This window comes from Quercus lobata, chromosome 6 (assembly GCF_001633185.2).
Source record: "Quercus lobata isolate SW786 chromosome 6, ValleyOak3.0 Primary Assembly, whole genome shotgun sequence".
NCBI lineage: Eukaryota > Viridiplantae > Streptophyta > Magnoliopsida > Fagales > Fagaceae > Quercus > Quercus lobata.
This window is the reverse complement of record NC_044909.1, coordinates 18,615,268-18,687,356: the sequence shown is the minus strand read 5'-3', so window position 1 is coordinate 18,687,356 and position 72,089 is coordinate 18,615,268. Positions and strand designations below refer to the sequence as shown.

The window sequence follows — 72,089 nt, the reverse complement described above, 5'->3', positions numbered from 1 at the left end:
AATTATAAACCAAAATCAAATCATAGGTCCAATGATCAATCACATTGAATTAAGATGAATGTCTGCCAATAGCAATAGTTAAAAATACTGGCAACATAAAAACCACAATTCCATCTCAGAAAGAGTTTTATACCATTCTTTTCTTTTACTCATCTTTCCCACATTATCCCTAAATTCAAACATGAGTCAATCAAACCTTAATTGCAATCTAGGTATACCTTTCCTCCTAGCTAAAATTTTTCTGCATAAGCAGCTAGCAATTGGTTAGATGCTAATTTGTCTGAATGAAAACATCAATTGGTCAACCATCGATCTTCAGCACCAATATTGACTAAAGCATTAGCACCTAAGCAAGTAGAATCTCAAGCAACTTTGAGTAGCATATTCAATTTCTGGAGAAATTTTAACAAGAAATAGCTGATTAAAAATAGATAACCACATTAATGCCAAAATAAAATAACCAGAAACAAAGACTTGAAATGATTCAGGGCAAATTAAAATAAGATTCAAAGGAGCTGGAAGTTGACTTATATAAGGTTTCAAACTTTAGAACCAAATACAAATTATTCAATAGTCAAAACTGAAAGGTTAAATAAAAATAATAAAATAATAATAATAAAAAAGGTGTACAAAAACACCATCACTTGAAGCAAGAGCCACTCATCAGGAGACCTTGTTTCCTCATGAAGCCTTCAGATCATCCATGCCAACGCTAGCCTGTGCCAAGAGAGGAATTTTAATGAGCCTCAAATTATATATATTTATATATATATATATATATATATTTGTTTTTTTAAAATGTAAGATTTTTTTTTTTTTGTAAAAAGACAACTCTTGTGTACAAAGGACATAGAGAAGCCTAAAGAATACAATTAAAACAAAATATCTATTGAAAACTCAGCACAATCTGTTTGCTTTACAACCTAAGGAAATAAAATTGAATTAGACTATATGACATTATCCTTCCGGCCCAATGTAGTATTTTTGCGTTCTTATTTTGTGTGTTCGTTTGGCATGATTAATTTTGCCAATTTATTCTACTATTCAACTTATTTTTATTACTATTCATAGGTCCCACTGTACTATTTCAGCTAACTTTTACTTTTATCTATAGTACTTTTAGCAAAAAGTTTTCAGTTTCAGCAAAATAAGCAGATCCCAAACAGACCCTTAAAACACAACTTTCCACTCCACTATTTCAGACTTAAACCTCAAACTCCCATTCTCACATTTGCTTTCTTCCTTAATCCAGGAGCACATACATCATTTCGAAAGTTGCTAAGAATAGAAATTATTTTTCCCTCTACTTTCTTCTTAAAGTCTCCTACTCAGTCGCTAATCATAAATTTTTGCAATCAAAATATGCCCAGTCTCCAATACTCAAACTTTAACAACACATTCTGTTAAAGCAAGTCAATCAGCTCCATAATAGCATAGGACATCTTACCAGAAACTTGTGATTCTCTTCAAGAAAAGGATAAAAGTTGGTGCAAAATTTTTCTATGTCACCATAGATATCACCGCTGCCTATCACCTCCATGAACTTCTTTCTATCTGGAGCAAGCTTCATGGCAACCTGCAAAGTATGAAACAAATCAAAAACTCTGAATGACAATATTCCCCTTTTACCTAATTAATACAATTCAAAAGTTCTAAAAGGTCACACCAACCAGAGAAAAGTCTGTAAAACAGGGGACATATTGGAGCTAATTCTAAGTAAATACTATCCAAAAGTTTAAATCTATCCTTCCCCATCTCTTAAGGCCAAAACTTACTTATTAAAGAAATAAAATTAAATAAAAAAAGAATCCCAGTAAAGTTTCCACTTGTATAAAATGATTTCAGAATCACATTGAGAGGGCATCAAAGTCATTACAGTGAAACTTGAACTAGCAAGCCAGCCATGCCATTTTTTCAGGGTCTTTCCATAGGAATCTGAACAGGCCTGTGACATTGTCCAATCCTTATGCTCAAGTAAGTTGCGAAACAATTCCACCAAGAAATCCATCGCTCTGAAGATTTAAAATTGAAGGTATCACAATTTGAAAATAAATGAAACAGCAAATGGCAAGCATAAAACAAGCTCCCTCTGAGATTCTCTGTCTACCTGCCTAAGATGATTTCAGATAAAAACCTTCCAGATAACAACAATGTTAACCATTACCTTTCTAATTGAAATCAATAATTTTTGGTTCAAACATGGATGATGAAGTCATCGCTAATGGAAAATTCACAACTTAGTTTGAGCTTTTTAGAGCTCATTTTCAAAAGAGACAAGGATCACACACACACACAAGCGCGCGCACACACACAGAGTATGGGTGCAAGCCATAGTGTGTGCATCAGTTTACTAATATCTTCAAAGTATTTTCTTGCACATTTGTGTGTAGGTTTGTTAAGATTTAGAATAAGACCTCAAAGTTCTGTTTCATCCAATATACTTCTCTATAAGTGAACCATGTAAAGATAGGCATAAGTGAACTATGTAATGATACACATTTCTAATTTCCTGAGTGCCTTACATGTTAAAAAAATGTATTACTTCTCTTTTTTGATAAATAACAAACTTTATTAATGAAGAATGTATTACTTCTCATTTTCACTGTGTATTTGAATGTACAGATGCAACAAACAGGCAGAAATTATTAGTATCATTCACCTGGTCAACCAAAGAAGACCATTGGTGCAACTGGATGATCCCTTCGCTGTTTTAGATGCAACCTCTGTTCTAACCATGCTATATAGGTGGTTGAATTCAGATGGATTTGAAGAATATTTAGACTCCAGTCTCTACAAGAAAAAAAGAAATACATATGGAGTAGGAACATACTGCCTTTAAAACTCAACAAGAAAAAAAGGTACTTTAGTTTAGATATAACAAAAAGGTCATTCTAAGCACATTGATGCACTTATCGCAGATCATTCTATATGTCCTAGTTTGGTGACCTATAAAAGATATCTACCATTTCCCAAGCAAGCTCTAAGTTAATGCAGAAATAGCAAAGGAAAATGAACTCTTAAAAAATATTTAAATTGCACTAACAAAAACAAAAGTGAAGCTCAAAATCTCCATCTTTATCAGCTTTTGCAGTTCAAGGCAAGCTAGGCATGCATTCAATTGAAATGTCACCAAAAAAAAAAAAAATCTTTGCAAGGAAGATAAAAGTAACTCATCCTCAACTACTGTGCTTGAATGGATAAAAAGACATGATAAGGACATCTTACCGAGACGTTTCCACCAATATCACTTTTGACAAGGGCCATAGCAGCTCCAAACTTTTCTGCCATCAGAAAGAATGGAAGAGTTCAGTTTTTTATCTTGGAAACAAGCCCATAATGAGCAAGCACCCATACCATATAATCTGTGATTAAGTAGACTTTATCATACTCGCATGACAAAAACATCAGTTAAATAACAGTGGCACAAAGTTGTAGAAGTGAATGTTCTAGTGATAAAAAAATGCCTGATTCAAATCAGAATAGGCCTTGAAAGTTTAAGACTAAATTGCAGTTGCTATGTTAGACGTTACAAATGACAATGGTTCCACCTTTGGATATTGTTTCCCAACATACCCATTATGCTATGCAACTAGAGGGGTTGGAGAATGCACCTATAACAGGCAGTATCTGCTTGCACACTTCCAGGAAAGGCTGGGCCAGGATTTCCCCTTGCTCGGACTTCACATGCTTCATTCCTTCCAAAGCAGGAGTGAAGACTGTTCCCTCCATCTCTATGCTCTGCTGCACAAATCAGCCCAAGTAATTTTAAAAAGGGGAAAAGAGTCAATTGGCCTCTGATTTCAAAATCAAGGAGAGAGGAGAAAGGCACAAGGCTTCAAAAGAGGGAGAAGGGAATCATGGCTAAAATAATCAAATTCAAAAATTGAAAGCACGGTTATTAAAATCTTACAATTTTAAATACTATGATTGTACGGATCCACAAAATTGTTAGATCTTGAACTGTATCTATATAGATCCATATACATATATATATATATATATATATATATATATAACGTGTTTAAGGAACACCAAATTAGATTTTAAAATTTTATTATTAGAGCCAAAAAAAATTTATAAGGGGGTGTTTATTCTTTTTATAACAAAAATTCCAAATCAATTACGGTATTATATTTTGTCACAATTGAAAGTAAAGAGAAACTTTAGCAAATAATCAACCTATTTTCTGATGAAGCTCAATCAAGTAAGATAGTAGCTTCATCTACACTAACAGAAGGACCTTGTATTAAAATTTTTCCAACCCCATAGTCTTGTTCTTCTTGTTTTAGGCTAATTTGGGATAATGGATGCTCATTAGTTTGAAACATAAAGTTATACATGCTAAATTTAATAGCTTTCAGCATTTTTACACTTTCAGCTTCAGATTTTCAAAAATTATATATATATATATATATATATATGATACTTAGTCATCTAGCTATAACAAGAAGTTAATCATAGAAGTTAATTAATAGAACTCCAAGTTTGTAAAATCTTAGGATCCTTGACTTGATCCTAAGATCCCAATATGAAAACCCTCAAACCGATCATAGGTAAATTCCTGGTTTTAACAAGAGAGGTTGAAATTTTGAAAAATTCACCAAACCCATGATTTTGAAATTAAATTTACAAAGCAAAATTGACACAGATAATAATTCAAACTAATCTAGACCTAAATATTATTAGTTTATTGAAAGAAACACAAAAGAAAGTGAAAAGGCATTTTTGAATCAAAATACAAACTATATATAGCGCTCAAAGCTGTATAAAAAAATTATTAAAAAAAAAAAAAAAAGATGAGTAATCATCGTATTCTAAACAGCACGACATTATGCGACGGACATTGATCTATAATTATCGATAATTTCCTATAAATAGCGTAAATATAAACATTTTTCATATTTACAAAATTTGAGTAATTCAGTTTCCTTAGAAACCAAACAAAAGAAGAGAGATCAGAAAATTGATAAGATGGATCATCAATAATCACAAAGATCAAAATAATAATAATAATAACAAATTATTCAGAGAGAGAGAGAGAGACATACAGTTGAGATTAAGTCGATCTGAAAGAAAATTACAGAAAGGAAATATGAATTTATGGTTACAAGAAAAGATGAGAAAGGCAGAGGAAAATGTGGGTTTTGATTCGAACCTTTTTTCTTTTTTATTGACGATGGGGAACCTGTGGAAGACCGATCGAGAGAGAGAGAGAGAGAGAGAGAGCGAATCTGATTCGAATTCGAAATCGGTTTCTATAACTGATTAATTTATTTATACCTTTTTAATTAAATTAATTTCAGAGAAACCGGTCGTGTCGGTTACTCGGTTTCACGTTAGTAGACCATGTAAAAAGTGTAACATTTGTTTTAGAGATCTGCTCCCAGCTTGCAACGCGCTAAGGTTTCAGTGACGTCAACGAGCGGTCGTTTGCCCCACCATGATAAAGCGTAAACGGGTGGGTGGTATAAAATATAAATATCTTCTCCATATTCTAATTTAATTTTCTTTACTTTTTTTTGGTAGGAAAAAAAAAAAAAAGAAAAAAAGAAAAGGAAAGTCTGAACAGCATTCAGTAACAGAATTAATATCATGCGTTTGGTACCACTTATTTTCCTGAAAACTGAAAATTGAAAACTAAAAACAATAAAAAAATAATAAAAATTTACTGTTTATGCCTGAAAGTATTGTTCATATGCCTGATTGCATTGTTCATGTCCTATGAACAGTGCAATAGGCGCTGGTTTAAAAAAAAAAAAAAAATGAAAACGCAAATAAGCTGGACGTGAATGTGCAAACCAAATCGACCCTTAATATAAACAAGATAGGGGGGTCGAGGGGAGGCAGTTACCCCCTGACCCGCCCAAAAAATACCCTTAGTTATTATAGCTAATACTTATTAAATGCTCCTACCTACTTTTTGTTTTTGGGTTTATTAAATACCACTCTGTTTCTTTAGTCTTGAAATAAAACACAACTTATAAATAAACCATTGAGGAACCTTAAGTCCTCCATTAGCATGTCTTGTACTGAATTTTTTAGTTTGTCGCTACCATATTATAATTTGAACCTTTTATGGGTCCACATTAACCAAAATAATAAATATTCACATATATTACACTTAGTATTTATCTAACTACTAATAGTTTCATTCATAACTTGAGTTTTGGCTCTAAAAAAATTTAAAATAGATCATTCATGTGAGAAATATCTCAATAGATAAATACAATATTATGAATAAGCATTTTTTTGTAGAGTTTTTTTTTTTTTTTTTGGGTATAATTACATTAAATATCACTTAGTATTTAAATGAATAGCTTTTAATTTTTCAAATTGGTCTCAAATATTATATATTCACATAATGTGTGTAGGTGCATGTACCATATATAAATCCCCCCCCCTCCCCCGCCTCCCTTCAACTCAAATCCTGGCTCCACCACTGATCCTAATCTCAAGTTGAACCTTTTCTAGCCAATGCATCAACACACTTGTTTGCTTCACAAAAATAATAACTCATTTTCACTTGAAAAATCTAGCTAACAAGAGTCTTGCAATTCAATATGAGAGAAGCATGATGTAAACTATTACTATTCTCCTTTGTTATCCAACCAAACATAAGGTAGAAAATTTCTTAGTTTTTTAATAAAATTGCAATTTGTATTCTTACAGTCTGGACCATTTTTAACCATAGTAATATGGACTCTAAAGTTTAAATTTTGGATAGGTTAAAACATTATTTTAATTTTTTAAATTTTATCCGAAGTTTTTTTTTTTTTTTGGGTTCTTAGACTTTAAAATGTTTGTTTTTTCTCTTTAAACTTTGCAATAAAGAGCTTTTTCCAGTAGTTTGAGGGCAAAAATAAAAACAAAAAATTTTAAGTTGAAAAACGAAAAGTGAAACATTTTCAATAATTTAAGGACAAAAATGAAATTCATGTAAATTTTTAGGATGAAGATAATATTTTTAGCCTTTTGGATATGTGCTTCTAGCATTTGGTAGAGTTTGAAAAAAGGCTCCTTCATCCAGATTAATTAGTCGATAAATTTTTTTTTAATCTTTTGTTGATTCGTTTTCATTTTATATTAAAATTATTTCATTTTTTTTTTTCTTCTCACTTGCTCAGGGTAATCAACTAAGTTCTCACAGCATTCTCAAAAAAAAGAAAAAAAAAAAGAAAAAATCTAAGTTCTCACACAGACACTCAATCACCACCGAAGCTTTCGTATCAAAAGTTATCCACCTTCATTGGTCATAATGGTAAAATTATAAGTCTTTTTTATAGAGAAAATTTTAATTTTTTGTTGACCTGTTTTCATTATCTATTAAAATTTTGTATTGTAAATGAAAATACTGAAGAAACTACTCGCCAACTTTAGGTGCAATTCTCAAGAATGAATATTTCCACTACTACATCTATTATTAGCATTGAGTAGATTAAGGTGCAATTCATATTAACTATTTAACTTATTTTCTTTACCTAACATGTTAGGTTTAATTCCTAAAACTTTACATATATAGTTACCTTTGTAGGTAATCTAAATTTATTTACATTTTACATGTATCATATGCACCTGATGAGATTGATAACGACATATCGTGATATGATCCATGTATAGTGTTTTTTTAAATTCTTTAGTGAACAATTTTGAAATATATAACCATAAGAAAATTATTTATTTATTATTTAATCTAGACCGTGTAAATTGAAGATTTTTACATATTATTTAACATTTTCTTTTTGAATGTTTTATTTATTTGTATTGAAAGGAAAATAAAGACAACATAATTAATTTTCTTTCTTTTTTTAATGTGAAATATACAAGTCATACAAGTTGGATTGATCCTTAAAAGACCAAATTATGGTAATAAATTTAACAACCCGTTTAAAGAGAAATTATTAGGTTTACTAGGAGGACTGCTAACATGGTCCTCCAGAACCTCCCAACCAATAAATTGCTCTTATTTATGCAAATGTGACATTACCTGATAATTTTAATTTTTTATTCGTTGTGTTGATTGGGAAGTTCACTCACATATTTGCATAAATGATATTATCTTATTAATTGGAAGGACCACATTAACAATCCTCCTGGTGGACCTAATAATTTCTCTCGTTTAAGATGAACTATTTTGGCCTGAACTTTATATGACTAGATCTTGATTGGCCCAACCTATTTGCTAGGTCTACTTTCATATTCCTTTCTCTCTGAGAAAATGATAAGGATGAAATTATTATTTTTTATTTTTTATTTTTTATTTTTTATTTTTAGTTTGTGAATTTTTTTAGAGAATTGTTTTAATTGCATAAAGTCTTTTTAGGCTATTCATTTTTTTATGGGATTTAGGTTATTAATTTGATATGACATGAACTAATTAAACGGTTTAAACCAACTAACACATATGGCAAGTTTAAGTGACATTTAATGGCATGCTCATCAATAGATATTGACAAAAGAACATTTTTTTTTTTTTTCTAAATGCTACATAATGTTATGGGTACATATCCAAAATTTGAAAATTTGGGAGGAAAATTAAAATGATTCCAAACTTTAAGAGTGTAAATTACAATTTTAACCTAATATTTTCATATAACTTATGGGTAGTACATTGTCAACAATAGATCTGTATGAACATAATGTTATATTAATCATAATATACATTTAAGCATATTGTGAAAGAAAAAAAAATTAGGTTCCTGATATTGCTCACTAGTTAAATTGATGATGATGCCAAGATCGTTAGTAGAGATGATCGTCTAGTAGGATTGCTGACCAAGGTCATCCAAACTCCCTACAAGAAAAAATAACAAGAGGGAACACCAGTGTGGTGTTTGCCACAGAGGCTCTGATGCTTAAGTCAAATAGCTAAGAGAGAAAGGAGAGTTTTGATACTAAAATATCAGAGTTTCTGTATTAGAATTTCGTACCTTTTCAAGTCTTCGGGTGCCAGTATATATATATGTGCCTGTTTCTTCCTTCTAACCATTGGTGGTGCTTTAATGGTGGTTTCAATGTGGTATATGTAACGCCTTTGATGGGGTCTTAATGATAATATATGTCTCTCCAATGGTACGAAAACTTACTATTGTCATGTAATGCTTCGTCATTGAATGGGGGTGAATGTCCTCATCTTCGTCTGGCGGGTACCATGAGATGGACGAAGATTAATGTTGCTCTAGTCTAGTCTTCTCTATGGACGAGGATATAATTGGGACTATCAGCTGCCCCCACTATTTCGAGGCCTTCTAACTTTGGGACGACCATAGGAATATGGAGAGTGTTTTTTTTTTTTTTTTTTTGAGGATATAATTGGGACTATTAGCTGCCCCCCCTATTTCGAGGCCTTCTAACTTTGGGACGACCATAGGAATATGGAGAGTTTTTTTTTTTTTTTTTTTTTTTTTTTTTTTTTTTTGCGGTTGTGGCGCTTGGGGTTCCACTCCCCGCATTAATTACTCAGTGACAGCATGGCACGCACCATGGCCACGTGTCATATTTTAATTAGCTGACAGGTCTCGTTTCTGGCGAAACCTTTCAACTTTCTCGTGCTTTTTGAGGCAAATCTTTTTAACCCTTGCCTTTCTCCTCTCATTTCTTCATTTTTCCTTTGCGTTTAGTTTTTCTGACTTCACAGCTACTCCTTCCTCCTTTGTGTGTTTTGCTCTCTATCTTCTCAGTTTCTTCCTTCTCTCAGGTACGCCTTTTTCCTTTTGGAGTTTTACTGCTTTCCTTTCTTTGCACTCCTATTTCCTTTTTAATGGTTGATTATTCTGCAATTAGGCACACTTCTCCCTCTATTGCCTTCTTTTTTGCACGTTTAGGGGCACTATTAGACTCCTCTAGTGACCAATTAGGTGCACTTTCAGACTACTCTAATGACCTGCGCCTACAGATTGGGGATTTTGTTCTAGGCAATAGTAGCCTTGGTTTGGTGTTGGATAGTCTGTGCCTATTGTTGTGCCAATCTTTAACTTGGTTTAATTCTGTGTGTGGGGTTTTAAGGAGGGAAACTATGGGGTCTGAAATTATATCAAGTGACTTAGAGACCGGCCTGTCTTCTAGTGCCGATCCGGTTGGGGCCGGGATAGACATCACTACCTCCATACCCTCTTTGGTACCCTCGTCTTCCCATCCTTCTACCTCTGATACATCTTGGCCGTTTCACGCCCTTAAAGAGGAGTGTTCTTTGAAAAGAGATACTTTTAGGAGGTTTAGGGATAGGTTTCAATTCCCTGACGAGACTAGGGTTCGTCTTCCTAGGAAGGGTGAGAAGTCTTGTGCTTTTGCCCATGGTGAAGTCTGTTTCTATGAGACTGCATTCTTGTGTGCCCTTAGATTTCCCGTCCATCCATTTATAATGGAACTTCTTCATTATTTGAACATAGCTCCAGGACAGCTTATGCCAAATTCGTGGAGAATCTTGATAAGCTGTATGGTGATCTAGACGATCGTAGCTAATGGGGATATGATCACTTTAAATGAGTTCGTCTACCTTTACCGTTTGAAGGAATCTAAAGAATTTGGGTATTATAAGCTCGTGCCTTGGGATAGGAGGTCTCGACTCATCGTCAATCTACTTTCGTCCTTCCGTTACTGGAAATCTAAGTACTTTTTCATGTTGAGTGATGGTTGGGAGACCCTTTCTGACAATTTCTAGGGGGATGTCCTTAGGCTACTGCGTCAGTGGGAGATTCCTCAACTTGGTGGTTAGCTTCTTATGTGATGCATTATTTTCCTTTTGATATTGTTTGCTTTGATTGTCCATTTTGACCTTGTGTGTTTTTCTATTTTGCAGCTAAAGAACATCTTGAGCTTGAAAGCCAGTTTGTGGAGCGGGTCCAAAAGGCTATAAAGTACACGAGCACAATAGACGACTTTGACAAGTTGGTTGATCCTCGGACCTTAACTCATCACTATTTGGGACTGGAGCCTTCTAATTTCGTCTTTCGTGCTATTTGCCGAGAAGAGAAAAGTAAGTCAACTTGGGACAAAGGTGGATCGTCTTTCTTTCATTTCTTCTTTTACTTCTCTTCTTCTCTTTTTAACTTTTTATTTATTTTTTATTGTGTAGAGATGACAAAAAAATTTAACCAAGAGTTGTATGTTAAGATCAAGTCGAAGAAGAATGAGCCCCCCTCTAGCATTGGCCAACGGAGGGTGAAGGTTATTGAAAAAGAGAAAGAGATGGCAGAGAATGGTTTGTCCACCCCTGCCTTGGACGAAGGGAGAACTGCTTCCCCAAACCTTTCCCTTGAGGAGGTTACTCCTCGTGCAAAGAAACGCAAGACCGAGGACAAAGGGAAAGGGAAGGTAGGGGCCGACGTCTGGACAGATGCTGGGATGGCCTTGGTTTGTGCCACTGAGGTCGTGACTCCTGATGAGCTGAAGGAGATTTCTGGCGTGCCTTCTCATGAGATGGTTGACCACCACTTTCACAAACTCGTCCAGGTAACCTTCTTTCATTTCTTCCTTTCTTTCATCCTTAAGTGTCAATTATCTCAACTGGTCTTGACTATTGCGTTTTTGGTTGCCAGGTGTTGGGAGAGGCGATGCACATTACCTCCCAATACTTGGTGAATAAGGAGAAAGTCGTGGTGGCTACTTCCAAGGTGGAGGCACTGGAGGTTAAAGCTTTTGGTTTAAGAAAAGACTTGATAGCGGCAAGGGAGGCTAACAATACTTCCAAGGAAAAGATCAAGACTTTGTTTGAGCAGCTGAGCGCGGAGAAACTATTGGTGAAACAAAAGGATGAACAACTCGCTGTGACCAACCAGAAAATGAAGAGCATCATCACCAAAGCCGTCCATGCCTTCCAATTTACAAACGAGTACAATGCCATCTTATTCGACTGGTACTTCAAAGGTTTTAAACTGCTGAGAAGATACCTGGTGAAACACAGTCCAGGAATAGATTTGGAGGATCTGGACTTCGAAGCTATTGACAAGGAAATTGAAGTAGACGAGGCGACGCAGGCGTCCTAGGCTGCTGTAATTGCTGGCAATGATCCTTCAGAATCCAAGAAAGATGGAAATGATGCTCCTACCACATAGTTTTATTACCTGTTTCTTTTCTCACTTTTTTTTAAACGCCCTGTCTGTTTTGTGGTTATTAAACAATTTATAACTATTGGGTGCCCTGCCTATTTTGGGGTTGTTTGAACAATTTATAACTTTTTCATATATGTGTGTGTGTGTGTGCATACCATCCTTGAGTTCATGTAGTTTATAAATGCTTCTGGTTTAGCTTTCCTATTTTGTTATAACTTGCTTAGCTGAGGTATGTCTTTCATCCAACTTGGGACTTGGGGAAATTTTTGCTGAGGCGTATCCTTCGTCCCTCTTAGGACTTAGATGGGATTTTTGTTGGGGCATGCTCTTCATCTTTCTTAGGACTTAGAAATTTTTCTAGCCCAATTACGAGTTTCCATCCAGAGTTTTGACTTCTTTGAGGTTTCTTACAGAGAAAGATGTACGTCCTTTCAAGGGACCTTTTCGTTATTAAATAATGTGGTCGACGTTCATCCTTCCAAGGAATCTTGTTGTCATTGCTGGGTGTGGAGGGTTTACATCCACTTAAGGAATCTTACCGCCTGGATGACGTACATCCATTTAAGGAATCTTATTGTCTTTTTTTTTTTTTTTAATTATTTTGTGTGTGTGTGTGTGTCTGTGTGTGTGTGTGGACAATGTACATCCATTTAAGGAATCTTATTGTCTTTTCTTTGTGTGGATGACGTACATCCATTTAAGGAATCTTATCATCTTTTTTGTGGACGATGTACATCCATTTAAGGAATTTTATCTTCTTCTTCTTCTTTTTTATTTTTTATTTTTTTATTTTTTATTGTAGATGACTTATATCCGTTTAAGGAATCTTGTCCTCTTTTCTTGTTAAAATGATTTACATCTTTCTTGAGGAATCTTATCATTTTAACTAGGTCAGGAATTTTTGTATCCCATTGGCAATTTAGTTTCAACATGAGGGAAAAATTAAGCAGAATGTGTTAAACATTGGATAACGATTTTATCGATCTTTTTCGAAAAGGGAAACAGTTATCACTAATTGCTTACAAATGAGCTACAGTTTCTATTTGTAATACCTTTTCAGATGCTCAACACTCCATGGATGAGGCAATTTGTTCCCATCCAGATCTTTTAGGTGATAACTTCCACGCCGAGAGTAGTGGACGACCTTATATGGTCCTTCCCATGTTGGCCCTAATTTTCCTTGTACTGGATTCTTTATTGCGGGCATTACTCTTCGTAGGACGAGGACTCCGATGTTGAATCTTTTGAGCTTTACACTCTGGTTGTAGTACTCGGCCATCTTCTACTGGTACTTGGTCATCATTTGAGAGGCTTGGTCTTTGACTTTGTCCAGACAATCCAGGTTCAGCTTCAACTGATCATCGTTGCTGCGTTTGTCAAAGAACTCCTTCTTGAGGCTGATAAGTCTTATTTTGACAGGGATGACTGCCTCTGTGCCATATGTCAAATTAAAGGGTGTCTCTCCTGTTGGGGTTCTTTTTGTGGTTTTGTAGGCCTACAAAACGCTTGGTAACTCTTCAGGCCATTCTCCTTTTGCCCCCACTAATCGGGCTTTAATGATTTTTAGCAATGTCCGATTCGTTACTTCGATGTGCCCATTGGTTTGGGGATGTCCTGGGGATGAGTATTTGTTCTTGATGTTGAGACTGGAGCAAAATAATCTGAATCCTTGACTGTCGAATTGACGACCATTATCCGAGACGTTTGCCTGCGGGATCCTGAACCTGCACACAATGTTTCTTCATACAAAACTTTGTACCTTTGCTTCTGTGATCATGGCAAGTGCCTCTGCCTCCACCCATTTTGTGAAATAGTCAATAGCGACAAGCAAAAATTTTACCTACTTCTTTCCCTATGGTAGAGGTCCCATAATGTCAATCCCCCATTGTGCAAATGGCCAGGGGGAGGTGATGGCTATCATCTTTTCTCCTGGGACCCACTGGACATTCCCATACCTTTGGCAGCTATCGCACTTCTTCACGAAATCTGCTGCGTCTTGTTGCATTATTGGCCAGAAATACCCTGCCCTCATGATCTTTCTCACGAGGGACTTTGCTCCCATATGGTCACCACAAATGCCCCTATGCCCCTATGAACCTCTTCCAGAACATACTTGGCTTCTTCTTCGTTAACACACCTCAAGTAAGGTTGTGAGAAGCCTCTTTTGTAGAGTTCGTTATTCAGCACCGTGGATCGGGCAGCGCGTTTTTTAGTATGCTTGGCTTCGTTAGAATTTAGTGCTAATCATCCATCCTTAAGATAGGATAAGATTGGGCTTATCCATCCTGCATGTGTGTGAACTGGGAAAGTCTGAAACTCATCGATGTTGGGATAGTTCTACTCTTCCAGTTTCCAACCATTCACTTTTGCTTGATTGTCTGTTGACGCACTTCTAGCCACTTCGCCAACTTCTGCATTTTGATCTTATGGGACTTGGGCAAATTCTACCCGATCAAACTTGCTTACTAATTAGTTCGTCAACTTGAGGTATCTCTGCATTCTTGTCTCATTTGCTTCAAAATCTCCCTTGACCTACCCTATGACGAGCTATGAATCACTTCTTAGTAAAGTGTTTTTAGCTCCAAGCGCCTGGGCTATCCTCAACCTCGTCAATATAGCCTCGTACTCTGCTTCGTTATTGGTTATAGGGAATTTAAGTTGAATTCCATACTTCAAATTGTCCCTCTCTGGGGAAGTGATGACGACGCCTGCTCTGCTTCTTTTCTACGTGGCCGACCCATCCGTATGTATCATCCAGAGTTCTTCCTGGTTATCTTCGTGTTCGGGGGAGGTGAATTCTATTATGAAATCTGCCAGCACCTGAGCTTTTATGGCCGTTCGGGGTTGATATTCTATATCGAACTAACTAAGCTTGATGGCCTACTGTACCATTTGTCCAACAGCTTCAGGTTTATTCATTGCTTTCTTGATGGGTTGGTTCGTCATTACTATGATCGGGTTAGCCTGAAAGTATGGACGAAGCTTTCTGGAAGCTGCTATTAGGGTGAAGGTGATCTTTTCTATTCACGGGTATCGGGCTTTAGCTTCTTGGAAGGCCTGGTTGATGTAATATACGGGGTGTTGTACTTTGTTTTCTTCCTTGATCAAGGCTATGCTCACCGCAGTTGTGGACACGGTTAAGTGCAAGAACAGGTCTTCTCCCTCTTTGGTCGGACTCAAGAGTGGGGGGTTGCTCAGGTAACGCTTTAGCTCCTAGAATGCTGCTTCACACTCGTCTGTCCAGATGAAAGCTTACTTTAAGATCTTGAAGAAAGGAAGGCATTTGTCCGTTGCTTTAAAGATGAACTTGTTAAGGGCTGCTACCCTTCCAGTGAGGGATTGTACTTCTTTGATTGTCTTCAGGGAGGACATTTCGAGGATGGCACTCACCTTTTCTGGATTTGCTTCTATTCCTTTCTGTGATACCATGAAGTAGAGAAATTTTCCAGAGGAGACCCCAAAGGCAGCTTGTTCAACTCGTCCATGACTGCTTTGTTTCGTTCAAGAGCAAAAACTCTTCTTTTCTGCTGGACAGGCTTCTTCTCAGGATCCACGTTCAGGTGGTGTTGAATGATGTTTGTTGGTATGCCTGGCATATCTTCATGACTCCAGGCAAACACGTCCAAGTTATCTTTCAGGAAGCTGATGATTTCTTTCTTTGTTTGGGGGTTTAGACTCATCCTTACTTGGGTCATCCTTAAAGGATCTCCTTCGACCAACTCAACCGTCTCAAGTTTCTCAACAATTTCTGGTGTCTTTTCCTCAATTATCCATGTGTGGTTTTCTTTTGACACTAAGACTGCCTGGTAACATTCTCACGCTAGCACTTGATCTCCTCTTATTTCCCCAATTCCCTGTTTTTTCGGGAACTTCACCTTTAGGCAATACGTGGAAGTGGCTACCTTCTAACGATTGAGGGTAGGCCTTCCTATTATCACATTGTAGGATGAAGGTGAGTCTACTACCAAGAAGTTGTGTTTATTGGTTACTTGGAGGGGATACGAGCCAGCCTTGACTGTTAGCGTTACTATTCCTGGTGGGTACACCTTATCTCTACTAAAACTGACAAGGGGGGATTCGAATGGACGAAATCTCTTCGGGTCTACTTTTAACTGCTAGAAGGCAAAGAGATAAATGATATCTGTCGAGCTTTCGTTATCTACCAAAACCCTTATCGTATTGAATCCTTCAATCATGAGTATAATGACCAATGGGTCGTCATGAGGCTGTTTCACCCCTCTGGCATCTTCTTCCCAAAATAACATATCTTAGTTCGTCTGCCTTTGCTTTAGAGGTGGCATCCCATAAACGCTGTTTACTTGCCTTTAAGTATGACTTCCTAAGAGACTCGAATGAACCCCTTGTAGACGATCCCCTGCGATTGTCTTTATCTCCCCTATGGCACTTTGTGGACGGACAAGCAAGTGGTCTTCATTCCTCTAAGGGACTTTGTGTTGACCTTGGTTGTCATCCTTGGATTTGTTGGAGTCTCCCTTCTTCACGAACTTCTACAACTTCACTTTTCATATAAGCTCCTTTATTTGCTCCTTCAGGTCTTTGCAATCCTCTGTGTAATGCCCGTGATCTTTGTGAAAACTGCAGTATTTTATCTTGTAACGCATGTTGGGTGACGAGTGTAATGGCCTAGGCCATTTGAGGTAATGTTTATCTTTAATCTACGCCAAAATCTGGTTAACGAGCATATAACTAAAGGAGTGAACTTTACCGTACGAGGGTTTTTGTCATCTTTTCATCTATTCCCTTCAACATTCTGGCGATCTACCTGATCCCATTTTCGTCCTCTTCGATCATCTTCCTTCTCTTTCTTCTTCTCCTTGGGCTTCTCTACCCCTTCTATTGCTGCCAAGGCGTCCTCAACATTCATATACTTTTCCACCTTCAATAGCATTTCCGCCATTGTTTTGGAATGATTCTTCGCCAAGGAGACCACAAACTCCCTAGATTTCAATCCAGCTTTGAAGGTTGTCAGTTGTACTTTATCATCTGTTTCATCCACCTCCAATGTTTCTCAAGTAAAACATGTTACATACGATCTTAGTGTCCTTCTCTCCTTGCCTGATGGTGAGCAGATGGTCTGCTGGCCTCTTTAGGCGTTGCCCACTAACAAAGTGATGGAGGAAGGAATTGCCTGGCTACTTGAAGTTGTCGAAGGACAATGTTGGTAGCTTAGTGAACCACTCTTTGGTTGCTCCTTTGAGAGTAGTGGGAAAAGAATGACATAGTATCTCGTCAGGGGGCTACTGGAGTCCTAAAGTCGTTTTAAAAGTGTTGAGGTGATCCAAGGGATCCTTTAGTCCATCAAATGGTTCGAGCTGCGGTAGATGAAACATTGAGGGTATCAGGCACTCCAGAACAGCCATGGTGAAGGATGAGTTTGTCCTCCTGACCATTCTATCTAGACTTTGGTTTGTTTGCTCTTTGATGGCATTCCTTAACTCATCCTTCTCTTTTCTCATTTCTTTGAGAAGGTCCGAGCTCGCCCCTTTTGGAGTACCTGGTCGTCTTTTCTGACTGTCTCCATCATCATCTCGGTTGGTCTTCGTGTGATTGTCTTCCTATTGCAGTTACAACCTCATCTCCTAGTTCGGTCTGGTAAGCTCCTCCATGGTGGCTGCGAGCATTTGAATTTGCAGAGCTAATGTTGCAGGATCTTGGTTAGCATTGGATTCCATCTAGACTTGTGAGTTGAATGGAACTGTGCTTTCGAATCTAGGTGCGAAGAAAGTCATCCCCACAGATGACGCCAAACTGATGATGCCAAGATCGTCAGTAGAGATGATCATCTAGTAGGATCACTGACCAAGGTAATCCAAATGCCTTGCAAGAACAAATAACAAGAGGGAACATCGGTGTGGTGCTTGCCATAGAGCCTCCAATGCATAAGTTAGTTAGCTGAGAGAGAAAGGAGAGTTTTGATACTAAAATATCAGAGTTTCTGTATTAGAATTCCATACCTTTTCAGGTCTTGGGGTGTTGGTATATATATATGTGCTTGTTTCTTCCTTCTAGCCGTTGGTGGTGCTTTAATGGTGGTTTCAATGTGGTATATGTAACGCCCTTGATGGGGTCTTAATGACAATATTTGTCTCTCCAACGGTACATAGACTCATTATTGTCATGTAACGCTTCATCATTGATTGGGGGTGAATGTCCTCATCTTTGTTTGATGGGTACCATGAGATGGACGAAAATTGATGTTGCTCTCGTCCAGTCTTCTCTATGGACGAGGATATAATTGGGACTATCAATTGATTTGGTGGATTACTTAGGAGGGATGCTTAAATTATACTACATGTATTCTATTCTTAAAATTATCAAATATGGATTAAGTTACTTACTAGGCTCCTATTATTTCACAATTAAAAAGAAAGTGAATATTACAACTTACCTAATGTGGTTTGGTTCTAACTACCATCACAGTTTCATTTGCAATATTTCTATTTTTAAGTTTGACACCTTAAAGTTTTGATTAAAATGAAATAGATATAGTTTTATCCAAATTAATATGTTTTGCATTTTTAGGAAAAAAAAAAAGGCCCCACAATTTCCCCCTTGCGATTCAACAATCACAGTTTAATCTCATAGGCTTTTTAATTTTTAATTTTTTTTTTAGGTATACAAAAATGGGAGTTAGCTAAGTTATGCCAGGCTTTGGGCAGGGTACTCAGGTTAAGACCTGTAGGCCAACACTTATCGATACCCACCAACAAAGAGCTGTTGGCAATGAGACTCAAACTTAGGTTGGTTAGATGAAGTGATATAGCTTCACTTACTTAACGGTTTCTACTAAAAAAAATGATGTGACATTTAACAGAAAATATGGATGAATGGGCTATTGATGTAAACAAAATAAAACTTCAGGGGCCAAAATCCAAATTCTGAAATATTAGGGTATAAAATCCAAACACTCCCAAACTTTAGGAGATAAAATCAAATTTTTGGAGTTTCAGGATGTAAAATCCAAGCATTCCCAAAATTCAGGAGGTAAAATCCAAATTTTCAAAATTCATGGTGTAAAATCCAAACACCCTCAAGCTTTAGGAGTGTAGTTTGCAATTTAGCAAAAAAAGAAATATTACACTTATTTTGTAACTCAATTGGTTAGCACCTCCTAATGTTTCTAACAGAGATATCTAGAATTCTTATTTCCCTTCCCCCAACTATGAAATCATAAAAAATAAAAAATAAAAGATATAGTTAGCGTTACATCCAAATTAGCATATTTCGCATTTTGGGAACAAATTTACCCCATGATTTAGCAAATTAGTTAATCTCACCAATTTTAAAGTTTGGATTAAAATAAAATTATTAAGGGTCATAGACTCATAATGCCCAACATGTGCAAACAAAAAGTGCTTATTAAAGCTTATCAATGGTTTGTTTAGATACTGCTTATTTTGCTAAAACTGAAAACTTATTGCTGAAATACTATAGATAAAGGTAAAAGTTAGTTGAAATAGTACAGTGGAACCCATGAATAGTACCAAAAAGTACAGTGAGGCCCATAAATAGTAGCAAAAATAAACTGAATAATGAAATAATTTATAATTTTCATTACTTCCCAAATGCACACTAAGTGTGCATTTGCGTACAGAGTTTTCTGCATTTGCATTTTTTTAGTGGGTCCCATGGGTACTGTTCATGGACCACCAAGAACTGAAAAACATAGCCATGGGTTTTGCTACAGTGTTTTGTCTTTAAAAAATTATTTTGCTATAGTATTTTCAGCAATAAATTTTCAATTTTCAGCAAATAAGCGGTATCCAAACAGACTCTAAGGAAACTACCCTTTTCCACAATAAACATTTTGTTTTGTTTTTTTATTTTTATTTATTTAAAATTAGAAAGTAATTTATGGAACAAGATATTTGACTCGAATGATTGAGTCATGAAAAGATTGATTTGACATAAAGTGTACTATAAACCAAATAATAAACGGAAAATATACTCTTTTCCCAGCCAAAATGTTAATATAATACCGTTGGACAGAATATTTAGTATAAGGTTGAATTTAATCAACCATCTTGTTGGCTTTATTCCGTGCCAAATTTGCTTGTATTTCAGCAATTAGTAACCCTGTATTTAGGTGGGTTTGTTGTAAGGGTAGTGAGTGAGATAGAGTATTGAATGCTCAAGAGTGTGCAAGAAAATAGAGTCTTGCGGTTGGATCTCGCGGGTTACTCGCGGCTGCAAGCCGCCAGAAGCAGCACACGTGCCAAGCATGCCAAAAGTTGAAGCGTCATGCTAGCTGGAGCACTACAGGACAAAATAGGACAACTGGCTGTTCTGTTATCTCGCGGCTGGATCTCGCGACTCAGTCAAGTTGCGAGGATAAGCCGCGAGCCAGCCCTGTTTTGAAAAACCTGACGTTTCACATTCCATTCTCATCCTAGTATAAATACCCCTTATACCCACGAAAGAATGAGAGTTTCTAGAGAGAATTTTGAGAGAGAAACCCTAGAGTAAAACAAGATTGATTCATCTACAATCTTTACATAAGAGACTCTTCAAATTCCTCAACTCTCTTCCTCTCCATTGTTAAATCATTGAGAGACATTTTACAAAAACTTTTTCTCACCATATCCATTACTGTGAGAGGGCTGTTTGGTGTTCTGGGAAGTAGTTAGGAAGGAACCAATTTATATTGGTTGATGCTATGGTCAAGTAGCGGAATCCGGGAAGTTAGAAAAGAAATAGGTTCGGCGCAACCTCGTTGGAGCAAGAAGTTTGGAGGGCTTAGGTACACTAGGTAGATTAGGCTTGGAGGGTCTATTACTGTTCATGTATCCCAACTACATTTTCTAGTGGATTGTTTACCGCTTGGAGGGTGGTGGAGAGGTTTTATACTGAGGGCTTCGGTTTCCTCTTCGATAACACATCGTGTGTTGTCCTTGTGTTTGCATCTCTTTTCCCTTTATCTTTGCTTTTTATTTTCTGCTGTGAATGTGATTTTAATTGGCTTAGAGTGTTTACCAATTCTGTATTAAGCTTTTATTTCATGTTCCGCACATTAATTGTTTGATATAAAGCTTGAATAGGTAATTTGTAGATTGGGGGTCTAAACGTTCAATGGTGTTTTTACACTATTTGAACTTTCAATTAGTAATATACTGCTGTTTGTAAAATATTTAGTAATTTATCACCTTTTAAAATTCGAGTTTGTCGTCAAATTCGTCGTGTTATTTTTTATGGAACTCGAGTTCTTGGAACTCAAGTTACATAAAAAAAATTTCATAGAACTCAAGTTTGTGAAACTTGAGTTTCACAAACTCAAATTTTAAAAAAAGTGATAGATTTCTAATGATTTCGCAAATAGGGGTAGATTTATATATATTTTACTAAACAATGTACTTGGCCATTTTGGCCCTCTTTTCCACTCTAAACTTTTTTTTTGGGGGGGATGAAATTGGAGTTCATTACTAATCAACCAAAGTCACAACGTTACAAAATCATTCATGGTACATTACCAAAAGGTCTAAATGCAAAAGTAGAAAAAACATCAAACTGACTGAGGGCTGTCACAAAATCCTAGTGTTGCTCGACCCCCTTTCTAGATAGAGCATGAGTACACTATTTTACTTCTTTATAACAGTGTATGATTCCCTGTGGTATTTGGCTCAACAACTCCCTGCAGTCATCAACAAGAAAATAAATTTCATCATTGAATTCGGTTCTGTAAGTCATCAAGGATACTATTCCTTGGTTATTTATTAGCATCATCATTGTACATGCCCAATTTATGACATTTCTTTTACTGGATCAACTGAAAAGACAAACTTGTAAATCCAAAGTATGATTCAATGGACCTCCTGGTCCAATTTAGTGCCAGCTCTAAAAAGCCCGGTTAGTTTTGTGCAATAGTTTCATTACACCTTTGGCTTAATAAAGGTTTGCAAAGCAAAGAAGGAAAATGAAACAAGCATTAATCATCAAATTCCAAAATGGAAAGGATAGTTTATTGTAAATTCTCCTTAAGGATCTGATCAAAACGTTTCCTTAATCTCACTGAACAAAAATGGCGGATACAATATTATTTTCATTGAGCATTGGCTGGGTATTTAATTGCATTCTTGACAATTTTCTTGGAGGCAGCATCACCAAGATCAATGCCACATATATCAGCCAATCTGATGAGGTATAGCAGTACATCAGAGAGCTCCTCACCCAAATGCTCCTTATCTGATTCCTCCCAATTGGGCAAGCCTCTGTCCACCTCTCCCCTCCATTGGAATATTTCTGACAGCTCTCCCACTTCACCAACCTACACATGATAAGACAAACAATGAACAAGAAAGGAAGGAAAGTTGAAGATACTTATCAACCATTGATTTACTTAATTACAATTGACATCATTGTTAGCAGTAAGGTATGCAAATGTACAATACTGGAACATCACAAGTTTATTTAGGTAGGTAGATAGTGGGGGAGAGGGAGGTAAAGTTTGAATCACAAACATGAGGCACCACAAAGTATACCTTATCACCAGGCTATCACTTGAAACCTATAACACCCCCAATTTAATGGAAAAAATAAAAATAAGAAGAGATTACACATAGATAAGAGAAAAGGTCCACACTCGCACAACAATATACATTATGCACCAAGATGCTTAGTATCACTAAGTAATTGGCAGAAGCTGCCCTTTCAAAGGGTGTAAAGTATGATCTCCAATCTTATCCAAGCATGTTCATTTGCAACAAAATTATAAAAGCAATAGCAGCCAAGCATGTTCCTGATGCCTTAAATGAGGAAAAGTATGGGTTAAGCCATGGACCGAGTGAAAGATTAATCAATTAATCAGCATCAGATACACATACGCGTGCTAAAAAGTACACAAATTGATGTGAAATTAAGATTTTCAACACTGATTAACTAGAAAGAAAACAGCCTATCAACACAGAAGTGGTAAGAGAGATTACCATAGCAAGAAGTAAATTCCTGGGGCTATGGTACTTCTCCCAATCTCTTGCCTTAGCAAATTCCTCTAGCTTCTTTGAGAGTTCTTTCAAACTAATGTCTTTGGCTCTCTCCTCTGCTATCACCTCTCCTTCTCCCATGCTTCAGTTTCTTGGGGTCTGCATGGAGAGAAAGGAGTTCTTATAGCTTTTAAAGAGAAAAAAAGGTACATTGCTTCTTGAGGAATGATATCTTTTGTACGGGCCTATGGCAATAAAATTGAGAAAAACAATGAGAACCAATGCATTTCCCATGGTTTATACATAAGATTCTCTACAGCCGCCACCAAGCAAAATGGCCAACTTCAATGCATAAAATTGATCAAGAATATTCGATTTTCTTTATCAATTTTAACATGGCTAATGCTTATCTTTGAAAGAAAAAGGAAATTTGAGCTTACCAAATGTTAGAATAATATTTCTTAACAGCTTAATTTATCACCGAGTGCAACTGTCAGTTTTAAATTTACTACCATATAGACACAATTACACACCATCAATTTGAAATGAGGATGTACACGTTTTTAGTGATCCAACTACTCTTTGATTAGGTGGATCAATGTGTTGGTTATTCGTAAATCCTAAGATTACTTGGGATTTTAAATTGCAGTATTGGAACTAATTCAAACTTGTAAATTTTGACTCCCTATTGGATGATCTTACTCTAATCTAAATGACACAAAGCACCTTACAACCACTTCAGGATGAGAATATTGTCTCCTAATAGAATGGACAGGTGAGCCTCGTAGTTCTTGATATTCCAATTTCCTAAACTAGAATGCAACATGGAAACCATTGGACCAAAATATATGCTAGTAATCTACTAAAAATGTCAGGAAATTTATGTCACGGATTAAACACAAGGATTTCAAATTAATTGATTTGAAAAAAAAATTATATAGTTACAAAAATGAAGCAGAGGAATTTGAACTTTAGTTCACTTATAAAAGAAATCAGGTTGTGTCACTAAATTATAAGACTCTTGACATTGAAAATATTTAATTAATCATAATAGTTGAACTGTTGGTTTTTGTGGTGTTAAATTTACATAGCATTTAGCTTTTGAAAGTGGCTAATTCAAATCATTTTTGATATTGATCTTAGTGTGCAATGAGTATAACACTAGAAGAAGAAACATGTCTTGCACGCAAAGAAAACATATTGCCCTCCTTATTCCTATTCTGATTCTATTTCTTTTGAATTGCTATTGCAAATGCGCAATTATGCATACCCCCTTGCCAGTTTTTTGATTGAATGATACTAGGAGTTATCCAAAATTTATTATACAAACCGGTGCATCAACCATTCTTAAAAAAATAAAAATAAATTGATGTATCAACTATTAACATAACATAAAAAAGTAATCAATTTTTTTTTTTTTTAATTATGTTGTTAATATGGCACCAATTAAATTTATTGTCATATCAATTTGTAAATATTTTATAATAAAATTGATAAAAGTTTTAATTTATATATATATATATATATTTGTGAAGACAAGTTTATTATTATTATTATTATTTTATTTTAATGAGACAAGTCCAAAAGTTAGTAACCATGCAACCACAAATTGAAATTATAAATTGGCCATGAAATCCATCACCATATACTGCACATTTGTAGTTTAATTATCAGATCCACCTATATAAAATCCCATTAGGTGGGAGTGGAGTGGGATATAAAAAAAGGTTATTGAGACTTTTGATATCACCTTGGCTATTGAAGAAATGAAGATCCTTCCACAGCAACCAGTAGAGGAATATTTCCTTTGACAAAATATATAAGATTATATTTTTCGGGCACTCACAGCCATGTCATTTGAATTCAAAGATTGTAAAGTAAGTGTACGTTTGGTACAGTTTATTTAGTGTGAATTGAAATTTTTTTGCTGAAATAGTAGAAAAAATAGGTTGAATAGTACAGTAGGACTCATGAATAGTATCAAAAAGTGCAGTAAAACCCATAAATAATAGCAAAAATAAGCTGAAAGTAGAGATAAACTTAAAAATTCAGCTTATCCCAAATGCACACTAAGAGTTTGTTTGGGATCCGCTTATTTTGCTGAAATTGAAAACTTTTTGCTGAAAACACTTTAGATAAAGGTAAAAGCTAGTTAAAATTATACAGTGGGACTTATAAATAATATCAAAAAGTACAGTAGAACCTATAAATAGTAGCAAAAATAAACTGAATAATAAAATAAATTGACTTTTTAATTTTTGCCAAACACACACTAAGCCTCCATTTGGATATCACTTAAAAATGAAAATGATTTCACTATTCAGCTTATTTTTTTTACTATTCATGACCTTATTGCACTTTTTGGTACTATTCATGATCTCATTGTACTATTTCAATTAACTTTTACTTTTATCTACAGTACCTTCAGCAATAAGTTTTCAGTTTCAGCAAAATAAGTTGTATCCAAACAAACTTTAAGGCTCCGTTTGGATCGGCGTCTGCATCCAAAGGAGTCTGCGTTTTTGGCTTCTTTTTATTTATTTATTTATTTTCAAGGACTAGCGCCTCTTGCATTGTTTATGGGACATGAACAGTGCATTAAGACAAATGTACAATATTTTTTTGTATGAATAGTAATTGGAAAATTTTTTTTTTATTGTTTTCAATTTTCAGCAAAATAAGCGGTATCCAAATGCATACTAAGTGTCAGATTTCTTGAGACACATCTAAAAGGTTAAAAATAAACTTAAGGAAATCTGACACTTAGTGTCCGATATCCAAACGCACACTAAGTGTCTTAGTTTAATCCAAACGCACACTAAGTGTCTGCTTGTCATGTCGTATTTTTCATCCATTAGTTTACACACATCTAAAAGGTCAAAAATTAAACTGAGACATTTGAAATATTAGGGACCTTGCTAAAACTTTTTTTTTTTGGCCGAGAAGGACCTTGTTAAAACAAATGACAAAGGTCAAGGATCAAATGCATAATTAAACCTATATTATGCGTACCCCTCTTTCTTTAATATCATTTTTCTTGTGCAATTTGAAACACTCGAACCTTCTTTTAATAAGTAGATAAAAGAGGAATGGGAAGGGAGGATCAAAACATCTTAAAAGCGGACCATATGTCATTCTACTTCAAGCAGTGGAGTGTACATTTAAAGCAATTGGATGTGTAAAATTTTTTAGCAGATTTGTTAAGATACGAAACTGAGAATATTTAATTTTAAAATTGTAAGAAAAAAAAAGAAAAAGAAAAAAAAGAGAGAGAATAAAGGCAAGAAAAAGAGGCTACCATATGATATTACATAACAAAAAAAGAAAAAAAAGAAGAATCATAATATTAGATGAATTCCTAAGTATAAAGGAGGCATAAGTTCTTCAAGCTATTATTATAAAACAAGCAAAAAAAGGACACCCCACCCTCACCTCACACCACAGCACAGCACCAAAAACAGCACCAATAAGGAAGTCGCCACCACCGACACAAATATAGGTAACTAATGGCTCAATTGCACAATTAATGTTTTGTGGTAATGATGTTGCAACTTATTGGAGAATCATTTTTGAACATTTTGAGTTTTAGAATGATTTGATATTCCTTTCAGTGATGTTACACTAGTTGGTGTCTGGCGTGTGAGCTTTAATATGCTGTTTGACCAAAGAAGATACAGGGACAAAAACAAATGTTCATATATTTCATCATCTACTAATTTTATAATCAATACTAAAATTTAGCTTCATCGATCAATACAACATGTATTTGTAATATTTTGACATTAGAATAAATGACTTGACATAGAAGACCAATCACACTTAAGAAAATAGAGAGAGAACCCAGGAAAAAAAAATCTAAAATTGTCATTCTAATTTCTAACAGTTAGGTTGGATTAGGTCGGCTTTGACATGGACACCTATTGCAATACCTTCCTCCATATTTACCTGATACAAATTTTTTCTTCAATTACAATCTATTTATGAAAGACTTTGACATGTTGATGTTCTCTAATTTCTTCCACAATATCCTTGGCGGAGAAATCTCACTTGATAAACTATAATTTACCTTTTAGAGCAAGACTAACATTATTGCTTTCATCCTAAACTCTTTATATTCATCATTGGTCAAAATTATCGATTTCTTTGACTGCACTAGGATGTCTTTGATGGTACTTTGCCAAAACTTAAGTGATTCTTCCCATCAAAAGGAGGCTCCACTTCAAACTTTGTGTGTCCCTATGGTATATTATTTTACTTTTTTTTTATTTGTTGCGGTTGTATCTAATATATCTAAATTTTATAATGCAAATTTTCTATTTCACTTTTTATGTTACACATTATGCTTCACCAATTATGACTTGTTATGTATTCATTTAACTTTAATTATAAAATAAACAAAGTTTAAAATGGAAAAAAAAAAAAAAAAATCGAACAAATAACAAACTGTGATTGATAGAGTATAAAGTAGAACACAAAAAATGGAAAAAATAATTTTAATCACTCAATTGGCAGAATGGGTAAATAGTTAATTAATCCTCTACATAATTAACTAAGTGCTCCGTAAACAGGATTTTTCATTATAAAACCATGAAGGAACCTTTTCATAATCAAAGTGAGACTCAAAGAAACACAAAAATTAAGTAGAAGTATTTGAAACACACACTATCCATAACTTGCAAAAAGAAAAAAAAAATTGCTTTGTCATCTCTTGCAAAATTTAAATATGTAAGTGGGGGTATTACTAAAGCATATTACTCTTATGTAAGAAAATGAAGATCTGATCTGAATGTTGCCACACTAATCGATGAGAACTTTTTATAACATGGATGTATATATGGTTGAATAATTGCATCCACTGTCTAATGACTTTCTCCATTTTAGCTCAAACCATATCTAAACATTCCTCTACATGACAAGGAACAACAATAAGGTTTCCAAAGAATATTGTAATTAATCAAATTAATTTTACGTTGTTACCAATTTAATTCCTCTTTGTTGTACTAAATCAGTACATCTTTTCCTTGTCTATCATTTAGGATACAACTCACACGATGTTTCAGTGAACCAAAAGGTATGTCGCCCCATCTCTATCGCTGTATTATTTGGACTTAGAAGCCCCTGAAGTAGACTGTAGCAAAGTAATGTCTCGCTCTATGTCACTATGTATAAGAAATGCAGGTCGTGCAGGTGTTGGGAGGCTTGAGGAGTCACTATTTAGCATTTGAACCACTAATGACATGGTGGGTCGGTATGCTACATTTTCTTGAACGCATAATAACCCAATATGAATGCATCTCGTTATTTCACTTCTTGAACCGTCCCCAAGTGTCTGGTCTATCAAATTTGAAGCTGTCCCTTCTCTCCAATTAGTCCATGCCTGGAAGCAGTACATGAATTCATGTATTGAAACTCTACACACCTCAGAAAAAGAGCACCCTCATAAAGAGTAATGCAGCCTCATGAAATATGACAGGGACACTTACATAGCTTAGAAGGAGCTCTACATCATCTGTATTACAAAGCCAACTCTTCTTTCTACCACTCACAATCTCTAAAACTAAGATACCAAAACTAAAGACATCTGACTTCACTGAGTAATGCCCATGTGATATATATTCTGGAGCCATATATCCACTGTTCCAAAAATCATTAATCAGAAAAGGGTTAAACTTGTTGCACAATTTTACACACCCAAATAAAAAACTGAAATCTTGACCTTTTTTTTAATGAACTCTGAAAGCATGACTTATGTAACACTAGTAATCAGAAAAAATCTAATTAAGAATTTAGTATGTCTATATAAAATATTCAATGCTTAACAACTTGAAATAAATTTTATATTTCTTTATTAGGATTTGGTTTACCCGCCACTTGAAAATCAGTAATAAGTTAGAATTTATAGGATGAGCTTGGTACTTACTATGTCCCCACACGTCTACTGGTCTTGTCTTGACTTTGACCCACATCAAATAGCCTTGCCAGTCCAAAGTCTGAAATTTTAGGATTCATAGCTTCATCAAACAAGATATTACTTGGTTTGAGATCTCGATGTATAATCTTAAGGTGAGAATCTTCATGAAGGTAAAGAATTCCCCGAGCAATGCTACAAATGATATCATAACGCCTTTCCCAATTCATCTGGGCACGCTTGATGGGATCTACACATTCATATAATCAATTCCAAGTTGTGTTATTACTAGGAGTTACTGTAGAGGAATATTAATACTTTTGTAGTACATTAAAGTTGTACCATATATAAATTGATCTAGGCTTCCGTTGCCAACTAACTCATAAATAAGGATTCTTTCCCTTCCTTCGGAGCAAAAACCTTGTAGGCTAACTAGACACTTATGTTGAAGCTTAGCCACCAACAGGATCTCATTCTTGAATTGCTCTTCAGTATGCTCAGTCTTGTGAAATAGTCTCTTCACAGCGAATTCTTGTCCATTTGGAAGTCTAGCCTGAAAATTTATATGAGCAAATAAAGATAAGCTCTTCATGCTAAATATAACAACAATTTTGAAAATAAATATGGGTGGTAAATGGACATAGGATGTCCATCAAAAGCAGTATATACTGTTTTTGTGCTATTTAAATTTTAAACATCAGGGGAAAATTCATTGCATGAGAAATTCAAGTTCCCTATACACATAATTTTTCCAAGGCAATGTTTGTATCACCTTGTATACTGAACCAAATCCGCCCTCGCCAATCTTATTGGCATTAGAAAAGTTATTTGTTGCTGCTTTTATTGTGTTGAAGTTGAATTTCAGTGCTTCCAGCCTTTTTGTAGCATCATCATCTTGATCAAAGTAACAAGTGAAAATGAGTTAGAGCGACATTATGACAGATCCTTTATTATTGATTTCAAAATTTGCATCACAAAAATTATCTTAGAATCTATATATTATAAAAATTTAGGGGTGTGGTTTGCACTTAAACCTATTTTAAACTATACCCATTTTAAATTCCATAAAGGTTATTTTGAAACTGCATTTCATCAGGGAACTGAGTTTTTGTTCCATACAAGAAAATGGAATAAATAATATGTTTCAATCATGTGTTTCCCACATACCCACACCACATTACTTTAAGATATATTACTTCTCTTGATCAAATGGAAAAATTATTTTATAAACACAATTCCTTGAATCATTTTTGCAAAACTAACCATTAGAAGAATTTAACTAAATTTCTATTTTTCGTTTTTCTTTTGTTCCAAAAAAAAAAAAAAAAAAAAAAACTCTTAAAGCAGTGCTCAATTTTGTTGGATTCTAGGAGTTATTCATTTTGGAAATTTAAGGTCCATCATATCTCATAAAGTTGACATTCAATCGTTCTTAAGATCTACAAGCAAACTGCATACTGACTTGCTATCAGCATTCATGGTCTAAAGCCATTCTTTCTTCTAAGTTGCAACATGTCAACTTTAATTAGTAAATAGTGAAGCATATATAACTTACTATCAACATTTTGCTTTGACTTCTTCTTCTGCAGAATTGCCCAAGCAAGCGTGATTACTGTCATTAAGCCGGCAATTGGAACAACAACGAAAATAACAAGGTGGGATGTGCTACTGTTCTCTGCAAGCCATAAGTGGGTTCAAATTAAAAATTGTTTGAATGTACAAATTCTCAATTGGTCTGTAATATAATTAAGTTCAAACACAAAGGTTTTTTTTTTTTAAGCATACAAACATGTGACCTTTCGTGAGGATGGAAGTATGGAACCTTTAGACTAATAATAGACCTCTTACCAAAATAGGACTTCTGTTTGTTGTTAATTCGATATTTGGGGTGAGGGGATTTGAACCCTAGAAATCTCTATTAAAAACACCAAAAGGTGACTATCGAACTAAAATAGTAAAGAAAATTAATACTAATTTAAAATTAAAAACTCAAATGGGAAAGAAAAAAAAAATTTGATATTGGCTTCTAAATTCTAGGCAGTGACTTTTGTCATAAATTGATATTCTCCTTGAATAATATTTTTGTTAGAATGCAGAAAGCGTTCACAAAAATTTTCTTTTACAATCTTACATGTCTACTTATGAAAGCCAGATAAATATGGACACACCTCTTCTTGTTTTCGGGGGAGAAAAATTATCCGAGGTTGGAGGGATCGCTGGTGTTGTGGGAGAAGAATTATCCGAGGTTGGAGGGATCACTGTTGTTGTGGGAGAAGAAGGGACAAAAGTTGAATCATAAAACTGAAACACCTCGAACCAAGCAATACAGCTAGGTTTAAGAACTCTTCCCCCTTCCTTCCCACCAGAACAGCTTGAAATATCTGCTACTGCGCCTTCTAAGCAAATTCTGCAATCCATCTGCGATATATCTGGGGTGCACTGCACAAGTCCATACACGTTTCTTGAGCTACTGAAGCTTTTATCCCCAACTGCAAAGTACTTTATACTAGAGGAATCCAATGAAGCCTGTGTGCGAAGGCTCCCCATCAAATTATATAATGTTTGATTGAACTGATCCAAATCCGTTGATGATATTTTATTAGGATTAGGCACACACTGAGAAGGCAAAACCTCCATGGTGCCAAAAATGTTTCTGTTTGAGTACCTTAGAATACATTCACCCCCCCATATGATTGCTTCTTTTTGGTCAGGACACTGCTTTGTGATATCTAGGCTCGAGGTGTTCGTACAAGTGTAACATTTACCCGTATCAAGGTCTCCTCTACACAGTGCAAGTGCATAAACTTTGTTGGGATCTTGGCCAGAAGAGGTGTTGTAAAAGCCACCATTGGCCGTGACATTAGAAGGGAGAGAAGAGAGTAAAAGATTGAGATAATTGGCATAGGTGCTGTTAGTAGAGAAAGTGCCTGTGTTGGAACATGGTTCTGGTTGTGCAAGGGGAAGACAGAGACTGAGGCTTATGAGAAAAGCAAGAGTAATCGTGATTAAACTTGAATTACACATTGAAAAGGGTACTAACTTGTATGCGCTATATTACTAGATCTAGACAGATAAAAAATGAAGTGGGGAGGGGTGCTTTGATCAAAGAGAGAGTTATTGGAGCTTGGAAATTGTTGGAATAAATTGTTATACATATCCTGGGTCTATATATACAACCCCCTCCGGCAAGAAAGTCATTGGTCCTAGATTTTATTTTATAGAGAATTTTTATTTTTATTTATACAAGATAGAATTTCTACTCTAACCTAATCTAAGTATATATGTGTGTGAAACTCCCTCTTGGAGACTTGAACCTCAGCCCTTACCCCCATGCCCTACAAGCACTTATATTTGTGGAGTGACCATCACATCAAGAGTATGCGGTGGAGAATTTTCTAACATATGGGAAGAAGTTGCCACTAAGAAATATTAATGCCATCCTTAGAATTATTTCTATAAATACATAGCTCTCTCTCTCTCTCTCTCAAAGAGGAATAATAGAATAAAAGGTAAATTACTATTTATACCTTTTACAAGTATGTTTCATTTAAATCTTAAACTTTCAAAATGTTTTATTTAACCTCAAAGTTTTTAAAAATATTTAATTTAAACCTTTTGTCCTTTTGTTTTCCAAGTTTACGCCTCGCATCATCATTCTGTTGGTTTAAATGGAATTTATTTCAAATTTTGGGGATTAATTGAAACTTATATAAACTCTAAGATCTTAAATAAAACTATTTTAAAACATGTGGGTATTTAGATTCCCAAACTTAAAGGAAATTGTGTTTTTTTATAATTGACAATTTTAACCATTTTTCCTTATCATTTAAACAATTAAGATAAAATATAACACAAATCATCAATATCTTTTCCCTTGTCTTTATCTTTTCTCGCCAAAATGACATAAACAGGATAAACAACTCTGTTGATATATTATTTAAAAAAGTTCTATTTAGGTTTCACTTATGGGAAAAAAAAAGTTTGAAGGGAACCCTCAATTATTGTCAAGTATTCACTGTTGATGAACTACTTTTATTTTTATTACTACTTCTATGGTCTTATAGACCTAAACGTTGTCGGATTGTTTTGTTATGGATTAAGCTCCTTTAAAAATTATTATTAATAATAAAGCATTTGAGAATTTAAATAGTTATTTTTGTATTGTACTTGTCATTTTGAAATAATAGACTATCGTTTTAATGAATTTGTCATAATTTATACTACCTCCGTCCCAGTTTATTTGTCCTCTATTTTATTTTGGGATGTCTCAAAATATTGTCCTATTTCTAAAAATAAAAATTATTAGTTTACTAATGTTCCTATTATACTCCTACTTTATTTTCAAAACTATTTGAAAAGAAAATTAACTAATATTTTAAAAATCAATTTAATTGGGGCACATTTTTAGTTGCCTCATTAAGAATAACTATTTTTAAAAAAGTTGATAAATTTATTTAAGAGTAATTTTGTAAACTTATATATTTTTATAAGACCGACAAGATAATAAATGATATTCTCTTAAAAAGTTTGACTTTTCAAACAGGACAAACAAATTGGAACAGAGGGAGTAGTTTATATTTTGTTTTCCATTATTTATTTAGAGGAAGATTTTTTTTAAAGAACTTGGTAGTTCACATTCAAATTTAAGGATAGAATGGAAAAAATAAATAATTTATTTATGATTTCTGGAAATAAACAAAACATTATTTTCTCACATTCCTAGAAATCTTATTAGATTCCCAATGAAACCAAACATAGGAATAGGAATTTGGATGCTAGGAGTAATGTGGATTCCCCTATACTAAACACCACATAAGATTTAAATTAAACAATTTGAACGTTTTAAGGTTTAAATAAAACATTACCAGAACATTAAGGTTTAAATTGTAACTTACCCTAAAATAAATAGAACCCTTTGATTTGGACTACTAGAATAATCTATGGTGAAGAACATGCAACTTTTTTTTTTTTTTTTTAAAAAAAGAAAAAGAAAAAAAAGAGAAGAGAAGCACATACAAGAGGTGGTAATGGTTGACACTTGACATCCACCTATTACATGATTTTTTGTGGGTTAGTATTTAGGATAAAAAAAGGAATCACCTTACTTTCACACTATTAATAAATGGGCTTAAATGAGTACTGTTCATGTCAATCTAATATAACATATTCATCAAACGAGTTAAAATGGGTTATATTTGTGTTAACTTAATATGACCTATTGTGCGTACCCAAAATATAGCTATTGGGCTCAACCTCTACTTAGGCTCACAATCTATTTGTATTATGGGCTTTGAGTTTCCTACTAAGGGTGGTCCTATGCTCGGAAGCCTAGGGACAATTGCCCACCAAATCTGTGCTTTATATGACAACCATCTAATCCTATAAATGGCCTGCATCCAACTAAAAATCCTACCTTCTGAGATTTGAACTTAACATACATCCTCTTAAATTTTGGTTGGGAAGTCTCATCAGCCATTTTTGTCTGCAGTATAACCCTACTCCCCTTATCTATAGTGGTTATCATTTGTGCATCCATATTGCAGTTGCTCATCTCCATTTATCAAATCATTTTCCTTTCTCTTTGACCAATATACTTTGTTTACACTTAAGTCAACAGATAAATTTTCCATCACATGGTTATGTACACCACTCACCTCCTAATTTGGATTTTTGCTAAAATCCTCAATGAACCGCTTAGCAACATAAACTAATGTTGCTTGGCTATTTTTAAAAGACTTGGGGCAAGTACAATCATCAGTCAAGGTCTTAATTTGAAATGTTAACTCTCCACTTATTTGAGATGCATAACATCTCCACCCACACCCATTCTTGCAATGAACTGATATCTTGGTCCTCTCATTAAGCTTGAATTTGATGTCAATAGGTTTTTTGATTGCATACTCCCTCAAAGCAGCTCTGAACACTTTTGCATTAGGAAACTTCATCTCCTTCTTCAGTACAACATTTCTCATGTCACTCTTAGCATTAAACTCTACTTGCTCAGGTACCTGCTCATCATCAGACTCATCCATGCTTACTAGGTCATCCTCAAGGGCTGGCTTAGCCCACTCAGGGTCTGTATGGAATGCATTGCTTGATTCTAGGGCTGTGTGGGGTGCATTGCTTGATTCTGGGGTTGTATTGGGAGCAGAACCTTGTGGAGTTGAGTTTTGAGCACATGTTTGTGGAGCTAAGTTTTGAGCAACAAATATATCATCACCAAAGTCATCCCCCTCTAGGCCTTCATTTAGCCAATCATCATCATCATCATCATCTCCTTCAACATTCTGTTCTTCATCTCTTGCATCAATCTCAACATCCTCAACATCTTCTTCATCATCATTCTCATCATCTTCATCATAATCACTATCCAAATCTATTTCAACCCTTACTGCATCACCACCTAAACCACCTACATCACCACCTACACCATCTGCCACTCTCCCTCTATCAGGATACTCAACTACCAGTAGCTCCACATTTATGTTAATATATATTATGATTTTTTCAGCAGGCCATGCCCTATGAAGGGTAGTCATGTTTAGGACATTTGCATCTGCTATGTCTCTTAAATCATGCTGTAGATCACCTTCAGGAAGTAAATACTTATATCTATTGTGTTCTTTAGGAGCACCAACTAGATGGCATAAATCCTGAATTTCAAAGTAACTCAACTTGTCAGGGTCAATCTCTGTCAGTAAACGTACAGACCCACCCACATATTGTATGGTTGGCTCCTCCACAAAACATCCCCCAACATGAATTTCAATGTCAAATGTGAAGTCAACAATCTATAATTAAAATAGGTAGTTTGTTTACACACTGATATGTAGAAAATGACAAGAAGCCAAAAAGAGACAACAACACATGGACAAAGGACCACATAAAGCACATGCAAAACCAGATTCCCAACAAATACATAGGGACCACACTACCTACAGTTTACAAACAAGTGCAATAATTGACAAATAAACTTGATTCTTTCAGGTATATGCATTATATAAACAACCATAGCAATACATTAGCTACATCCTAAGCGATTCTACATATAAATAGAAAAATGCACATTTAACATACAAAAAAAATTTTAATGTGCAGATGAAAAGCAAAGCCTAACTACTTGGGTGGGTCACAATAAAAAAATGACATCAAGAACCCAAATGCAGATGAATAGCAGTCACAACATACCTTGCCTAGCTTCGATGATGCAAAACAAGTGTGTTCTCTCTCTCCAGATGCTCCAAACCATGAAGAACAAGCTGATTGCACCTCGAGTCTCTCTCTAAAAAAGTATTTGAGTTTTGGGTGTTTTGATTTGCGTTATGTTCTGTTTTGGGGTTAAAAGGTGTTTTTGTAACGGCAGAGACCAAGGTGGGTTACGAAGAGTGACGGAAACATACCTCAGATGGGTTAAGTGATACTTTTCAAACCACAGGTAGGCAAAGTGATTTTCGCCCAAACCATAGGTGGGTTATGTGTAATTATTCCTAATTTATAATACACCCAACATCAAAGGTTTTATATTTTTTATCATTTCATTAAAATTTTATTATTTTTATAATTTTTTATTCTTAATCTTATCTCTTCCACTAACCACAAACCCACTACCACCAGCTACCACTGCCCATAGCCACAGTCACAGCCACTGCCACCACCACTATCCACAACCTCAACCCCCAAAACCAAAACACAAACCCATCTCTCCCTATTCTCTGAATCAAGATCATCAACAAAGTCACACATCTTTCTTCTCAACCTAGCAAACCCACAGTCACCCCTAGCCACCATCATCCACCCACTTGCCACCACCGTAAACCCTGACCAAAAATCAAGGCACCACTAGCCACCACCACTACAAACTGCACCCACCCACCCACCTACCACCACCGTAAGCCCTAACCAAAAATCAAGGCACCACTAGCCACCACCACTATAAACCGCACCCACCCACCATCAACCACCATAAACCAAAACCCACTCACCTATCCACCTGCCATCACCATAAACCCCAACCCAAAATCAACCCACCACTAGCCACCACCACCACAAACTATACCCATCCACAACTAGCACCCAAAGCCACCCCGATCAACCCACGAACCTAGCCACCAAAATCCAGCCATGAGCCCACCCCAATCAACCCATGAACCTAACCCACAAGCCCAGTCAGCACAACCCAGTCAAACCACCACCAAATCGAAAACCCACTTAAAAACCCAGCCATAACCCATTAAAACCTCTCCACAAACCCACACCGGCGATGAAAGACTGAGACGACGAGCAACTCAAGCCATGTGAGAGGAGAGAGATGACCAAGGAAAAGTGGAGAGGAGAGAAATGGGAGTGGCTTGTGGCTTGTGGCTTGTGGATGAGAAGGGAGAGTTGAGAGAGGAGAGAGAGGGAAATGAAACAAATAAAGCGTCTGTTTGGGAACAACTTATTTAGTTGAAACTGAAAATTTCTTGCTAAAAGTACTATAGATAAAGTAAAAGATATCTGAAATAGTATAGTGAAACCCATGAATAGTAACAAAAATATGCTGAATAGTAGCAAAAATAAGTTAAATAGTAAAAAAAGTTGGCTTTTTATATCATTGCCAAACGCACATGTGAATAAAAATTTATAACATCTAGCTACAGTGATTTGTTAGTAGTAACAGATCATTGTAGCTAGATGTCAAATTTTTATAGATATAGCACCATTGTTGTAGTGGGTTTTTAGTGGAACAAATTGCTAAATTTAGGATTTATCATTTTTCACATCCTTGATGTGAATGCTCTAAGAATTTTTATTATTATTTTTTTTTTCCTTCATAATTTGGCACCAAAAAAGCTAGAATTCTGGTTTCGTCTTTGACTGTTAATGACCTCCATCTAGATTGTCATGATTTCGTTCTGAATGCGAGTGAGTCCTGTTTATTTACTTTGAACATGGTGACTTCCCATGTTAGAAAAATGTCCATAACACCAACTTAATTCTAGGACGATTGACTTTCTTGGCAACTACCAATTGCAAGTTGAAACCTTGACAAATTTGCAACCTTTAATCCTGTGATCACTGACATTTTTGGCAACAATCTGTGCCAACATTTGCCAATCTCCGTAATTTCTTTCAGATCAAAGCATCCCTTTCCCCACTGCATTTTTTTCTATCAGGATTTTGTCATAGACACTACAGGATGAATATTTCAAGTTTAATCACCATTGCTCTTGCTTTTTTCATAAGCCTCAGTCTCTCCCATGCACAAACACAATACTTGTGTTACAACAAAGATTTCTCCTTAAATTATCTAAAATCTAAACCATGCTCCTTGAAATTTTTTGTCCCCGCATCCAGCACTTCTTTTCAATTTCTTTCGAAGCTCTCTCTGCAACTCTATGGTGATTTGATTTTGAAATTGGTTAAAGAGAGTCAAAAACAAAATTCTGGAAACTGAATTCAGACGGAAGGTTATTTTTACAAACATATGGCGTGCATCAGTAAATTCCATCAAAGTTGAAGGTGAAAGTGGGACCCCACAACACAAAACAAGTGTAGAGTTTTTATCTTTCATGGCCATTTTCATTATGTAATGCGTTACAGGGTGTCAAACATTGTTACCTCTTACTTGCATCTGCTTCACCAATGATGGGGCAAAGAGCTGTCTATTTATTCAAATGCGTGATTGGGAACTGAGAAAGGGGACGGATCTTACTTGAAAATATACACCACCCAGGGATATACAAATTACAAACAATCTATGCCAACAATTGCGGATCTTCAATCAAATTAAAGCCCCCCTTTTCCCCACTTCATCATTTGTATCTCTAGATCTTGTAATATATAGAACAACATCCACCTGGTTTGAAAGATACATTACAAGCCATGTCAAATTCTTGGGCCCGTTGGTATCTTGATCTCTTGTTCCATCAAATGAGCGTTCACATTAGTAATTCTTTTTTCTTTTCTTTTTTTCTTTTGGGAGAAAATAATAATTCTAGTACTAAGTTTCTCCAAAAAAAAAAAAAAAAAAAAAAAAAAGAAGAAGTAATTCTAGTACTACATAAAACGCCATAATTATTAATTATATATATGACAAATTGTTATTAATTCTAGTATTGCCTAAAAAGCCATAATTATTCTATATAATAAACTGTAATTGAGTAGGACCACCGAATTTGGCATAATTTTATGCCACAACTCGCCACGTGGCAAGTTGTTATAGGCAAATGTGTCTCCACATGGCCCACTATTACACATTTACCAATTACAACTCGCCATGTGACGAATTATGTCACAAAATTGTGTCAAATTTGGTGGTCTTAGCATTACTCATTGGAATTGGTTGTCTGTCATTCTTACATGGACCCACTATATATATATATAGAGAGAGAGAGAGAGAGAGAGTTTCAATTCAACTTATGGCGTTTGTTTTTTTTTTTTTTTTCATCATGCTAATTTATCAATCAACTTTTGGTATAGGTGGAAATTGAACTCTACATCTCTTAAGTTTCATTTGGGAGTTCATGAGGAATGGAATGCAATGGAAACGAATAATTATAAAAGAATGAAATGGAATGTATTTAAGTAAGGGAAATGAATGGAATGAAATTAAGTAATTTTGTTGGGATGTTTTAAATGAAGGAATGGAATGTAAGTAACCTTGTTTGACAGTAAAATAGAGGGAAAGAATGAAATCATTTTATTATAATATATTAGATGCTTATTTTAAAATAAAGTGCTAAATATATAGGAGTATTTCGGGAGTTTTAGTTAAAAATTCATTGAATCTAATTATATTCTCTCTAATTCCTTTCATTTTTAGAGGAATTAAAATTCGAGGTTTTAAGGGAATAGAGAGGAATGAGTGTTCTCTTTTACCAATTCTATTCCTTCCTACTTAAACTCCCAAACAAGTTAAAATTCTCAAATAAAAGAAAAGAAGAATACTTTAAAATTATTATTTTAATTCTTTTTTATTTCATTCCATTTATTCCTCCCAAATGAGGGCTTATTCAACATAAGAGACTTTACCCCGTTACAATGGATTTTTTTAGGTGATCATGAAATTTTTGGTTTCCACAAGTGCGGATTTCCAAGCAAGTTTTGATTTACATTTCAACTTTTTTATGCGTGTATTGCTCGGTTTCCCGTTTCCTAAGGTTGACTCATAATTGACTCATCCCTAATACCTTGCACATTTCATTATCCTTATATTGTACGGTGAATTGGTTGGCCAACAGCAAAGAAAGGGAAATTGCCAAGCTTGGATTACCATAGGATTTTTACATTTAAAATAGCCGAGCTTGCTTTCTATTCCACCCTACCTTAATCAGAGCTACTTGTAGGGAATTTAATAAAAAAAATCCCAACCTGTGAGAAACAAAATAAATAGAGAAAACACACGCCAAAGAAAAAAAAATCACACGCACAAGACAATATTTACGTGGTTCGGCAATTTGCCTACGTCCACGGAGTTGCAGGGATTTCACTATTATCAGGGAAAATACAATAGTGCACAAGAACACTCTCAAGAAACCCAAATCCCAATTACACCCTAGCACTCTCTCACAGAAAAAATAAGAATAGAAATTGGCTGCCTCTCTTTTCTCTATTTTCTCTCATGCGGCTACTAACTGGGTTAATTGGAATTACTCCTTTTTAATCTCACGGCTACACACACTTGTCAAAACCTAATATATATATATATATATATATATATGTCAAAGTCGGCTGGAGCATTCCTTTTACAATTAGGATTCTATTTACGTTGACTTGGGCTTGGCAATTAAAGTCATACACACGGCCCATTTCAACACTACTTGTATGTAAGGGTGATAATTTGTGGGTTGTGCTCATGTCATATCAATGTAAGGATATAAATCAATTTGAACCAAACCCATTTAATAATCTATATATATATATAAAACCGAAGCTTTAGAAGCTCCCACAATTGTCCACATCAGCACATTATTTTAAAAATAAAACATAAAACGAAAAAAAAAAAAAAAAAAAAAAAAAAAAAGCGAAGAAAAACCTTTTCTAAAACCCGATAAAAACCTATCTACTCTTCTTCCTCTCTCTCACCCTTTCTCTGTACTTACCTTCATATAAATTTTGTCCTATCTGCAAAAGCACTCAAAGCAAGACTTCACATTTTTGGACCAGCAAAGTTCCAAACCAAGTCCAAAGGTTCACCGTAAGTCCAATACTTTTTATTTTTATTTTGCAATTTTCTTATGATTGTATTTGTTTGGTGAGAAATTGAGGGAAAAGAAAAGGGAAAAAAGGGTTTTGGATCCTGGGAAAGAATGAGAAATTTGAGGGCACTACCATTAAGATATGGTAAAAACCTAAATAGACGAAGGGTACGCCCCAGCCAATTCAGAAAATTGTATCAATCATCCTCTAGAGAAGGTGTAGAAGAAGAAGAAGGAGGAGGACGAGGAAGATGAGAGAACGGTCTCACCACCCTGTTACCTTGCGATTCAAAAAACCTGTTGAGCAGTCTTCTTTTCGTCTTTCCTTTTTCATTGATTTTTTTTTTTTTTTTTTTGCCATTGATTTCAAGATCAGGTACTAAGTTTTTGTCCTTCTGATTGATTTGTCATAGTTCCAAAAATCCCCCTACAAAATTCTCTAAGCAGAAACCAATGGCTGTCTAAATGGGTATGTATTTTTTATTTGAATTGTGATTGTGGGAATTATTGTTGATTGAAGAGATTGGCAGTAAAGATTGGGTTTCTAGGGTCATTTTTGAGAAAATTCAAATAAATTTTTTGGTGTGTTTTATTTGATTTGTTTCATGTGTTAACAATTAATGATTTGGGATGTCATTTAAACTTCAAACTGATTTTTTTTTTTTTTTTTTGGTTTATGAATATTGATATAGGGGAAATTTTTTTTTTGACAATGAATAAGGGAGAGCAGGGCAAAGGTGACGTAGTAAGAGTTAAGGCATTGTAACTTGCAAAGTCAGTTTGTGGATCATGGACTCATGGAGTGGCTAATGTAACAGGTATAATCTGAAAACGTGGCATAATTTATGATATTTAAAACAGTGAGAACTATAAGTGGAAGAAAATTACAGCATAATGAAATAAAATAATATCAAATGGAGACAAACTACTCATAAGAATTAGGAATATTAGAGGGCACAGATTAATGCTGTGCGAGATCGTGGCATATCATTTGTGAAATATGACATTCATAAGTGCCATAGCTACTTCTATGTTGCATTGTAAAGTTATCATCATTAGTTTTGAGTTTGAACAATTTGTTTCTACTGTGTTTTAACTCAGTTTTATTTTTAGATTATATTCGTCTCATATATTTATTTATTTATTTATTGTTTTGAGTCTGAAATTTGTTTTTTTTTTTTTTTTAATTTAATTTTTTATTGTGGTCTCATACTGTTTTTCTCTTTGTTCAATCAAAATGCAAAATTTCAGTTTCAGGGTCATCAAAGTTGTTGGTCAACATACTTAACTCATGGGTCTATCAGTTGGGAACTAGATTGCTTGAAGGGATGAAACGGTAAATGTTTTTCCTTGAATCATCTTTTTGGGTTGCTTTGAATTAACTAATTTTTTAGGTCTTCTTTTGGTGTTGCAAGACACTTGTTTGATGAAATTCATTTTATACCGAAGTAAGAGATTATACTGAATTTAAAATGTGAATGTTTGATGTGAGATTTAATTTTGATGTATATTTGTGTTGTTAGATCTATTATGTGTTTAATTTTTGATTTTTTGGTTCTGTAATGGACTCTGTTTCAAGATTTGCTTTTGTTATTGTTGGCTCTTTTATGGTTTTATGGGCATATTCTCTCCCTGCATGGATCATCAAGATTCCAATCACGTTTGTAGAAGTTGTTGTATGGGTATTCATCACTTACTATGTCATTGGCTTTTATCCAAGTGCTGGAAGTTAAAAGATAGAATAAATAAATAAAATCATGCTACTTTTTTTGTCAACATACAAAGATATGTTTCACTTTTCCTTTTTTTCTTTTTCTATTTCAAATTATATATTTTCTCATGTTCATATTGCAGGTTTTTTAGGTAGTACCTTCTGCTTTTACTTTAACCAGATGGCTTCTGCATTATTTCACTTTATTGGGGCAATTGGTGGGGGGACCTGATTCTTGCCAACACATTTGGATCATTTGCACTGGTCATGCGGTTTGCTTTGGGTGGCTTTGTCCTGTCAAGAGGTATAATTTAATAAGTGGCTTTTCTTTTATACTTGTGCAAAATCTTTTCTATTACTTCTTATTTGATTGTGTCCTCCCACAGAGAACATAAAGAAATGGTGGATATGGGGTTACTGGATGTAAATTTCACGTCTAGCCTACTGTATTTGCTGCAGAATGCGATTTTGGGTGTTGGTCCGTTTCTTCAAGACAATGCATGGGGTTGTCTTGATCTAACTCATTGCAAAGGTCAAAACCTTAAGTTCATGAATTGCACTTCATAAGTCGCAAAAAACAAAATATATTTTTAACATTGTGGTAGAACTCACTCATTCATGGCTAATTATAATTTAAAATGCAATTTCTTTCATACTGATGATCCATTATCAACACATGACCACATACACATGGCTGTGGAACTTGACTAATTGATATTGATTGTTTCTTTCTAATTAATTTTTTGAAATACGTGTCGGTAAAAAAGTGTATGGAAATGTATGTAATGTTATTTAAAAACTGAGAATGAGTTGTTTAACAATTCTACCAAACGGGGCCTAAGGTTTTTGAGTTTTCAATTAATTTCATGACTATAAATTCCATTAAGCAAAAACATATGAAGCAAAGAAACAAAAACACCATAGCTCTTAATAAATTAGGATGCAATCTTTGTAACATTAATATAATTATGAGAAGATAATTTATTATTTGTGCACATAAACAAAAACCTCATGGCTCTCAATAAATTAAGATGCAATCTTTGTAACATCAAATGCGGAAAGGGTCTTCACTGCCCAATTAAGATCTCAAAAGTGGGTTTGGATTTTGGGTTTTGGTAGTGTTAACTTCTTTGCTTAATATGTTTTTGCTTAATGGAATTCAATAGTTTGACAAGTGAAAGTTTCTTCATATGCCACATGTCCTAATTGTTCCAGTTCTTCAAAGAGTTGACTTCCTTAAAAGTGAGTTTGTATTTTTGGTTTTGGTTTTGTGGTTTTTGTCATTTTTATTTAATACAAAATTTCTTATTTAGTGTTTTTATTATTGCATGGGTTTGAACATGAGAAATGAGATTATTGTAATTGCATATAACTTAAATATGTATCATAATATAATATATATATTTTGCAAAACTTTCCCGTGCATCGCACGAGTTAGCGACTAGTTATATCAAAACCTCTTAACTTAATAAATAGGTGTACAGGGCTGGGCCCCAGGCCTCACAGGCCTCGGACCTAAGCCTCACTGCATGTTATGTGACCTTGTCCCCATTATTGGACCTTTAGTCTCGACTTGGACACCTCAAGGCCCAATTTGAGCCCAAGAGCTGGAATAGGATCGTGCTAACTTGAATACCTCAAGCAAACCCCCCCCCCCGATCACTTCTAACCTGGTCGGGAGCGTTATAGCTCAGGGACACCCTATACTCGGCTACCTGGCAGTGCCTTTGAGAACATCGCCGCCGAGCGGGCTTTTGAAGGTGGAAATCAGTTCCAATGCCACTTCCACCTTTCCTGACGGAGCATCCACTTTGAGATGATGGAATTGGACCCCCATTCACACTAGTGAGAGGAAGTAATCATGACACCTCCACTTATCCTAGGAAGAGAATGAGAATTGGGGGTTGGCAATTATAGAGAGAATAGGGAGAGAAGAGAGCAACCATTCTAAGAAAGAAAGATAATGATTATGTGAGGTAAAGAGAAGGGTTTGTGGAAACAGGAGTGTCCCTGGGCTTCTGAGCATAAGACCACCCCTAGTAGGAAACTCAAAGCCCACAATACAAATAGGTTGTGAGCCCAAGTAGAGGTTAAGCCTAATAGCTATATTTTGGGTACGCATAATTAGTGCCATCTTTGGGGATCTCCTATGAAGCTGTGGTTCTGCCAAGGCGCGCACAGGAAAATGTTTGGAGGACAATCTTAGAGCTATGCTGAAAATGACTCTGGGAGATCTTTTCAGGGATCCACCTGGCGGGAAAGAATGTAGAACCGATGCGAAGATAGGGAGTATGAGGAGCAAAGGCAGTCCGGACTCAGAGAGGGGTAATTTCAAATGTACCAGACAATGTCCGGTGCCTCGGGGTGGAATCTTTTCGACAGAAGGGATGAGGAGCTTGAGCAGAGGGATGAGGAGCTTAAGCGTCTACGTAAGTTAGTGAGAGATTTGGAGTTGGAAATGAGAGGTAGGCATAGGAGAAGGAACCACGAGGAGCGAGGAGAAGGGTCGGCTAGTGTGGGGGGCAATCATGGAGCAGATTCCCATCAATCTGGATCTCATCGCCACTAGGATCGCTCGTGGGAATATGCAGATTGGATTCGATTTCCTTGAAGGAGCGACAACCCCAGAATGCTGCCATGGATGCTATGAGCTGTGTGTTACACCGGGCTGCTCGATCACCATTTTCAAGAGAAATTGAACGGGCCCCTATGCTAAGCAAATTTACATGGCTGCCGTTCAATTCTTACGATGGAAAGACAGACCCGGTAGAGCATGTGAGTCATTATATTCAAATGATGTCTTTACACACTCATAACGATGCATTAATGTGTACGGTATTTCCTTCAAGCCGCGATCCCACTGCATTGAGGTGGTTCAATGGGTTGAGGAAAGGCTCAATTCACAATTTTTTTGAGTTGATTCAAGAGTTTGGTGTCTGGTTCATGACCTGCAGTTGAGTTCCACAACCTGTGGACATGTTACTATCAATGAAAATGGGGGCTAGGGAAACCCTCTGTAGCTACGCTAACCGGTATTGGGAGTTGTACAATGAGATTGGTGGAGGTAATGAAAAAATCGCGGTGAGTACTTTTCGGATAGGGTTGCCCGAGGATTCCGAATTGCGAGATTCATTGATAGAAGGCCTCCCGAGGATATGAGGCAGCTGATGAGGTGTATTGAAGAATATAAATGGTTAGAGGATGATCGGTTACAAAGCAAAGGCAAGGCCCCGGTAATAAATCATCCTCGGCATAACGGTTTACAGTCCAGACCCCGGAAGGATATAAGGATTCAAGAGCCGGGGCCACAGATGGGGGAAGTAAATGTAGCCTTTAAGGAGCCGATGCACAGGATTGTTGATGAGAACCAACAAGCATTCAAGGATCCATTGCATGTTCTAGTTGGGCCTATTACTAGAGCAAGATCCAAGAAGATCAAAGAAGCACTTAATGGGCTGATTCAAGAGATTTGGACTGATTCTAATGCAGGACATTCCAAGCTTGGCCCAAAGGAAGATGAAGGAGTAATAAATTTAATCCAAGCTATTGAGGGCTAATCTAACTTGATTAGGCGTGATTTATGGCGTGGATCAATGGCTAATTGACTTTCAGCCTCCATATCAGTTAATAGACATTTTTCCTATTCTAGAGCTTCTAATTTCAGACCAAATCTACCTTAATTTTAGGCTTTTATTATTTAGAATGTTTTTTTAGCTATTTTCCTATTTTGGATCTGTTAATTTCATACCAAATCAACTTTTATTTAAGGTTTTATTATTTAGTACGTTTTATTTTTTTATTTTTTTTTATTTATATATATATATATTTTCAGTCATGACATATAAATGGCATACACTCATTGTAATAGACAGGGATTATCGAATAAAAAAAAAAAAGGTGAGGCTTTGCTCTTCTTTTGGTTCTTCAAGAACTGTGAACTTATCAAGGATTCTTTCTTGTGGCGTTCAAACTTTATACCTTCGGTTCATGATTCAATTATAATCAGTGGGTCAAGGTCTATTACTTATACTTTTGGTTCGCGTTTCACTTATAAACGTTGGGTCAGGGTTCTATCAAAATCTGAATTTTAGCTTTCTTGGGCAATTATTCTAATATTATTTGTTGGGTCTCAAAGCATGTCAATTGAGGTTCGCATCAATTATGTATCGAATCAAGAATGAGTCGTACTTTTGATGGCCGAACAAGATGGGCGGCGACCCTTCAAGGAGGAATTAGAATCTATACTGTACTTACCATAGGGATAAGAGGCACACCACTGAACAATGCAGAGTGTTAAAAGATCATCTGGAGCAAGTAGTGAAGGCAGGGTATTTGAAAGAGTTTGTGGTGGACCATAGGAATCAAAAGGTCGGGTAGGGTGCTTGGCCTCGTGGGAATCCTCTCCCGCCCCCTTTGGGAGTAATAGAAGTCATCCACGCTGCCCCAAGGGGCTCTTAGGTGTCTAAGAGGAGAGGGGTGCTGGCTATGGTATTGACGAAAGGCATCATGGGTAAGCAGCCATCCGAGAAGAAATTGAAGTACACTTAGGAGCCCATTCCCTTCAATGATGTTGATCTGGAGGGCACGATTCAACCACATGATGATGTCTTGGTGGATGCAATCCGAATAAATGGTTTCATAGTAAAGAGAGTGATGATAGATCAGGGGAGTGGTGCTGAGGTGATGTATCCCGACCTATTCAAAGAGCTCAGCCTAAAGAATAAAGATCTCTCTAGGTACGATACACCCCTGATGGGGTTTAATGGCCGTATGGTGATCCCAGAAGGACAGATCTCGCTTTTCATGAATATGGAAGGTAAGGAGGTGATGGTAACGTTCATAGTGGTCGCTTCTTTCTCTCCGTACACTGCGATCCTTGGAAGGTCATGGATTTATGCAATGGGGGCTGTACCATTCACCCTGCATGTAAAGGTCAAGTTCTGCACCAAGCAGGGAATTGTCGTAGTAAGGGGCAATCAGCAAGTGGCCAGGCAATGCTTGGTAGCCGTAGTTGACCGAGGAATCAAGCAAAATGAGTCAACCGAGGAGACTCCCTTATAGAAATTACAGGGACCCCAAGAGAAAGCGAGGGCTAGCTATGCCGAGGACTTAGTGAGAGTAAAGATATTGCCAGATGATGACAGGAGTTTTCTGATTGGAGCAAGTGTGAAGGATGAAGAGAGGGTAGAGATGTTGTTGTTTCTTGTACAAAAAGTGGACGTGTTCGCTTGGAGCCTGTATGAGGTGCCTGGGGTGGACCCCGAGTTTATAGTTCACAAGCTCAACGTGGATCCCTTGTACCCGCCCAAAAAGCAAAAGCCGAGGAGATCAGCTAAGGAGCACTTCAATGCTATTAGGCAAGAGGTCAAGAGATTGAAGGAAGCCGGGGCTATCAAGGAAATTTTCTTCCCAGAGTGGCTCGTGAATACCGTGGTGGAAAAAAAGAAGAATGGTAAATGGAGGGTCTGTGTTGATTTTACTAACCTGAACTAAGCGTGTCCAAAGGATTCGTTTCCCATGTCGAAGATTGATTAGCTGGTAAATGCCACCTATGGGCACCCAAGGATGAGCTTTCTGGATGCTTTTCAGGTTATCATCAAATTGCCCTAGCTGCCGAGGACCAGGAGAAGACAACATTTATAACCCCTGATGCTAACTATCACTATACTGTGATGCCATTTGGGTTAAAGAACGCCGGGGCCACATATCAACGGATGATGACGAGAATGTTCAATGACAAGATTGCGCGTACAGTTGAGGTGTACATTGATGATATGGTGGTGAAAAGCAAACAGGAAATGCAGCACATTGATGATCTCAAAAGGTTGTTCGAAGTACTTCAACAGCATAGGCTGTGCCTCAATGCTGATAAGTGTGCTTTCGGAGTGGGGGCTGGCAAGTTCCTAGGGTATTTGATCACTAACTGGGGAATAGAAGTCAATCCTGACTAGATTGAAGCTGTAAAATGCCTTAAACCTCTGAGCAATCCAAAGGAAGTCCAAGTACTGACCGACATGTTGGCTACCCTTAATCGGTTCATTTCCAAGTTCGCCGACCGCTGCCGTCCATTTTACTAGCTTTTGAAGAAGTGGAAAGGATTCCAATGGAGTGAGGAGTGTGAAAGAGCTTTTTAGGAGTTGAAAGAATATTTAGTGCGGGCACCTATGTTAATAGCCCTAGAACCCGGGGAGGATTTATTCATGTATCTCTCAATATTAGAACACGCCGTAAGTGCAGTGCTTCTAAGAGACCAAGGAGTACAACAGCCAGTATACTACATCAGCAAGACCCTGTTCGATGCTGAGACGAGGTACTTGCCACTGGAGAAGTTGGTGTTAGCCCTCGTGCATGCTACACGGAAGCTACCCCATTATTTCCAAGCCCACACCATCTTTGTGCTGACTGAATATCCTTTGTAATCCTTGCTGAAGAGATCTGATTTCCAGGTTCTTACCGATTTTGTTATAGAATTTTCCTTGAGGAGAGATGTTAAAGTGATTTGTCAGGTGGATATCCAAACGTGAAGGGTATTTGTGGACGGCGTGTCCAGTGCAATAAGGGCTGGGGCCAGGATTGTTATCATCACTCCAAAAGGGATAAGGTTGGAACATTTTTTCAAGTTGGGGTTTAGGGCTTCTAACAACGATGCCGAGTATGTAGCCTTGCTTACCGGATTAAGAGCCGTTTTGGATTTGGGTGCGCGGGAAGTAGAGATTTACTCAAATTCCTGATTGGTAGTTAGTCAAGTGCAGGGCAGTTTTGAAGCCCGAGATTCCCAGATGAAGGTGTACTTGCTAATGGTGAGGTAGGTTATGAATCAATTTCTAAAGGCAAAGGTGATCTAAGTGGCCTAGGGGCAGAATCAATCTACGGACTCTCTGGCCATATTGGCATCGTTGATGACAGAGGAGGTACTCAGATAATCAAGGTGGAGCTCATAGCGAAACCAAGTATCAATGCCACGACAGGTGTCTTGGCAGTAATAACGTCATAGCCATGTTGGATGGACCTGATCATTGACTTTTTAGCCGAAGACCGAGTTCCGGATGATGAAAAGGAGGCCAGTAGAGTACGCTAGGTTGCCACTCGGTAATGGTTATTGGCAGATTGCAAACTATACCAGAGGTCTTTTGGGGGGCCATATCTTCTATGCTTGCGCCTCGAGAAAGTTAATGAGCTCTTGGCTGATCTACATGAGGGGGTGTGCGGTAGTCATGTAGGCGGACGATTGTTGGCACATCGAGCGATGACCTAGGGGTTCTGGTGGCCACATACGCAGAAGGATGCTGTTGAATACGTGCGGAAGTGTGAATAGTGCCAAAAGCACACCCCACTGATCCACCAGCCAGTAGGTTATCTAAACCCAATCAGCAGCACCTGGCCCTTTGTATAGTGGGGGCTAGACATTCTCGGCTCGTTCCCTCGAGCCATAGGCAATCAAAGGTTTGTTCTAGTAGCTATGGATTACTTCATCAAATGGACGGAAGTTGAGGCATTGGCTAATATTCGAGACGTAGAAGTTAAGAAGTTTCTGTGGAGAAATATAGTCATGAGATTTGGGGTGTCGGACTCTCTCGTATTTGATAATGGGCCGCAGTTCAATAGTAAAGCCTTCTGCGAGTTTTGCAGTGATTTTGGCATCAAGAACAAATACTCCACCCCGGCCTACCCTCAGAGCAACGGCCAAGCTGAAGCCATCAACAAAACGATTATGAATGGATTAAACTTCAACAAAATGATTATGAATGGATTAAAGAAAAGATTGGAAGGAACAAAGGGCAAGTGGGCTGAGGAGCTGCCAATTGTTCTATGGGCATACCAAACAACCCTTATAAGGTCCACAGGAGAAACTCCATTCTTCCTAACTTACGGGGTGGAGGCTGTTATACCAGCGGAGATAAACCTATGTAGCGCACAGGTTATAGGGTTTGCCCCTACCCGGCGGTATAACCGAGATGCGATTTCATGAGAATTTGGTGCTGGGGACTTAGTGTTGTGGAAAGCAATAGGACATATGCGAGACACTAGTGCGGGGAAGTTAGCCCCAACCTGGGAAAGGCCCTATAGAGTTACCGCCATCGCGAGCGCGGGGGCGTACTATCTAGAGGACTTAGACGAGAGACTGCTTCCCCAGCCATGGAACGCCCACAATTTGAAGAAATTTTACCATTGACTATCAATACATGGGGGTACGGATTGAGTGTAATGTGATATGTGCATATTATTAATTAAGACAATAGTGATGTTTATCCATGCAGGTGTACTTGTATTTATAATTCCATTATCGTTAACTTATTAGCCTCGGTGAACATACGCGAAGAGTGCTAAGGCAAATTATTCTAAGGACAAAAACTTGTTCCCGAGTCGATTTTCATCACCGGACAGGTGGAAACCTAATTTCAAATTTTATCTAAGGATAGAAACCTGCTTCTTGGTTCGATCTCAATCACCGGGCAAGTGGAAACCTAATTTCACACTTTTTAAGGACAGAAACCTGCTTCTCGATTCAATCTCAATCACTAGGCAGGTGGAAACCTAATTTCAAATTTTATCCAAGGAAAAAAACCTGCTTCTTGGTTCGACCTCAATCACCGAGTAGGTGGAAACCTAATTTCACACTTTATTTAAGGACAAAAACCTGCTTCTCAGTTCGATCTCAATCACCGGGCAGGTGGAAACCTAATTTCAAATTTTATTTACAGCAACCTACTTCCCAGTTAGATCTTTATCACCTGACAGGAGGAAACCTTACATTGAGTTATCCCAAGAATAGAAACAAGCTTCCCAGCCTTATTCTAGTCACCAAACAAACAGAGATTACGACGAATTATTCAAGGGGCTGAAACCAATCTCTCGGATACAACCCAAATCACGGGGAAGGCAATTACCCTACATTTTCGTAATGAGTCAACGTATGTCAAATTTAGTTCTTATTGCCGAGGAGCCAATTCTTTCTAGATATAGGTGATCTCTTCCAAGCCGATCCCGACCACCATACATGCCCAGACATTACCTGGCCTTTTGAAGATAAAAAAATAGTTTTAATCACCGTTCGGAGGCAAACCGGGATTAAACTACCCAGTCATTTGGAATATATAAATATATATATATATATATATATATATATAAAAGAGAAAGACAATCAAAGAACATGATAGAAAGAATAATTTAGTAGCAAACATTCATAAACACGATTAAAGCAAGCAAATAAAGATTAAACCAATGTTTTGTCACCACAACCTGGTGACTATAGGAAAATAAAACTTAGGAAAATAAGAGTTAAATCATTGTTTCGTTACCACAACCTAGTGACTCTAGGCAAACCAAACAAATAAAAGAAAAGTAAACACGAATAAAAAATAAAAGCTAGCTAAAAACATAAGTATCAAACGGCAAGATCAGTGGGCGGGAGTTGGGTTGCTTCATCGGCTTACTGGCCAGGGACGTCCTTGATTGGCGGTTTCTAGACTTGTGCATCTTTGGCAGTGTTGAGGTTACTAGTAACCTCGAGATCAACAGTCTCTACATGAGTGTCAATCGCTCGCACCAACTCCCTCATACTTGGAGTATCTTCTTCATCTGTAGCACCAACTTGACTTTGGATGGGGGGAGGGGGAGCCGAGTATGGGATTTGCTCTAAATTCCTCAGTGGGGAATCTTCAGGAACTCCCATAGCTTGGAGGGCTGCCAACCTTCCCTCCATGAACCCGTGAAATCGGGCTTCGTGGACGATAAGCTCCATTGAGTTCTCAACATCCGCAAAGCCCTCGTTGTACCACTTAATCTCACAGGCTTTAAGGGCCGCTTTCAAGTCAGCTATTTCATCAGCTTGGGCTAGATTTAGTCTGGTTGCCTCCGCCAGTTTGAGCTCTACACTCCCTAGCTTACCCTCTGCCTCGGCCAATTTCCTCTCCACCACAACCGGGCATTCTCCAAAGATTAAGCCTTCTTCTCGGCATCCTCAGTTACTTTTCCCTTCTCCTTTACTGTGGCAGCAGCAATGTCCTTCAAGGCCTTCTACTGTTTAGCATCTTTGGCGAGTTCCTTCAACCTCCTGTCGAGGATGTGGGTTAGTTACAAGGCCTAATATTGTAGTAGTGGTTAGTATGAAAGAGAAAGGAATACGCACGCATTAAAATAAATGTGAAAGTAAAATAGAAAATTACCACAATGGTGTGCCACTGTAGTCGCTATGCTAAAGATTCCTCTGTCCCGTCCGAGAAAAACTCAACGTCCTCGGGCAATAAGAGGCCATGCACCAAGCTCTGGGCCACCCTCCCCCCTTGGCCTTAAGCCCAGGTCCTTATACTCGCGGATGTTGGCAAAAGCCTGTCACCAAACTTAAAAGTGGGCTGCTAATTGACCACAGGTCGAGAGGAAGATGCCACATCAATGCCAACTTGGGTAGTTGGCCAAGAGTCTCTTGCTAGCTCCAGGGTCACAATCCCGCTCGATGCTTGGGGCGAAGTCTTAGAAGGGGCATCGCTTGGGAGCCTGGGTGGTTGATCATCAACGCACTACTTCTTCTTAGCGTGACCAGCAGAAGAGGAAGGAGGAGTGCGGCCCTTGCCTTGAGACTGATGGGGCTGGCCACAAGATGGCTGCAGGGCAGGAATTGGTCAACTGTCATTTTTCGCCTTGTCACCATCTCGGCATCTTGTCCGACCTCATCTACTTCTAGCTCGATTGGTTGGGCTGGAGCTTCTGGCTCTTCAACAGGTACGTGGACCTTTCGACTTTAAGATACGCGTTTGGCTGACTCGTCCCTTATCGGTGCACGGTCTTCTATGGTGGTATATCTGGGGCCAAGGTCCCTAGTTTTGCCAACGGTCAAGGAAGACGGAAGGAAGTTGGTGTGCCGAATTTCAATGTATGACAGGAGCGGGCTGTTGAGCAATAAAGCCTAGCCGAATGACTGCTAGGTGGAGTATACAGGTTCACAGCCTGATAGTTTTTAGACCCCTTAAAACAAAATTGATTTAACCTAGGTAATTAGTCAAGTTGTTACTTAGTCCAATTTAACAAATCTAGGTTATCACAATTACAAAGATCATATCATGCAAAGCAGTGGAAAGATAAATAACACAAGATATGATCACCCAGGAAACCAAACCGATAAAAACCTGGGGAGGATTTGACCTAGCTATCCTCATGGTAAACTTGAATCCACTATCTTGAAAGAATCGAAGTTCATACAATAAGACTTACAAGCCCCCACACTTGACTTCTTATTGCTACCAACCAGTAGAACTTACTGACACGACCATGTGCAAACTTCGAATCCACGGACTCCTTCTTTCTTGGATTCACCACCAGATACAAGCACACCCACTTGTGTTTTCTTTAAGCTTCAATGGCAGCAACCGAGTTGATCATCAAGGTGTAGATAATATCTTCTCCTTGAAAACCCTAAGTTTGTGTAAAGGAAAGCTCCTCTAGATCTCACAAGAGATTTACACAAACAGCAATATGAGCAACACTAAAACGTGGTTAGGGTTTGCCTTTTATACTTAGGACAAATTAGAAAACCCTAAAATGTTTTAAACAACTAGGGCTAAGTTGGAAATCTGCAGAAAAAAACATTCTGCCCGAGATTCGATCGATCGAGCCTAAGCTTCGATCGATCGAGCCAGGCCAAAATGCATAATACTTTCTGCATTAGCTCGATTCCAACTTTACATAAAATGTACAACTTTGAGCAAGCCTAAAACACTTCTAAACACATTTTTTTATCATGGTTTGCCAACAATACACATTAGAGTTCTAAATACATAAACACCTAAGTCTTTTGAACCTAACACAGCCGAGTATTAGATGTGATGCTTAGAGTTGCTTGTCTGTTTGCACAAAAATCTCTGACCTAAGTACAAAATTAAGGTCCCTCACATGTACAACTCTAAGATCCGGTTTAAATCGTCTTCCTTCTGCCAAAAAAAAAAAAAAAAATCAATAAAAAGACTGGTTAGTATATACGCAAGTAGACTGAATAAAAGTGTCAAACTTAAAACAAGTAAAAGCACTCGGTACCGGAGTTCATCAGCAAACCAATTGCTGCTCACCCGGACAAATTCTCTCGTCGAGTTTCTATTGGAATCGGGAATGCATGATATAAGCCATACCCTCATAACCCTAGTTTTCAAATAGTAATCGAACTTGATGTTGCCGCACAAACTATACATGAAGTTAATATCGTGGTGGTTCAGCTCTAGCTTAAATATTTGGTTTAATCTATTGACACAACTCACCCTCAAGAATGGCCATCAAAGAAAAAAAAGCTACGTTTGGACCAGCGTGCCTCTGAAGGGTGATATTGCCTTCGTGACAGTAGGCAATATCAACATCCTCAGGAATGCCATAGGCTGCTCTAAAAGCAGCCAAAGGCGCTCTAGGAGCAAGAAGGTAAAAGTAACCCATTCTTAAACTACAAGAGTAAAGGTAAATTGAAAGGAAAGGGAAGAGTATAGAGGACTTACTATAGGCTCTAAGAAATGATGATCTGGGCTGGAGAGTGAATGCTTAGGAAAACTACGCTTAAGGAAGGTGCTCGGTAGAGAGAAAACTAGAGAAGAGAGAATGTAAAAAGTGGAGTGGGAAGTCAGGAGGAGGTATTTATAGGAATAGAAGCATTTAATGAGAAAGAGGCAGGAAAACCTTTCCAATCCCCCTAGGTAACTCCCACATGCGTGGGCTCGATTCACGAACTGTCAGACAGTTCGCGAATCGATAGGTCATAATTACTACTGAACGTGATAGCCTGGCGCAGCACTCCTTTTAAGGTGGCATTGATGGACATCTGGTTCACTTGACAACCGACAATTAGGATTCTCGGGTGATCACTACCATCGCTTGATTATCCTTAATTTGTTCTCGATAGCTGGGCACAAATCAATGGGGGGCTATTATACAAGGCTGGGCCCCAGGCCTCACAGGCCTCAGGCCTAAGCCTCACTGCATGTTATGTGACCTTGTCCCCATTCTTGGACCTTTAGTCTTAACCCGGACACCTTAGGGCCCAATTTGAGCCTAAGAGCTGGAATGGGACCGCACTAGCTTGAATACCTCAAGCAAACCCCCCCCCCCCCATCACTTCTAAATTGGTCGGGAGCGTTATTGCTAGGGGACACCCTGTACTCGGCTGCCTGGTAGTGCCTTTGAGAACATCGCCGTTGAGCGGGCTTTTGAAGGTGGGAATCAGTTCCAATGCCACTTCCACCTTTCCCGACAGAGCATCCACTTTGAGATGATGGAATTGGACCCCTATTCACACTAGTTAAGGGAAGTAATCATGGCACCTCCACTTATCCTAGCCTATAAATAGGGGAAGAGAATGAGGAATTGGGGGTTGGCAATTCTGGAAAGAATAAGGAGAGAAGAGAGCAACCATTCTAAGAAAGAGTTATCTAACACTGCCAAGGATGCAAATGACAACATTTTTCCAATAGCCATGGCTGTTGTGGAATAAGAAACCAGGGAGTCTTGGATATGGTTTTTGGAAATTTTTACTGATGATATAGGGAGGCCAGAGGAGTTTCAGTTGGTCTTCATTTTTGATAGGCAAAAGGTATGCAAGTTTTGTTTTGTTCAGTTACACTTGAATAGTTTACTTTATTTACTGAACTAACTTGTTTTGTTTGTTTGTTTGCTTATTTGTAGGGGCTTATACCTGCAATAGAGACACTATTCCCTACTGTGGAGCACAGATACTGTGTGAAACACATCTACAACAATTTCAAAGTTGATCACAAGGGATTGGAGCTGAAAGATGCGTTGTGGAGGTGTGTTGCTGTCACAACAGTAAGGGAGTTTGAGAGATGCATGTAGTACATAAGGGATTTGGATGAAAAGGCATATGAGTATCTTGCAAACATTGCACCTGCATAGTGGACAAGGTCACACTTCACTCCTAGGGCCTTAACAAATTGTTTGGTAAATAATTTGAGTGAGTCTTTTAATGGAATGATATTGAAGTCTAGGGACAAGCCTATCTTGGCAATGTTGGAGTGGATTAGGGTTAGACTTATGACTAGGCTTTACACAAAAAGGGAAGGGATACATAAGTATGCTGGAAAGTTGTGTCCAAGCATATAAGATAGGTTGGAGAAATTGAAGGTTGAAACTAAGCCATTTAGTGCTACCCTAGCTGGCAGTTTCCTTTATGAGGTAGGCAGTCAATATGAGAGGCATGTTGTTGATTTGGTGAAGAAGACATGTAGCTGTAGGTCTTGGGATTTAAATGGCATTCCCTGCAAACATGCCATAACAGTCATTTATATAAACATTGAGACACTAGAAGACTATACCCACCCATGCTACTTCAAAGAAACTTACATGAAGATATATAAGGAGGTATTTCCTCCCATGCCTGGCTAGTCAGAATGGGCTGAAACTGGACAGCCTGCTCCCCTGGTACCTCACATATACAAACCACTAGGCAGACCACCCAAGCAAAGAAAGAGGGCTTCTGATGAGCCTAAGAACCCTTACAAAGCAAGTAAGCTGAACAGATTTGTAAGATGTGGGAAATGCAAAAAGGAAGGGCATAACTCAAGAGGCTGCAAGGCTGGCATCACTGGGAAAACACTATGGCAGAGGAGACAGAGACTTCAAAGAGAAAAAGCTGTAAGTAATTAGGATTTAAATGGCAAAAAAATAAATAAATAAAAATAAATAAATAATAAAAACTTGTTTTTAAACTTACAATAAACACTATATTGAAACTGGGTTTTGTTGCAGGCAAGGGGAGGGGTGCCTGCACCTAGATCTACACCTCAGCCTGCACCCCAGCCACCATCCTAGCAGCCTACCCAAACCTACAACATGATGTCTTCCACTCAGCCTTCATCCTCACAACAAGGAAATCAACCTAGGCCATCTAACAGGAGAGCAGGATGGTTCTCTTCCTCACAAACAGAGTTTCACACACCTAGGGAAACCTGGGATACCTTACCAAGTTCTTCACAGGTAACTTAGTTGAGTAACCTCTTTCTCTTTCCTGGATGGTTATGTAGACTGGGATATTTTTTAACAAGTGGATCTATTTTTTATTTTGTAGCCTTCACATGCAAATAGGAGCACTGGTGGTGTGAGAACTAGAGGATAACTTGCTGCACAAAGGCCACCAAAAATGAATTCAGTGGGTGGAAAGAGGAAAGAGTAAAGGCAAGAAATGAATGAAGCTAGTGGATATGCATGCCAGCATTAGAAATAAAGCTAGTGGGAACATGTGGGCCTTTTTGTTTTTTTGTGAAGACCACTGTTGGCTTTTTGTAATTATCAATTAGTGTAAAAAACAATCACCTTGTTTTGAGCAATTATATGTATGTGTATAGATGTATATATATAGATATGTGTATGTGTGTGTGTGTGTGTGTGTGTGTAGCTGGCCTTGGAATGTGCTTTTTTGTAATTAAGGTACAATACACTCTAGGTTTTTATATGGAAGTTGTGGTATTACAGTTTTTATGGAAGTTATGGTATGCGCAGGTAACTGTATGGAACAATATTTGTCCAAACCAAATTATATAGAAGTTTATTTATTGCTACTACAGATTGTGTCCAAGTATATTTTTCCAATATAGTGTATGGAAGTTTTTATTGTGGAATGTTTGTTATGGTATGCACAACCAAATTATATGGAAGTTTATTTATTGCTACTACAGATTATGTCCAAGTATATTTTTCCAATATAGTGTATGGAAGTTTTTATTGTGGAATGGTTGTTATGGTATGCACAGGTCATTGATAATTGACCAATACTTCTATCATTATATGCTCACAGACTAGTGGCATGACCAATATTTCTTCCATTGAATGGTTGTTATGATATGCACAAAATACTCAATAATTGACCAATTCTTCATTCATTGACACATCAAAACATTACATCAGTAGGCTAGTGCTATTACAATGCAAATTCATTAACACCATTGCCATAACTATCTCTACTAACCAATTAACTACTTCAGGGCAACAATCTAGGTCTCTTCACTCCAGAGAACTCAATTGAGCCAAAACACAACAACATAACTATAACAAAAAAGATCCATGACAAAATGCATGCAAACTTCCACATTCTTTGCTTCCCTTCAACAAACATGGCTTTTTCCTTAGCTTTTGCACATACAGCTCGAGCCTTTCTCTCCCACTCCTTGGCTTTGGCTTCCTCTTCGAGAGCCTTTTCTGCCATTTGCCTAGCTTCTTCTGCTGTTTCCAGAGCTGTCATTTCCCTTTCATTGGCAAGTTGGAGAGCACTCTGAAGCCTAGACATCTTCTCTAGAGCCAAAGGTGCAGTTTCATTCCCATGAGGACAGGTTGGGTTATCAATCCAAACAAAGAAAGGACACTTAGGACCAACCTTATAACGACTACAACCCAAAAACCTCCTCCCAAAATTGTACAAACTCAAACTTGTTCTCAAAACACAAGTCTGCTCATTGCACATATGTCCTCATGAACCCAAGAAATTACCACTTGATGAAGACATATCAACATAACACGATTCCTGGGAAGTACAAATTTAGACTTTCACACAATAAGTTCCCACTTGAACAAAATCTGAAACCCTAAATCAAGAATAGACACAAATATGTGGGTGGGTCACGATAAACAGCAGTCACACATACCTTGCCTAACTTCGATGATGCAAAACAAGTGTTTTCTCCCCCTCCAGACGCTCCAAACCACAAAGAACAAGTTGATCGCACCTCGAGTCTCTCTCTCGAAAAGTGTTTGAGTTTTTAGTGTTTTGATTCGCGTTATGTTCTATTTTGGGGTTAAAAGGTGTTTTTGTAACGGCAGAGACCGAGGTGGGTTAAGTGATACTTTTCAAACCACGGGTAGGCAAAGTGATTTTCGCCCAAACCACAGGTGGGTTATGTGTAATTATCCCTATAAATTAAGTTGTTAAAATAGATAAAATAGGTTTTTGAGATGCTTGATGTGAATGCTCTAAGAATAAAAAATATACTAAGATTCTAGGATAAATGTACTATGAAAGATAAAACTAACATTCAATTCAATTTTACCATGGCTTTTTAGTGTGTAGTATAACTTGGTTGGATGTGAAATAGGAAGGATAGAAAAGAAATGGGAGAAAATAGGATTTTGGATTGTTTGGTAAGTAGAGAAAAGTGTGAGAATTTTTTGTGGGCCCAGGCATTTTCTCCCCAGGCCTAATAAAAATTGATCTCTCCATTTTGAACAGAAAACAAGCGTGAAAGCTTAATACAATTAGTGTTACTAAATTACTCCCAATTAATTTCTCTCACCTACCACTCCTTTCTAGTTTCTTCTCTCTTTTGCAACTTGCTCACTCTTTCTTATTCATTCTTTTTCATGTCAATGTAATTTTGCTTTTTTGATTCTTTTTTTTTTTTTTTTCCCAAGGTGCTTCTTAAATCAGTGGGTTTTGTTTTATTTATTTTTTATTTTTTAAAAAACCAACTGTGGCTTGTTTTCTTTTTCCTTGATTAATAGTGTTTAAAAAAAAATTTAAATGGTGCATTCTAATACAAAAAAAAAAAACATATATATATGTAATATAATGGAAAAGTAAAAAATAATATTATTTAATGATTAAAAAAATATTATTTCATATATTATATAATACTGACATAAGAATAAATTTATACAAACTATATATTCTATTCCTCAACGTGCATCCTCTCAACCAAATAACATGAGAGAAAACTAAAATATCTTTTATTCTTCCACTTTTCTATCCTTCCACTTTTCTATTTACCCAACCGAACGGACCTAAGTTACCATGACTTTTCAGTAAAGTTTGTGGTGTGGCTTTATATTAGAACCTCATTCTCCCTCCCTTGCGTGCGTGTGTTTGTTTCCACTTTTCTATTTATCCAACTGAACGGACCTAAGTTACCATGACTTTTCAGTAAAGTTTGTGGTGTGGCTTTATATTAGAACCTCATTCTCCCTCCCTTGCGTGCGTGTGTTTGTTTCTAAAAAAATAAAAAAATGATATCAATAAAATAAAACACAAAATAATATTGATTCCTTAATACATTTAAATCAATCATTTATTAAAATGGTATTCAATATTCTTTTAAATCCCAAAAATTATTTATGACTGATTTTGTTATACATTTTCTTTTCCATGTACAAAAATATTTTCAAGAATACACATGTAAGTGAAATCCCACATTAAATAATAACGAGAATAATGAATGATTAATATAACATAGTTAGGTCCAAATGCATTAGATTAAGTTTTTAGGTTAACTGGTAAGGATGGAACCAGGATTTGTACCTGGGAGACCAAAGCTTAAAACAAAAAAAAACAAAAACAAAATTATGAAAATAAAAACTAACATCTATTTCATATTCAACAAAATACTGTATACAAAATAAATATTTTTTAAACATTTCATATTATAAAACATATCAACAAAGTAGGAGAGACAAATATATATATATATATATATATATATATATATACATATTTAAGGGTAAATCTTAATTTTTTGTATATTTTTTAATTAGGGGGGGCGGTGGGGGAGGGCCATGGCCCCCCTCTGCCCTACTGTGGGTCCGTCCCTATTAACTGGTATCCTTATATGTCATATTAGACTTTCTAACCAAAAAAAAAAAAAAACTTAAATCTCTCATTATTCACAACCACCGGCAGATTCCAACAGTTATGAGCATAGTCTTGAAAAAATTCACATCTTTTTAACAAGGAAGCCTCAACCCGACATCAAAAGGAATCAAAAGAGTTTTTCAACAAAGACCACTTGGCCAAGACATGGGCAGCAACATTTGTTTCTTTGGCCACCAATTGGAAACAGCAATTAGAAAAAATTCACATCTTTTTTACTTTATATTCTCTAGGTATTCTAGTGTCACACATTTTGCTTGATAAATAAAAATGAACAGCACATATATTTTGCGTTTTATATGGAAAACTGCCTTAATTGCTATGAAAAAAAGAAATGTTTCATATGAGTAATTTTAAGTCCCTCATCTCACATTCATTGGAGTGCTTAAGAATTTCCATCCCTTAGTACACACTCTTTAAAACTAAAATCATGATTTCCAACTTCAAAAGTGGTGTTCATGTGTATGTAAGGTGTGTCTAATAGACACTGTCCAAAGAAAAAGGGAAATGTCTCTTGCCCAAAGAAAAACTATAGACATTTTGCTCAAAAAAAAAAAAAAAAAACTATAGACATTGTTCTGCATCACTCTTGTCTTTGCTTTAAGCTCTCATTTGGTAATGCCGGTCATTCACTTGGTTTTTTTTCCCCTAAAAACCAAAGCCCCTTGAATGATACTACAACCTTTTTCAAGTTGTATGTGTGTGTGAGATACTGCAACCTTTTCAAGTTATTTACTTATTTATCAACTTCTATAGGATTTATTGATGCATGCCATGCATTTTTTACAAATGCCTTGAATGAATTCAGTTTCCAGAATTTGTTTTTCAATAGCTTTTACCAATTTTAGAGAAATCAAATCACTAGAGGGTTACAGAGAGAGCTTTGAAAGAATTTGAAAAGAAGTACTGGAATGGATGCGGGGATAAAAATTCCAAAGAGTATGCCAGTATGATTTAGATTTTAGATAATTTAAATAAGAGAACAAAAAACAAAAGGGACCTGAAGAAACACAAAAATTAAGGAGAAGTCTTTGAAACACACCCACACACCATCTCATGCTTAAATTTAATTCTGTAACTAAAACACATTACTCTTGTGAAGAGAATAAATCTTTATCTAAATGTGGTAACACTAATTGATGAAAACATTACTGTCACAACAATAGGTGCTACAAAGTTGAGCTACAAGACTCCTGCCAAAATTGATAAAAACTTTTTGTAACATGGATGTACATATGAATAAATACATTCATTATCTTCTAACTTTCTCAATTACAGCTCAAACCGTATGTATAAACATTCCCTCATATGACAACAAACAACAATGAGGATTCATCCATGAATGTTCGAGAAAGTTAGAAGATAATGTTAAGCTTGAAGTTAATAGGCCTAGGATTACCAGCCACTTGAAATTCAGTAATAAGTGACAAGTGTTATGGTAAGCTTGGTACTTACTACGTCCCCATACATCTATGAGTCTTGTCTTGACTTTGACCAGTATCAAATAGCTTTGCCAGGCCAAAATCTGAAATTTTAGGATTCATCCCTTCATTTAATAAGATATTACTTGGTTTGAGATCTCGATATATAATATTAAAGCGAGTATATTCATGAAGATTAAGAATTCCTCGAGCAATTCTACAAATGATATTATAACACCTTTCCCAATTTAGCTGAGCACGCATGATGGGATCTACATATTCATATGATGGAACTAGAGATCAAGATACTAACGAGCCCAAGAATTTGGCATGGCTAAATATCTTTCAAACCAGGTGGATGTTGTTCTATTTATTACAAAATCCAGAGAGACAAATGATGAAATGGGGAAAGGGGTGCTTTAATTTGATTGATGATCCGCAATTGTTGGCATAGATTGTTTGTAATCTATACTACTATTTAAGGGGTTTCTCCTATTTGAGATCCTCATTTTTTTTTTGCAAAAATGCGCCTACACTACTATGTTTATGTAGAGACAAAATTAAAGGACAATCCAGTGAAAATACAACTCTTTACTTCCACTAAAACATTGCCTAAAAAATAGGGTCACCTCCTGTTGATTTTCAAATTGCTTTATCCACTTATAAATTAGATTCTCAAAATAAAAATTATATATATAAAATAAAACACAGTTTTTTTCATTTTTTGCTACAAAATAGGACCATTAAGCCCAACATTTTCAATTTTTTCCCCTTTTATCAAGACTTAAACGTTTCTCTCTCTCTCTCTCTCTCTCTCTCTCTCTCTCTCTCTCTCTCATTTTTTTTAGATTTCCTTTCTTCATATTTGTTCATTTTTTTAAGCTAGCCTCATGACACTAGGGGCGACGTTATGTTAGAGCCAAGGGATTCAAATGAACCCCCTGACTTGTCAAAAATATATATATATATATATATATATATAATTTTTTAACTTTTGCTTTGATCCCTTAAAATGCCAATAAAGTGCACAACATTTAAAAAGTGACCATCCTAATCCAATGACCAAACTGTTGTACAAACGCCGTTACTTTTTTTTTCTTCTTTCTTCTTTGTTCTTTCCTCTCTCTCTCTCTCTCTCTCTCTCTTCCTTTGAATATCTCAGTCCATAACCTTTGGCTCTCTTGTCTTTCTCATTTCTATTTTTCTCTCTCTTCGTCTTTGCAGTGGCATTGTGGTGGTGGGTTCTCGATTTCTCTTCTATCTTTGTCTTTGCAGTGGTGCCATGGTGGTGCTGTGGTGGTGGGTTTTATAGTGGGTCGGTTTTGGTTTGGATTGGTGATAGAGAATTTGGTTTTTTGTGGGTGTGTTGGATTTTTGTGGGTTTTGGTTTATGTTTCTGGTTCTGGGTTTGTTGTGGGGTGGTTGGTGGAGGACAGTCACAAAGCCACATAAAAGATATGTGATGAAGATGCCGTTATGGGATTGACATGTTTGTGAATTTGTTGATACTAGTGGTCTGTGGATTTTGGTTTTGGGTTTGCGGATTGGTATTGCTGATGGGTTTGTGGGTTTTGTTGGTGGCCGCTGGTTTTGGGTTTGTGGGTTTTGTTGATACCGTTGCTTTGTTGGTGGTTGATGGTTTTGTGGGTTTTGCTGGTGGTCGGTGGTTGGTGGTCGCTGGCTTTTGTGGGTTTTACTAGTGGTCGGTGGTTGGTGGTCGTTGGCTTTTTGGGATTTGTTCTTCAATTTTTTCTTCATCCCAGAATCAAAGAAAGGGAAGAGAGAAGACTCAGGAGAGGGGTGAGAGAGGACAGAATGTATATAACGGTGTTACAAATGGTTTGGGAATAAGGACCAAAATGGTCACTTTTTAAATGTTGTGGACCTTATTGGCATTAGCCCAAACCTCAGGGGAGGTTTGTGAAATTTACCCTTTTATTTAAACCCAACTAAAATAAATTTGAATATGATCATCTTAATGCTACTTTCACTATATTTTCACAATAAATGTTATATGGCAAGCTGTAACTGGTTTTTATTTGGACCCATAATTAACATCACTTTTTACCTACCATTAACAACTTGCCACCTAAATTTTGTTATAAATTTTTGTGAAAGTATTGTGTATTGAATGTTATTAAAAAAAAGTTTCATTTTTGCTCCTTTGTTAAAAATATGTGTATATTCTTTGCAAGACTCTGGTTTACTTTACTTTTGACAACAAAATGAAGTTTTTTTTCCATGCACTTTTTTTCTCCATAAGCAAAAAATTACACTACTGTTATATCGAATATATCTCTATCTACATTTGTGATTCTTTCCCATTCTCTTTATCTCTCTTTCTTTCTTATGCACTTTTAAAATTTTTCTCTTTATTTGATCAAATTGTTTGATATATACTCTATAGATTTTCAAGTGTAAGAAGTTTTTTAGTGCCTCAAATTCCAAGAGAGTGATCACATGTATGATTAAAAAGCCATACATGATTCTAAAAAAAAAAAAAAAAAAAAGTCATACACTTCAAAAGCAAAAACTTATCTTAGTTACTATTTTTTTTTTCTTTGTTTCACATTACTCTTAGTTCTACTCTTAGGTGTGTTAGTATTCTTATTTATCAAATATTTTTATTTAATTGATAATACATATAAATATAATAAGTTATTATTAATTTGACAAAAATGTATGATTAATTATTTAATTATATTTGTTGTCTTACTAATCTTTAAACTATTAATAACTTTTTTATATTATTGTAAAATGAATGCTCTAAATTGTGTGAAAACACAAGAGCTGTTCAGACCCCAAGATAAAATTACGGCTCGATAGATTTTACTCTAACTTATACTAAGTGTGGAAGAGAGTAAAAGCGAGCGGATGAACAAATCAACTACTCTAAGCCATAAACAATATAACACAGCAGTAAAATGAAAGCTAAAAGAGTAGGGAAGAAGGATGCAAACACAAGATAACACGTCAATGTGTTATCGAAGAGGAAACCGAAAAACTCGGCGAAAAACCTCTTCGCCGCCCTCCAAGCGGTAATCGATCCACTAGACAATTAGTTGGGATACATGGGCTAGCAAGAGACCCTCCAAGCCTAATCTACCCGATGTACCTAAGCCCTCCAAGCTCCTACTCCAACAAGGCTACTCAGAACCGTGTCTTGTCTAACTCTTCGGATCCCGCAACAAGCACCATTGAAAGTTCAAATATGTGTATAAAAACACCCTTGAACGTTTAGACCCCCAAATTACAACTTAACCAATTCAAGCATTATGTCAAACAACTAGTGTGCGGAAACTTAACATAAGCTATAATATGGAATTGGTAAAAACTATCTAAGCCAAATTAAAAACACAACCCACAACAGATAATAAAAAGGTAAAGATAGAGAAGAAGGAAGATGCAAACACAAAGACAACACGTGATGTGTTATCGAAGAGGAAACCGAAGCCCTCGACGTAAAACTTCTCCGCCGCCCTCCAAGCAGTAAACAATCCACTAGAAAATATAGTTGGGATACATGGACAGTAATAGACCCTCCAAGCCTAATCTACCCAGTGCACCTAAGCCCTCCAAGCTTCTTGCTCCAACGAGGTTGCGTCGAACATTTTTCTTTTCTAGCTCCCCGGATTCCGCTACTAGACCGTAGCATCAACCAATGAAGATTGGCTCCTTCCTAACTGCTTCCCAGAAATCCAAACAGCTTTCTCACAGTAATGAAAATGGTGAGAACCAGGTTTGATAAGATGCCTCTCAAGGATTTGACAATGGAGAGGAAGAGAGTTGAGGAATTTGAAGAGACTCTAATGTATAGATTGTGGGTGAATCAATCTTGTTTTTCTTTAGGGTTTCTCTCTCAAAATTCTCTCTGGAAGCTCTCTTACATTTGTGGGTAAAAGGGGTATTTATACTGGAGTGGGAGAGGAATGTGAAACGTCAGGATATACAAAACAGGGGTGGCTCGCGACTTGACTAAGTCGCGAGATCCAGTCGCGAGATAACCGTATGGCCAGTTGTCCTGTTTTGTTCTGTAGTGCTCCAGCTAGCATGACTGTTCACCTTCTAGCATGCTTGGCACGTGTGCTGCGTTTGGCGGCTTGCAGCCGCGAGTCACCCGCGAGGCCAAGCCGCGAGTCTCTGTTTTCTTGCACACTCTTGAGCAAACTTCACTCTATCTCACTCACTACCCTTACATCAATCCCACCTAAATACAGGGTTTCTAAATGCTGAAATACAAGCAAATTTGGCACGGAATAAAGCCAATTAGATGGTTGAATAAATTCAACCTTACAATCTCCCCCTTTGGCTATTCCGTGACAAAACCCTAGAACAGACTCTAGACTTAACATGTGAGTTAGGAATAGTTTAATAAAACTCACTCACACCTAACTCTAGAAGTTGTGAAGCACTTGAATCATATGAACATAATATTCCTGAAACACAACAATACACCATGATCATTGTAAGCAGAAAATCATAAAATGCATATGAAACAGGCAATATGTGATCAAGCAAAGATGGAGTTAAGAAACAAACCATGGCTTGATCAACCAAGTGAACACCACAAGGTAGTGATCACAGTGCTCATTCACACTTGGAATGAACACAAGGACATACAAGTTAACAAGCACAAGGCAAGATACTTGTATGTTCAACACTCAACCAATGCATAATACACAAGGTATATGCGTCTAGGAACAATCCTACAAGGGTACAAGAGTGACAGTACATAAATCAAAATGCAAGACATTTAGATATAAGTACTGATTTCAACATGGCATAAAAGGCTGCATTAAGCAAGGTACATACCATAAAGCCTACAAATTATGCATAAAACATTAACCCTAAAAGCTTACAAAAGCACATGGGTACAAACTCAATATTAAACTGAATAACTTCAACAAAATATATAAAAGATTAAACCAAGAGTATAAATTATGAGTTGGAAACAACTATACACCAAAACCACAGTGTATCAAAATCATATAAACACTAAAATAGTCCAAAAACATAAACCTATAAGTTTAGAGGATAAGACTTAAAACAAAAGTATGACAAAAGTATGTGTGTATACTCCCCCTATCACTATGCACACTTCCCTTTGAACTTTTATCTCCCCCTTACTGAATGCTCTCCCCCTTTTTGGCACGAATAACTAAAGGCTGTCGTCCAACTTTCGTTGAATAGCGTCTAACTGATTCTCCATAGTCTCGAGACGCATTTGGACATGGTTGTTTGTGGAGTAGAGAATTGTCACAATCTCATCAATGCGTTTCTGAATATGCTCAAATAAACTGCCCACTCTATCAGTATTAGGAGCAGTCTGTGCTTGCGGAATACTAGCTTGTGAAGCTTCAGGAACAGCACGCGAAGTAGATGTGGTATGTGCAGGTGTCTCTGACTCAGGGGTGGATGGAGTAACCAGAGAGATGTAAGCACTCCTTGGTGTTTTAGAGGAATGACTTCTGCTAGCTTGAAGACTGTACATGGAAATAGGACGCTGACAGGTTAACATTTTTTCATCTGTAGGAGGAACAATGCCTTCACGAAGAATGAGCTTCATGATGAGACTGCAAAATGGAATGATTCCTCGAGCTGCAGTTCGAACCGCGGTCTTCCTCAAGGTATAATAGATGTGAGCACATATATCAATAGGGGCTCCTGTAATAAGATCACAAAGGAATAGAGCTCTCCCAAGATTGATGAATGTAGTGTTGGACAGTGGGTAGAGATTAGTGAACATGATCAACTTCAGTGTGTTCAGCTCTGGTGCAAACTTTGCGGTGCTGATGGATGTTCCTGTATTGGATACTTCATGATCGGATCCTAGGATTTGTAGAATTTCTTCAACCTCTGGAGTTCGATCATCGTAAGGAATAGGTCCACATTCTGAGGTCTGGTGATGTCGAGAAGATCTGCGATGGAGTTTGGGGAAATGCCAAACTCTTTTCCTCTGACCCAGAAAATGAGTTCAACTCCAAGATCAGTTGCATTGGAGAAGCATTCTTTGACCAGCTCATCCATTGGATCATCAAAGTTCCCGAACAAGTTTGCCCAATCTCTTTTCTCAAAGATTCGAGGGATAAAAATGGTCTCTAAGGTATTAAACTCCACCACCTGTTCCACTATAGGAGTTGACTTGTCAAAGATGTTTGAGTAGACGTGTGAGGTAAGCGGAGTTCTGAACCTCTCCTCATTGGGGTCTTGAGATGCCTGTGATGATAGTCGAGTCCTTTTAGCAACTGGTGTTGCTGGATTGTCAGCAACAATGTCTTTACCCCTGGAAGATTGGCGAGACATCTGCAAAAGAATAGGCCCACAGCAAAGAACCAACAACAGTACCACACAAGATAAATATCAACATGATTCGATGCAAATAAAAAAAAACAGACATTTCAATACATAAATACAAACTGATGATAGTGCAGACCCAACCAAACTTCCATCAATACTAAGGAGCACAATATGACAGGTGCAGCAAAATGGTGATAGCGCAAAAAGGCATAGAGAGACAAATTCAAAACAGAACTGTCACTGAGATAATTTACCATGACCATGATATGCAAACAAATACAGCATTCGAACATTAAGAACAGATATCATAAAACATGCCACATAAGATATGAACACGGGAAAAATTTTCAAAATGAAGTAACAAAGCACCCAAACTAGAGCACATGACTGTGAAACACAACATTCAGAAAAAAAAAAATTAGTAAAGGAATACTTTCAAGATGCCATCACCCTACACATTATGTTAACATAGAAGCACAGTAAACCAATGCCGTAGACCAACATCAACACACAAACAAGTGAAATGAGCAAGTCATATAAATACCAAACCCATTTAATAAAAGATTTTCAGAATCAACAACAGGCAAATATCAGAACAATGAAAAAGCACATTGTGACCACTCAACATGAAAACGGATGAAAACAACAACAATCATAACAAGGTATACCCATCACACAAAGAGAGGAATGTTTCGAACATAATAACAATCCAAATGGTAGTAGAAACATCCATGAAATAGGTAAAATGAGATTAAGAAAAACAAGACTCATACCTTTTCTTGATGATTTGGATAAGAAATGAAGCACCAATGAGATTTGAAAATGGATACCCGGAGTTTTTGGGAAGGAGATAGTTTAGAGAGAAGATGAACAGTCACAAAAGTTCGAGGGAAAAACTGAACAAGATTTAAAAACTACCCCTATTTTAGCCAAACACGCATTTTTCGCGACTTGAGTGAGTCGCCACAAAGTCGCCAGTTCAAGCCGCCAAAACACTCAAGGACAAAAATTTGAAAAAATTTTCTAAGTGTTTTTCGCGACTGGAAGGTCTACCCGTGAGTGAGTCGCGAGCTGAGCCGCAAAAATCTCTGAGTACACCTCGCGACTGGACCTTCCACTCGCGAACAAGTCGCCAAAAATGACCCGCGAAGACGCGACTGAGGCTCGCAACTTGACTTACCCGCGACTGAGTCGCCAAAATAGGGCAAAATTGGATTTTTGAAATTTTCAGATTTTTCAAACAAAATACTTTCCAAAAACACCTAAAAACACTCAAAAATCTTTTTTTGCTTGAATTAACAAAGATTGAGCATGTGAAAACACATTTCATCAAGTACAATCACACAAATGAATATGGCATTTATTGAACATAAACTTGTGTGTTGTGTATGGACATCAACACTGAGATAGTCCTTAGTCTAATGTGAAGCTTCAATGATCAGTTCAACCAAGACATACACAATTACCACTAGATCATGTGACCTATCTCAATTATAGAAATATGTATATATGACCTCCCACAAAACTTGATAACATATCTTGGAGCTTTACATTTTACTCCACTTTCAAATATAACATTTGATCATTTTGATCTTTTGAGGGAATCACCTCTCATTGTGAGAGTGATATTTGATATTGCACTTTAATGAACAAGCCTTTGGCTTTGTGAATAAACATTCTCTTTAATATAAGGTCACTTACACTTTTTCCTAGTCGAATACTAGAATGTGCGATAGGTTTTTGCAGCTCAATATCTCTTTTCATTTGGAGATTTACATTTGGTGAGCTCTTCTTAGCAACAACAAAAATAAAGAGTGGGAAGATATATAGACACAAGTCTATGCATGTCTTAAGATCAACATAACCATTCACTAATCATTCATGACAAGTTTGAAGATCTATTTACAACAATCACATAGATTTCAAGATTTTTCCCACAGTAATATAAGTGCAAAGAAACAAGCAATGCTCAAAAATGCACAAAGCCATTAGCACAAAGGTACAAGGCAAAACAAGTTTTGAGACAAAAGCTCAACAATGTCAATCAAACTTTTTGATTTTCTAATTTTTATGTGATTTTTGGATTTTTGACACTAGAAGAAAAAGATTGATCAAAAACGAAATAAATTAAAAGTATGCACAAGTAGACAAGCAAACAACCAACAACAAAAACACCAAGCAAACAAACAAACATCGTCACAAAGTATAGGAAGTATTAATGCATGGACATGTTGTAATGCTTATGCATGAGTACCCTTTTTCACCCACACGTCACTTGCGTTTGGGGTGATTTCCTTATAGGATTGGGTACGAGAATTAGGGCTTTCAAACCTTCGTGAGAAGCTTTCCAAGCAGTTGGTGAATGCACCAATCATCTTCATCACGTTCATCATTCCAAGATCACCATTCTAATCTCTAGATTGTTCACCTGCCCAATTTCTTCTATCATTTCTAGGTCCTCCTGACCTTTGAGGAGTTGCACTATTCTTTGCTCTCAGCTTTTGGCAATTTGGTCGAGTATGCCCTTGAAGTCCGTAATAATGACACACATAAGTTGCTCTAGGACCTCTTTGTGGTCGTGGGCGTGACTTGGCACGAGATTCAGACCTGCCCACAGATTGATTACAGGGATTCAACAACCGTTGGTTCACCACATTCTTCTTCTCCTCTATCTTGAGCTTCTCATCAGTAAGGTCAACTACAACTGGATCTTTGGCCTTTACAAACTTCACTTCTTTAGTGACATTTCCAGATGAGCTACTTCCTCCGGTATATCCCAATCCGGATTTGTTTGAAAAACTCTTTTGAGATGAAATAATATCATCTAGCTTCTTGGTGGTGACCCTCTCTATTTTAGCATTTGCTTGCACAACCTCTTGCTCAAGAAATCTCACTTTTGTGTAAGTTTCGGACAGCTCACCATTCAGTGTTTCTATCTCACATTTGGCCTCCCTATATCGGATTAGGAGACTT

General features: G+C 36.8%; 4 protein-coding genes and 1 long non-coding RNA gene across 9 annotated transcripts; 2 read left to right on the top strand and 3 right to left on the bottom strand.

The window, feature by feature from the left end:
* Window positions 1-469: 469 nt before the first annotated feature.
* LOC115993579 (glycolipid transfer protein 1) lies at window positions 470-5,316 on the bottom strand. 4 transcript variants are annotated; one of them, XM_031117519.1, is made up of 8 exons: window positions 5,156-5,247; window positions 5,049-5,066; window positions 3,612-3,738; window positions 3,226-3,281; window positions 2,660-2,790; window positions 1,877-2,012; window positions 1,448-1,576; window positions 470-717 (listed from the first exon to the last, which is right to left on the bottom strand). In XM_031117519.1, exons 3-8 carry the CDS (start codon window positions 3,727-3,729, stop codon window positions 682-684), a joined length of 606 nt encoding a protein of 201 aa, XP_030973379.1. In that variant the 5' UTR covers window positions 3,730-3,738; window positions 5,049-5,066; window positions 5,156-5,247; the 3' UTR covers window positions 470-681. The 4 variants fall into 4 exon arrangements, with proteins under 4 accessions (XP_030973379.1, XP_030973377.1, XP_030973376.1 ...); XM_031117517.1 differs by having other exon boundaries at window positions 3,612-3,741; window positions 5,156-5,245; XM_031117516.1 differs by lacking the exon at window positions 5,049-5,066 and having other exon boundaries at window positions 3,612-3,741; window positions 5,156-5,316.
* A 16,674-nt stretch (window positions 5,317-21,990) lies between these two features.
* On the bottom strand, window positions 21,991-23,463 carry LOC115950857 (dCTP pyrophosphatase 1-like). The gene is made up of 3 exons (XM_031068122.1): window positions 23,425-23,463; window positions 22,988-23,143; window positions 21,991-22,329 (listed from the first exon to the last, which is right to left on the bottom strand). The coding sequence occupies exons 2-3, from the start codon at window positions 23,123-23,125 to the stop codon at window positions 22,105-22,107; spliced, it is 363 nt and encodes a 120-aa protein (XP_030923982.1). The 5' UTR covers window positions 23,126-23,143; window positions 23,425-23,463; the 3' UTR covers window positions 21,991-22,104.
* Window positions 23,464-28,082: 4,619 nt separating this feature from the next.
* Window positions 28,083-31,916, bottom strand: LOC115949935 (cysteine-rich receptor-like protein kinase 26). The gene is made up of 7 exons (XM_031067194.1): window positions 31,061-31,916; window positions 30,448-30,567; window positions 29,665-29,786; window positions 29,235-29,445; window positions 28,905-29,142; window positions 28,468-28,618; window positions 28,083-28,361 (listed from the first exon to the last, which is right to left on the bottom strand). Exons 1-7 carry the CDS (start codon window positions 31,914-31,916, stop codon window positions 28,083-28,085), a joined length of 1,977 nt encoding a protein of 658 aa, XP_030923054.1.
* Window positions 31,917-40,981: 9,065 nt separating this feature from the next.
* LOC115993624 lies at window positions 40,982-43,416 on the top strand. Of its 2 annotated transcripts, none has more exons than XR_004093033.1 (3): window positions 40,982-41,070; window positions 42,926-43,086; window positions 43,169-43,416. It is a non-coding gene; the product is annotated as an uncharacterized LOC115993624 (long non-coding RNA). The 2 variants fall into 2 exon arrangements; XR_004093034.1 differs by lacking the exon at window positions 40,982-41,070 and adding an exon at window positions 41,419-41,540.
* Window positions 43,417-50,241: 6,825 nt separating this feature from the next.
* LOC115949934 (uncharacterized protein K02A2.6-like) lies at window positions 50,242-50,751 on the top strand. The gene has a single exon (XM_031067193.1). The coding sequence runs from the start codon at window positions 50,242-50,244 to the stop codon at window positions 50,749-50,751; it is 510 nt and encodes a 169-aa protein (XP_030923053.1).
* Window positions 50,752-72,089: the final 21,338 nt, after the last annotated feature.

Coding starts and splice junctions, on each gene's coding strand:
- LOC115993579 (XM_031117516.1), bottom strand. CDS start 3,729: ATGGAGGGAACAGTCTTCACTCCTGCTTTGGAAGGAATGAAGCATGTG. Junction 2,013..2,659: donor GGTCTTCTTTGGTTGACCAG/GTGAATGATACT, acceptor TTAAATCTTCAG/AGCGATGGATTTCTTGGTGG. Junction 718..1,447: donor AAGAGAATCACAAGTTTCTG/GTAAGATGTCCT, acceptor CTCTTGGCACAG/GCTAGCGTTGGCATGGATGA.
- LOC115949935 (XM_031067194.1), bottom strand. CDS start 31,916: ATGTGTAATTCAAGTTTAATCACGATTACTCTTGCTTTTCTCATAAGC. Junction 29,787..30,447: donor GTCAAAGCAAAATGTTGATA/GTAAGTTATATA, acceptor ACTTTGATCAAG/ATGATGATGCTACAAAAAGG. Junction 29,143..29,234: donor CCTAGATCAATTTATATATG/GTACAACTTTAA, acceptor ATGAATGTGTAG/ATCCCATCAAGCGTGCCCAG.
- LOC115950857 (XM_031068122.1), bottom strand. CDS start 23,125: ATGGGAGAAGGAGAGGTGATAGCAGAGGAGAGAGCCAAAGACATTAGT. Junction 22,330..22,987: donor GGAATTTACTTCTTGCTATG/GTAATCTCTCTT, acceptor TATCATGTGTAG/GTTGGTGAAGTGGGAGAGCT.
- LOC115949934 (XM_031067193.1), top strand. CDS start 50,242: ATGGATTACTTCATCAAATGGACGGAAGTTGAGGCATTGGCTAATATT.